Here is a 72,089-nt window from a genome sequence, read left to right on the forward strand (position 1 = left end):
CCAAAATGTTGCAATTTTTCGTGCTTTTTTGTCCTTTTTCCAGTTTTTTTTTGTTGGACCAGTCTAAAATGGTGCTTTAATAAAATTAATAAAGGTGCTTTGCAAGACCTAAGTATTTTTTAAGACAAATTTATATGGTATTTAAGATTTGATAATCCAAACAAAACACCCAATCTTCAACTAATTTTCACAATTTTTTAAGCATTTTGAAATTTTTGAATTTTTCAGCCCTATGTGTCAATGAACACCCTCTAGTGTTTGATAATAGTAGAAAGATAGTGATGTAGTAGTAGATGTAGTGGAATGTTTTTCAAGATTTTAAGATCACGAATTTAAGCAATTTCTTAAAAAATATTTCTATTTTTTTCTGTTTTTAAAACTCTTTGTCATTTTTTGGTTTTTCCAGCCTCAGTAGCCAAGGAATCTCCTCTAGGGTTTTATAATGGGATAATGCATGTGATGCTATGGAATGTGTCTTCAAAATTTAACTATCAAAAACTTTTTATATTTAATATATTTGACTTTTTATAATTAACTTTTAATATTTGCAATTTTTTAAAGTTTTCTGGCCGTTTTTGATTTTTGAATTATTTTTTCAGGCACCAGGGGCCCAGGAACCTCCTTCAGTTTTAATAAAAAACTGCTGCTCAATTTTTAGAGTTAATGGAAGTTTTATCAGTATTTCAAAGACCCAATTTTTCGAAATTTTTTGTAAAAATCATTTTTTTTTTCTAATTCTTGAAAAATTGTTAACATGTTCCAAGTTTATGGATCTTTACGAAACAGTGAAATTTTTATGGATTGAAATATTGATAATTGATTGTCTCTAGAGGCAATGAAACGTTTCTGAAGATATTTGCCTCACGAGTTTTAGCAGGATTTTGTTAAAAATTGCATTTTTTACAAAAAAATTTTAAATATTTTTGTTCTTTCTGACTTTAACGATCCCTACTGGCCACCAAAACTTTCTAAATCTTGCAGATGGATTATATGGCCGAACTCCAGACACAAAAATGGTATGGATATTTTTTTCACTGCAAAATTTGAAAACTTTTTGTTTCAGAAACTTTGCACTTTTCAGTTTTTTTTCTATATGATTCAATTACTATTATTTGCTAGAAAACTAGAAGTTGAGAATCGACTCCCATCATGGAAAGTAATCCTAGCTCTCTCTCTCTCTCTCTCTCTCCCTCTGTGCGTGTGTGTGTGTGTGTGTGTGTGTGTGTTTGCTACAGTTGCTTTCTCTTTCTCGTTCACTCTTTATCTCTCTCGCACCTCTCTCTCTCTCTCTCTCTCTCTCTCTCTCTCTCTCTCCCCCTCTCACCTTAACTTTTTTGTTGGTGGCTCATTCAGCTGCCGTTATGTGGCGCGATGTCATCATCGAACACCCTCAACTCACGCCCTCTCAATCAAGCTAAAGCTTCAGCCTCGCTAAATTGTGGCTGACTGCTGACGAAGCCAACCGTTTGAGAGCAATTCGCCTGACGATATTCAGTTATTTTTTTAATGTTAGGTACAGATCGGATTTTTTTTCTAGAAAACGCTCTTTTAGCGATAGATAGAAAGTTCGACTAGATTAGAGCAATGAGCTTACAAAATAGTTTCAGCAAGTTTTTATGGCTCTTTGGCGTCAACGCTGTGTCTGCTTAAAATTTTCTTCGAAATTTTGAGATCTTTCTGATTCTGTTGTTGTTTGTTGTTTACTTTTTTGAAATGGCCTCCATAATGACAGGCTCAGTTGGCTTTCCGGGGTGTTATAAGTGATCTGTTTACTACGTTTTGGTTAGTTTTATCAAAAAATTGTTATTGTTATTTCTGACTGTTTTCTAAATTAGGTCTTCAAAATTATTGTTGTGTTTTCAGCTCTCAAACTTTTTACCTTTTTTGCCTCAATATAGCGTAGTCTCAGCATGAAAATAGTACAATTTGTCTTTCAATTACATCGAAATGTAGTTTTTTGTCCTTTTGATTTTTTTAAATAATGGTGTTTTGGCTTTGATACTACGTGACATCGAAACTTCGATTCTTCAATATTTTCCCACTTTTGCGGTTTTTTAAGCTGTCTTATCAGATTTTCAAATTATTGATAGTATACTTATCCCCATAACAACGTTGAAAAAATAGATCATCGATAATACCAAATATCTATGATTGAATAGATTGCGGTTTTAACGGCTTCGAAACCGTTTTCTTGAGAAAATAAAGTAATTTTCGATTTTTGACTTCATCTAATCTTTCTTTTGTCGTATGACGCTCTCTCTGACGAGAGGTCTTAATGACTTCCTCTTGAGAGGTATGAAGTCATTTAAGGATTTCTGTTGATTTCTAATGGTTATCTGGACTCTGAAGTTAAAAAATGTAAACGTAATTTTCACGCCTTTTTGTCTACTTGTTGAAAATTTGCTTTGGAGACAGCTCCAAAATTTTTTATGGTAAACTGTTTGTCACTTTAGTTAGTTTAGTTTCTATCGGAAGCTTTTTGTGATGGTTTTTCCTTAAAAATTTCTTGTAAAAAAATAGATAGCCATTGAGCAGTGATCATTACTAATACTTGACTTATTCTTCTGACATTGTTGTTTCTCTTTTCGCTTGGTCTCCTCATTGACAGGCTTCTTCAAAACTCCTATTACACCTTTCAGCTTCTCTTGTGGATGAAGCGGAGATTGATTTTCTCGAGTAGATATATCAATTATTTTTAACAATATGTAAAAATACGAAATTTTTTTACTCTTCACTGTTTAGTAGAATACTACATTCAAAAAAGTCTTTTGAGACTTCCCATATTGATTTTTTTCCGCCCAACCATAGTCTCAACAAATAGTCGGTATTTTTTTAAAAAAGTGATACCTTTCAAACTTTTGTTTTTACTTTTCATGTCTTGTCCACTCATCACCTAATTCACAACTTTGGCATTGAGAAAAAAACACAATTGATTGTTTTTTAATATTATTTGAAAACATTAAAATTTTGAAGGCTTCGACACCGTTTTCTTGCAAAATCTAATTGACTTTGTTTTTGCAAGTATTTGATCATTCTGTTGTTGTATGACATTCGTTCTTTGGAGGTATAAAATTAAACCATTTATTAAATTCCGTTGATAGCTATTTGTTTTTGTGAAAATAATTTTTTTTGAAATGATTACACGACTTCTATAATTTGCCCCTTTTTGTTTTTTGTAAAATTTACCATAAATCTGAAAAAAACTGGTCCAAAAACTTTTGTGCAAAAATTCAAGTCATTTTGTTTAGTTTAGTTTGTATCTGATTAAAATCTGACTTTGTAAATAAAATTTTCTCCAGAATAAAGTTGATAGACAATGAGTTATGATTATAGTTAACGCTTTTAATTTATTTGATTTTGTTGTTTTGTTTATTTTTTAGTGACAGCTACTTTTGGCAGGTATCATGGAACTTCTATTGAAGCATTAGTTAATTTGCTGACAGATTTGAATTTGAATCAGTTTTTTAAATGGACTCAGCATTGATTCTTGTACAATATACGAGTTTTTAATAAATTTGAAACTTAAGTCGAAAGTGTGGTTGAGGTTGGTCTTATCCCTATGAACGAATTCTCATTACCAAGCCTCCTTAGTTTAAAGACATTTTTGAAAAGCTCCATAACTATCCTTGTTGATTTATTTGAAATAGAGCAATAATTACCCGGGCGGAGAATTTCTGCCGAAATTATGTAAAATAAGCATTAGTGGCAAAATTCACAGCAATTGGGAAAATTCACAGCAATTTTTTTATGATTTCTAATTATCTTGCTCTGAAATCAACTCTTTTTCGAAAGCAGTCGATTTTTCCTACTTGTACAATTTAACGTGCTTTGTTTCCCATTCTTAAGTGTAGATGCTACATAGTTTTGCGTTGAGTTTAGCGTAGATCTTACAAAAATTCTACGCTTAGACCTCTTTATAGGAGACTCGAACCACAATCCTCCTGCAAGCTTCTTGCCTCTTCAACCACAGTGCCACATAACCTTATTTTCCCTATGAACCGGACTCTTTTTAAATCGGACTTTAGCATCAAGTTGCACATAAATTTGCGTTTCTAGGCGTAGATCTTATATAATTTTGCTATTTCTCGGCGTAGATTTTTATTATTTTGCTTGTCTAAACGTAGTTCATGCAAATATTCAGCACTTTTTATTTGCGTTTAGTTAAACTTGGAACTTCACGGTCAATGGTTGAGGTTCTTTAAATCAAAGCTTGAGTTCTAAACGAGTTTTCAATGCATCTATCATGAACTTTACAAAATATCACCTTTTGACTCTGAAATCTGTAACTTAACACGAGCCCTCAACCCCTCACGCACCCACCCTCACCCCCCTCACCTCCTACCTATCGCCAAATGTCCCGGCGCTCCCCCCCCCCCCTTCAACCACCTCACACTCCAAAACACAAACAAACAACACACACACACACACACTCACACACACACACACAAGCCCATACCTAGAAAACCATAGATACCGCAACATAAACAAACAGTTTTTTTTAATTAATGAATAAAACGACATTTACAATTAATGTAGAAGGTCAAGGGATAATTGAATACGGAGAATCGCAGTCAAAACATACCCATTCCCACCTGTCTTCTCTGGTGTGTAGTTTTTTGGGATCCATTCTGTCCCCCCTCCTTAGTGAGCATAAATCTTTTAAGATCCCCAGGCGCATGTGCTATTTTCTTACATAGTAACGTGCTGTAAAAGAACACGTAATTTGTAACTGGGCGTCAAAAAAACACTGGGGGGGGGCGAAACAGAATAGATCCGTTTTTTTGCGTTTTTGTAATGTTTGCCATTTTCAGCCGATGTTTGATGACTTAATATCTATTGTCAAAAACAAAATGGAACTACTCTTTATTTGTCACTAAAAAAGTCGTTGATTATGAAACTTTACTTTATGGGTCACCCTCTTTCAAAGTGCAAATGTCTTTACAGTAAATATGAAAGAGAAAGTTTAGCAAATACTTTTCGAAGTTGAAAATAAAATTCACCAAATCTACTCGGTAGGGGGCTTTAACAGAAAAGGTCAAATAGTATTTTTTGGAGCGGGTGAACTCTATATTTTACATGATGTAGATAGAGAAGAAAAGTTTGTATTAACAAAATCGACCATCAAACTTTACGTTGCAAGCAGTACGAGTTATAATTTTGAAAGATTCCAGGAATTTCGCGGACAACAGTGATTCTACCCTGCCACATAATACATTCTTCTAAGTATACGTATTTGCTATCCTGTACCATGTCCAGAGAGACAATCAGCTGTAATTCAAAAAATCATAGCAGGTACAAGGTTTCATTCAGAGCCTGCTCAAGTCCATTGCAAGACTGCTGAGAGAACACTATATAATCGATCTATGGGGTTTCTAGTGACAGGAGAAAATCAGGACTTGGGGGTCTCTGCCAAGAGAAGTTCAAGATTTTTTCTCTCTGTCAAGATAATGTCCAAGTCTTTGGTCATTCTGTGAAAAGAACATCCGAGACCTAATAACCTGTTGATAGGCAAGTTGCATTATGTGCGAACTCTTTTTGAGAGAAAAAATCCAAGAGCTTTTTTGAACAGAGGGCTAGAATTGTTCATTTTTCTAGGTTCATGTACACTTTGTTTGAGTATCTCGATGTATAAATAAGGCATCAGTTCCCAGGTTGAGGTCCAGACCCAAATTTTTTTCTGATCAAGCTTTCCAGACCAAAATAGTCTCTGATCAGACTTTCCAGACGGAAAACGACCCTGATCAGACTTTTTAGACCCAATTTACCTCTGATCAGACTTTCCAGAAACAGAGGGTCTCTGATCAGACTTTTCAAACCGAAGGCGTTCTGTTCAGACCATCTTCAAACCATGTTCCAGACCCAAATTCAGACAATTTGCCCGACCTTAATCAGACTGTGAGCAGATTCACGTGCGTTCGAAGACGTTATGATCAGACCCAGTTGCGCTTGTAGCCATTTATGAACAGAGTGAAGCGCGCCCGAAACCGGTTCTGATTAGACTCAAGTGCGCTCAAAATATTCTGATCAGAGAAAGATTTTACTAATGAACAAATCTCCTAATTTTGCTATAATATATTCATCTCATAGAAACTGATGTTTGCAGTATTTAATTCATCTGAGGAAATAACAATTATAAAAGTTTTGCTGAGGAAAACGAAACCAAACTGTTGAGAACAAATTTCATTTAGTTTGCCGTTAAGTGTATATTTCTGACTGAATGGATGAGTTTAGACAGCTTTCCATAAGAAACATTGTGGTCAGTTCATTAAAATTTCCTCTGAAGGGGACCGGCCTTTGCGATCAGCTGGACTCCTTTTTTTTCAGATCAGAGCTATCGGACTTTAGATAGGTCTCTGATCGGAACGATGATTTATTGTTGCCTCTTGGCAGAGCGAACATCTCTCAGTTAAAAAATAACGAAAAAAATGAAAAAAGTGAGGCAATCGAAATGATCTCGGATATTTATGATCAGACTCAAGCGCGCTCAAATGCGCTTCTGATCAGGCCCAATTGCGCTCGAACTTTTTATGAAAAGACTCAAGTGCTCTCGAAAACGCCTATGATCAGATTTTTCAGACCCAATTGAATTCTGACAAGAAAAACTCCGGACCATGGTCCAGACTGTAGTGCGCTCGAACTTCCGTCGAGACCCTGTAATTTCGGTCTGAGAATACACGGGTGTGCGCTCAATTCGGTCTGATCATAAAGCAATTTGGGTCTGCACCTCAACCTGGGTTGTACTAATTAAAGAATCGAATGCTATCAAAACAATTTATCTTTCTGCAGCCGATTGAAAAACTCAGCCAGTTCTTTTTATTTAAGTTTTTAGAATCCAACAACTTCTCAATTAATTGGTTTTATCATTGGTGAATCAATTCTATATATAGAGGTTTGACAGCTCTAATTGTTAAGAGTTTGTAATTTGTCCTCATATTTTGGGCATAAAAATTGATTATTGTACAGAACCAGTTAATGCTTCAAAAGTTTTTAACCCGGGCCGAGGAATTTGGCCAAAACTATGTAAGATCAGCGGCAACTAGCGTTGACAAGTCGGAAAATTCACCGCAATTTTCTTACTTAATTTTGCGTTGAATGCGTTGAATTTAAAGACAAAAATTCAACGCATTCAGCGCAAAATTATGTAAGAAATGGCGGTGAATTTTCCAACATGTCAACGCTAGTTGCCGCTGATCTTACATATTTAGCGTTGAATTTAGCGTAGATCTTACATAATTAGCGTTGAATTTAGCGTAGATCTTACATATTTTTGCGTTGAATTTAGCGTTGATCTTACAAAAAATCAACGCGTAGAACTCTTGGTATGGGACTCGAACCACTGACCTCCTGTTTACTTGTCGCCTCTTCTACCATTCCGCCACCGTACCTTCGTTTCCTTAAGAGCCGCAATCCTTATAAAGCGTAGATCTTACATATTTAGCGTTGAAATTAGCGTAGATCTTACATATTTCGCGTTGATTTTAGCAAAGATCTTACATATTTTGCATTGAATTTAGCGTAGAACTTGCATATATTTCGTTGAATTTAGCCTAGATCTAACATATTTTTCGTTGAATTTAGCCGAGATCTTACATAATTTCAACGTATTCAACGCATTTATCATGTGAGAAGTACTAGGAAAAATTTAAAAATTTTTTGAAGTTTTGAAAAAAATTTGAATTCCTAAAATGGTCTGAAAATGGTTTTTGCACCGTAAGAGAGCAAATGGTTATTTTTTGCTTACTTCATTTTTCTCAATTGTGCAGTATAGGGGTCGAAAAAGTAAAAAAAAAATAGTTTTTCGAAAGAAAACTTGAAAAATTTGAAACCTTCAAATGGTCTGAATTGGATTTTGCACTATAAAAGAGCATTAAAAAAGATTTTTTCTGACTTCTTGTTACTAACCTTTGGAGTATAGGGTTCGAAATAAGGAAAAAATTAATTTTTTGAAAAAAAAAAACTTGAAAACTTCAACGCAAAATATGTAAGATTGGCGTTGAATGCGTTGAATATATGTAAGATCTACGCTAAATTCAACGCTAAATATGTACGATCTACGCCAAAATTCGACGCAAAATATGTAAGATTGGCGTTGAATGCGTTGAATATATGTAAGATCTACGCTAAATTCAACGCTAAATATGTAAGAGTTACGCTAAAAATCAACGCTAAATATGTAAGATTGGCCTTGAATGCGTTGAATATATGTAAGATCTACGGTAAATTCAACGCTAAATATGTAAGATCGACGCTAAAATTCAACGCTTAATGTGTAAGATCTACGCCAAAATTCAACGCAAAATTATGTAAGATTGGCGTTGAATGCGTTGAAATTATGTAAGATCTACGCTAAATTCAACGCTAAATATGTAAGAGCTACGCTAATATTCAACGCTAAATATGTAATATCTACGCCAAATTTCAACGCAAAATATGTAAGATTGGCGTTGAATGCGTTGAATTTATGTAAGATCTACGCTAATTTCAACGCTAAATATGTAAGAGCTACGCTAAAATTCAACGCTAAATATGTAAGATTGGCGTTGAATGCGTCGAATATATGTAAGATCTACGCTAAATTCAACGCTAAATATGTAAGATCTACGCTAAAATTCGACGCTAAATATGTAAGATCTACGCCAAGTTTCAACGCAAAATATGTAAGATTGGCATTGAATGCGTTGAATTTATGTAAGATCTACGCTAAATTCAACGCTAAATATGTAAGATCTACGCTAAAATTCAACGCTAAATATGTAATATCTACGCCAAATTTCAACGCAAAATATGTAAGATTGGCGTTGAATGCGTTGAATTTATGTAAGATCTACGCTTAATTCAACGCTAAATATGTAAGATCTACGCTAAAATTCAACGCTAAATATGTACGATCTACGCCAAAATTCAACGCTAAATATGTACGATCTATGCCAAAATTCAACGCAAAATTATGTAAGATTGGCGTGGAATGCGTTGAATTTATGTAAGATCTACGCTAAATTCAACGCTAAATATGAAAGATCTACGCTAAAATTCAACGCTAAATGTGTAAGATCTACGCCAAATTTCAACGCCAAATATGTAAGATTGGCGTTGAATGCGTTGAATTTATGTAAGATCTACGCTAAATTCAACGCTAAATATGTACGATCTACGCCAAAATTCAACGCAAAATATGTAAGATTGGCGTTGAATGCGTTGAATATATGTAAGATCTACGCTAAATTCAACGCTAAATATGTAAGAGTTACGCTAAAAATCAACGCTAAATATGTAAGATTGGCCTTGAATGCGTTGAATATATGTAAGATCTACGGTAAATTCAACGCTAAATATGTAAGATCGACGCTAAAATTCAACGCTTAATGTGTAAGATCTACGCCAAAATTCAACGCAAAATTATGTAAGATTGGCGTTGAATGCGTTGAAATTATGTAAGATCTACGCTAAATTCAACGCTAAATATGTAAGAGCTACGCTAATATTCAACGCTAAATATGTAATATCTACGCCAAATTTCAACGCAAAATATGTAAGATTGGCGTTGAATGCGTTGAATTTATGTAAGATCTACGCTAAATTCAACGCTAAATATGTAAGAGCTACGCTAAAATTCAACGCTAAATATGTAAGATTGGCGTTGAATGCGTTGAATATATGTAAGATCTACGCTAAATTCAACGCTAAATATGTAAGATCTACGCTAAAATTCGACGCTAAATATGTAAGATCTACGCCAAGTTTCAACGCAAAATATGTAAGATTGGCATTGAATTTGTTGAATTTATGTAAGATCTACGCTAAATTCAACGCTAAATATGTAAGATCTACGCTAAAATTCAACGCTAAATATGTAATATCTACGCCAAATTTCAACGCAAAATATGTAAGATTGGCGTTGAATGCGTTGAATTTATGTAAGATCTACGCTTAATTCAACGCTAAATATGTAAGATCTACGCTAAAATTCAACGCTAAATATGTACGATCTACGCCAAAATTCAACGCTAAATATGTACGATCTACGCCAAAATTCAACGCAAAATTATGTAAGATTGGCGTGGAATGCGTTGAATTTATGTAAGATCTACGCTAAATTCAACGCTAAATATGAAAGATCTACGCTAAAATTCAACGCTAAATGTGTAAGATCTACGCCAAATTTCAACGCCAAATATGTAAGATTGGCGTTGAATGCGTTGAATTTATGTAAGATCTACGCTAAATTCAACGCTAAATATGTAAGATCTACGCTAAAATTCAACGCTAAATATGTACGATCTACGCCAAAATTCAACGCAAAATTATGTAAGATTGGCGTGGAATGCGTTGAATTTATGTAAGATCTACGCTAAATTCAACGCTAAATATGTAAGATCTACGCTAAAATTCAACGCTAAATGTGTAAGATCTACGCCAAATTTCAACGCCAAATATGTAAGATTGGCGTTGAATGCGTTGAATTTATGTAAGATCTACGCTAAATTCAACGCTAAATATGTAAGATCTACGCTAAAATTCAACGCTAAATATGTAAGATCTACGCCAAAATTCAACGCAAAATTATGTAAGATTGGCGTTGAATGCGTTGAATTTATGTAAGATCCACGCTCAAGCGTAGATCTTACATAAAGTCAACGCATTCAACGCCAATCTTACATAATTTTGCGTTTTTTAGCGTTGACACCTCGTCCCGGGAAGTTAAAATTGCAATAAGGCTCAACATTGATGCAGTGGCCACAACTAGAGCGAAACAGATAGTACACGCCATCTTTGTTTTAGGGGAGGCATCATCCCAGGAGTCCCTCTGGAAATCAACCAGCGGCTTTGTCGAGTCGCGTCGCTCACATTGAAGCCCAGTCTCTGAAAGTCAAATAGTGCCCTAAGGATATGGTCGTTTCTTCCGGGAACGAGGAGGTTTTTGATATTGGGGAAAGAAACGAGGAAATGAGTTGGATTAAACAATGTCTGATGAATTTTTTTCGTAAATATTTCAAGGGCTGTGTAGAAGATCTGAAAATATATCCGAACACTGCGCCGAAAATCGCTAAAATGGGTCGATCTGTGAAATCCGCTGATGAAAAGATCAGCAATTCATTTAAGAAACGAGATGAAAAGAGCTGAATGCTGGAAGTTATCATTTAATCGGGATCTGTGATCCTATTGAGAGCGCACTAATAAACCTAAAGAATTATGGGTAGAAAAGTTAAATAGATTAAATCAAAGAGAAAAAGTCAAATAAAAAAGTTAAACAAATAAAGTTAAGATGCCTCAGCAGCTCTTCAGGGCCTCACTCATTACCAGCTTTTAAGTATGCAACTCACCAAAGCTGTTTCAGTAGACAATTTCGTGGGTTTTCTTAATCTTAAAACTTTAATCATCAGAAGTAAAGGTAGATTTTCCTGAACAGAGTTAAGGTTATTTTTTGGGGGTATAATTAGAGTAAACTTTAACTTAACTTTCAGCAAAAATTGAGCTAATGTAAAATTTTTGTAAACGATTTCGTTATTAATTCCTCTCAGACAAAAATTGCAGCAATTTTATTGGTCATTGTCTTTTCCATGCAATGTGTTGTCGGGGCGATTAGTCCTCTGACCCTTCGGCAAAAAGTATCTCAGCAGCAGCAGCAGCAGCCTTAGAAACCTACACCTTACTACTCCCCCATCCTCCGCCTGATCATGTGGAATCCTTTCCTTGTCCTCTGCCCCTCATCTCTTCAAAATCTCTGACCTAGAGATTAACCCCCCCCCCCCCCCCCCAAAGAAAAAGTTTCACTCCCAAGCCCCACCCATTCTGCTCACTCTAGCATCCCTAACTAAGCCACCCTCTTGGTTATTGACGCGAGCGATTTCCCGAGCTTAATCGGTTAATTTATACAATAGTTACGCAACCTAAAGAGCTCTCAAAAAGGTCCGTGATCACTTAGGCTAAACGATTGAGGTATGTTAAGGCAAAGTCACGTGAAATTTGCTTGCGCCTTGAGCCTTTTATGTAACTATTTAATGTTAGCTGGTTGTAAAGCTGGTCTTTGTTATGGTAGTGAGATCATAACTTTATAGGTAAAATTGAGGGAAAATAATCTGAAGTTAAGGAAAGACAGTTTCATCTATACATTTGAATCAAACAAAATTCGTGCACGACAAAATTGCATTAGCTTCATTTAGTGTTCGTACATCGTTAGTGTCAGACCTTTTTTTCATTAAGGCGCTTTACACGTGATGTATTTCGCGATTCTGCTTGACCGACAAAATTTTTTCTTTTATTTTTATTTTGTTTCTAGGCTTTATTAAACGGAAGAATCAAACAATAACTTTTGAACTTTATATGAAAATGTAGAAAAAAAAGGTTTTTACTATTTCACTGGAAGAAAATTTTGTCTTTATTACTGCGAATTTTTGAAACAAAATTGGTTTTAGTTGAAGAATTAAAAGTTAGTTTAATAAATAATATTAAAAAAACCAAAGGTTACTGACTAAAAGTTTCACATAAGCTGATTTCATTCATCCAAACAGCGTAAACCACAATGAAGTGGCTACTACAACACAAATTTAACATATTGTCGACATATTAGGTGGAACTTCTTACAAGTAACGATTTATTCCAAAAAAGCAACTGGCAGAAGGATTAGTGAAGGGCTCGCGAAAATTTTTCAATTTTGCTTTTCTAATCAGTTTAAAAAATCCAGCAACAACTACTGAACCATCTTAGCGTTCTGATCGCTTTTGTTAGATATCGGAATGGTTAACCAGTAAATTGAAAACTTCTAGAAGAACAAAGCAGTTAGAAACCGAAATGAAGAGCTTTGCTGTAAAAAAACACAATTTATTGAGAGAAATTTTGTATCAATGAGTAATTTTTCACACAAAATAATGTTTCAGTAAACATACAGAAGAAAAAAAGTTCTTCGTTCTCATTTGTGTAATTTAAGCGTTTGTGTACTCAATTACTCATCTTGGTGAAAAAAAATCTAGGCTGAAGAAAGAGAAAGGATCAGGAAGCTAAGTCCTTTCACCAAAACAATTTCAATTGGAAAGTTTTTTGTGAAATATTACCAAATTGAGATCACAAATGCACTTTTTTGAGAATATTAAAATACTAAACGCCTTATATCAGTTGCAAATTGTCCGAAGAAAAGCAATTTTATATCTGAAGTATTGTTTTTTTTTTGTAAAAATTGCCACACGATAATAATTAGGATCCAGCAGAATCTTTGCTCCTAACAGAGTTTCTTACCTGGTAGAGTTTATTGAGATCAAAAAGTGAGAAACTGCCTAAATACATATAAGCAATTGCGCATTTCTCATATTTTACTTTAAAAAGTTTGGCTTGGAAAGAACAACAACACAAATTAAGCGAAAACCATCTCCATCTGCAGGCGGTCAAACAATTTGCTGGCCGTACTGGAAGTACTTTGGATATTTTGATCAGAATCTCTGAGTAGTTCAAGTTTTTATTTCTGATTTATGTAAGAATTAGCAAAATTGATTTTCAATTCTCCCGTCCATCAGTAGAAATTAGTGAATCGGAAAAATTAGGTTGAAAATAACTGCACGATGTTCAACTTTTCTTAAATCGTAAATTATATATTTAAAACTTTTCGTGGAAAAATTACGGATTTTTAGAATTTTTTGCAGTTGAAAAACAGAAGAAATTTGAATGCTTAATTATTGGTAATCATGAAAAACTCATTTAAATGTTACCTAAGGAGATTTTTGGCTAAAACAAAGGATTTCACAAACCAGAGCATGTTACTTCAATAATACGATTAGCGGCTCAAAAAACAGCACGGATTCCTAGGTTAACATGTTAAATACAGTTAGAAAAAATGGCAACCTAATGAAAACCTTAGTGATACACTTTCAAGTGTTCACGTTAGACATCTGAATAGTTCGATAGTACATAAAAAAACCTCTGAAAAACAAAGCAGTTAGGTACAGAAAGGAAGAGATTCACTGTAAAAAACACAATTAGTTAACAGAATTTTTGTAACACTGAATAAATTTAAGAACCAAATGATATTTCAGTAAAGATTCAGAAGAAAAAAGGCCCACATTCTTTTTTGTGTAATGTAAGCATTTGCCAACTAAATTAGTATCCTTGGTGAAAAAAAGAGAATCTTAAACTGAAGAAAGAGAAAGCATCAGGAAACATCTATCGCTACCTTACGACTAAGTTTCGGCTAAATCCTTGGATTATTTTTTTTTGAAAGGAAGTAATATTATAATCTAAAGTATTGCTTTTTTGTTAAAAATGCCAAACGATAATAATTAACATCTGCTGGGATCTTTTTTCCTTACTCGGGTTTTTACATGATAGATTTTGGCTTGAGTATGATCAATTTTAAAATCTAAAAAACTGCCTTTTTTAAAAATTGCCAAACAATAATGACTAACATCCATTAAGATCTCTTTTTTTTACTCTGGTTCCTTACTCTGGTTTTTACCTGATAGATTTTTGGCTTGAGTCTGGGGAAAAACCGCCGAAACACATATAAGCATTCGCGCACCTCTCAAAGTTTGCATTAAAAAGTTTTGCTTTGAGAAAACATCACCACAAAATAAGCGACACCCAGCTCCATCTGCAGTGAGGCAATAAATGTTCGCCAAACTGGGAATGCTCTGGTTTTTTGATCAGAATCTATGTGCTGTCCAGGTTTTTCGTTTTTCTCCTGATCTATGTAAAATTTAGCAAACGTGATTTTCAACTTTCATGTGCATCAATAGAAACTAGTCAATTGGAAAAATTAGGTTGCAATTGACCTCAAGATATTCAAATTTTCCTAAATTTTAATTTATATTCAAAAAAATTCCGGAAAAAATCACGGATTTAGAGAGACATTTGCAGAGGAAAGCGGATGAAATCTGAAAGCTATGTTTTTGTTAGACATCAAAACTCATATAAACTTTGCCGAAGGCGAACAAAGGATTTCACAAAAGAAGGGCAATTAATTCAGTAAGACTATGAGCGGCTCAAACAAAGAGTACGGAATCATAGGATAACATGTTAAATACAGTTGACAAATGGCAATCAAATGGAAACGTCACTGGTACAATTTCAAGAAATCAACGGCCACATAACGCGTAAAGAGTCACGGTCAGAGTCACAGACAATCTGAAATCAAACTGACATATCATACATTTTTACTATTATCTGAAAGCAATTTCAAAGCTTGTTGTAGCAGTTGCCCGAAGTTGAATGCGTACAAAACGACCCGTGTCAAAAATACCACCCCCCTGATTACCCCCAAAATGATGTAAGAGTAGGGGCATTGTCAATGGGGAGCATAACGATGTAAGATTAGGGATGTAATGGGGGTAGTGGCGGGTAATAGCAGTAAAGATGGAATTTTTCGCCCCACAAAACACCTCCCCCCGAAAAATGTAAGACTTGGGGGGTAATTATAGGGGTTAAATGATATAAGATTAGGGGGTAATGGGGATTAAGTGAGATTTTTGAGAATCCCCCCACAAAAGAAAATTGCGAGAAAAATGGGTTATGGTGTAATTGGTAGGTATGGGGGGTTGGATTTTAAGATTTCACCTCCCTCAACCCAAAAAAATACCCTCCAAAAAGATCTAAGATTAGGGGATTATGGGGGTAAACTCTAGGGGTAAAACGATGTAGGATAAAGCTGATAGTGCGGTTGATGGGGAGTAGATTCGTAAAAATGAACAGTCAAGAATTGGGCAAGCATTGGTGGTCTAGAGGCTAAGGAGAACAAGCAGTGGTAACAGAGGTTGCGGGTTGAAGACTGTCAGTCTTCGAGTACGGAAGGCGAAAACAATGTGAGATTAGAGCCTGTCTGAATTTGGATCCATTTCCTAAATAGAGGCCGGGAGTATTTTGGTGTACTATGTCTGCTGTATGTGTTAACCTTCAAAACAACGTTGATTGAGTTGAAAATTGTTTTTGATTGTGGACAATTTTATTAAATAATAAAGAAGCTGTGTCTGAATTGTAAAAACTTTCTGCGGTTTCAGATCAATTCTCAACGCATACAACATAAAAGCCTGATGACATCCAAATTTGTTAGCCGATCACATCCGAAAAGAAAAGAAACTTAGATATAGCAAGAGTCTGACATCGGCGTCTTAATTCTCTGTAAGTGTTTTTGAGACAACTTGGGGATCGGTATACAATATGTACCAAAAGCTAAACGTATCTAAAGATTTTTTAAAAAAGCAATGCGAACATCAAACAGTACAACATTTTCAGTTCACATTTGATCTGTAATAATGCTTGATTAAAACCTTCGTTTTTTTTCTATGAAACGATTTGTATAACTTCATACAAATTTTCCTTGACAACTGAGTCATTCTTGTTCCAAATTTCTCAAATTTTGTTCTAACTTTACCAAAAAAAATGTCTTTTTTCTTATTAAAATTTCAAAATTTTCCGTTTATTTTCAATAAGTTCCATATCTAGACTCTCTGCCGACCATTTCAGTCGCTTCCACTCCCTTCCTCGAAGAAAATGCTGACAATTTCTTTATTTATGCACAGGACTATTATGTTGTTGAAAAATAGGGTACTGTAACCGCGTTTTCTTCGTAACTATTCAATATTTCTAAATTGGTGAAAGAAATAAGTTTCTTTGGACAGCAAACAAGCGTTTCTTTTTGATAAGAATATATTGAGCCCCAAAATATAAGTAGTCCCGTGTCGGAACTCGAAATTTTTGTGTTTTCTCGGAAAATTTCGTATCTTTTCTTCAAAAATCTCAAACATTTCCATCAATAAATACACGAACTCAAGTTTCATCCGTAAAAAAAGCATCCTCCAAGAAGTAGAAAGGATTTTTGAGCTTTTTTGTGAACGTGTTTTTTTCTGTAAACCGACTCTTTTGCAGCATTTCTTGAAAAAAAATCAGTTTATTTGGGAGTTCGTCTAGCTGTACTTCTGGAACCTGTATCATAGTAAAAGAAAGCCTTATGAGCCTCTCTAGTACGCTCCAGTTAGGTCTTTGAATCTTTTAAAAGATCATTAACTAAAGTAATTTTTGAAATTTTTAAAAAATTTTGTTTGATATCCACTCGATATTTTGATATCGAAACTGTTACTTTTCAGTTAACGTTTGTATGCGAAGTGTGCATCGAATCCCAATTTCACGGTTTTTTTGCTTTTTTTTCATACATGAAAATCTGACATTTCGTAGCAAAACAACATAACAGACACCGAAGTAACACTGCTGTTTAAGCAACATTTCTGTTGAAGTGAAAAAAATCAGAACTAAATTGCTCTTAAAAATTCTAATTTCCCACCTTCGTACACTATTTTGCGCGAATCATTGTTATGAGTCATGAATCATGCTTAAAAGGCAGAGACTACGACGTTTGTAGCTTTTTGGTACCATAGTGTATTAACAAGTGTTTTTGACCAAAGGCCTCGAGCTGGCAGGTACCAATACAGTTAATGACAAAATTTATGGAAAAAAAATTTAAAAACTCACTTGAAATGGGAAACTCGGTTTGAAGATCAGTGTCATCAGGAAATACATCGTAGCTCGAAGGGTATAGATGTAGTTGCTTTCCAGATGATGACCACATCTGGCCCATATCTATATCTACGGACGACATTCCCAAATCCATGCTAAAATAACAATAAAAAACTAAGATAATCAATTTCTCAGGATGGCTGCAACCCAGGGTTTAATTCTTCCTGAACATATCTCGAAACCAGAGTTCATAAACGGAATTAGAGCAACCCATGAATTTCTCCGCTTGTGTATCACTATAACTGAATAGAGTCGAATCTCAAAAGCCAAAAACTCTTCCAAAAGAATTTTTGTTAACGCTTCTGTACCTTGCGAGTAAACGCAGCATAAAAGGTTCGGCACAAACAGCAAAAAATTTAAACTAATTCTCTATAAAACTAGCATACCAGTTTCAATGCCAATACTAAAAATCTTCTTCCAGTAAAAAAATATATGCGTTGTCGAGACGACGTCAATCAACAATAGTTGACTTTCATCTTTGTTGTAGTACTCCATTTATGGTTAGGCTAAAAGACGTTTTTGTGATCCCTAGAGCTAGAAAACTTCAAAGAAGGCATGTCATAGTCGTACAAAGATATTTATGTGTACTCTTTTTCGAATAATCAATGGTTTGTGGGTATTGTAGCCAGGACAAGGCAATCTGTTTTCTATAAAAAATCCTGAGCACTACCACCCTAATCTAGACTTGGACTTATAAGAAGACAATACTTAAAGTAAAATGGGTCTGATTGGACCAGCCTGGAACCAAACGTGCTCTGAAAAAAAATTGCTAGCCTTTGTTAGTCAGCTGGACTTTGCTTGACCCAAATTTTGTTATTCTGTACATTTACTCGACCCAAAAAATTATGCTGCAGTTCTTCTCTGCACAGATTTTGTCACCATGGATTTTTTTTTACCCAAAGAATTGGGCCGGAATTTTGCTCGACCAAACTCGGTTTCCGGATTTTCCCTCGACCAAAAATTTTCATGTGGAAAAACTGCGTCGAAAACAAGCCTTTTCGAAAAAATGTTTTCAAGGGTCTTTTTGACCGGGTCAAATGTATTGCCACATAATCGGTTGAGCAAAGGTCTTTCCGTGAGTCTACATTTTTGCATCAAATATTGTACATGCATTTTTAATTCTCAACGTTGCTTATATTGTAGTTAGCGTGTATAATCCTTCATTTTTTCGGATCTGAAGAACTTATAACTCTGTCAAGAATTTGTATTTTTTTTTGAAAAAAACTATAGTTTTGAAAGGGAAAGCAGCAGAATAGCGTTTGTCATGTCTAGTGGTAACATTTCATCATGGCTAGGTGGAAGGAGGTCATTACAATTGCACTACAAAAATTCATTCAATCAAGAAATAGGGCTATATAGTCTACCTTTGAAAACTCTTTTCAACTTTTCCTAAGCCTTTGTGGAAATTACAACTTTTCCTAAGCCTTTATGGGTTTTCCAACTGTGTTTTAAGTTTGACTGCCGTTGTGCAATGCTGTTTATTCCTGTGCCGTTGCTGCTTCAGTATGTACAGCAACAATCAAAGAAAAAAATCTAATATGAAAAGACTATGATTGACCCAAAGGTCCTGTGAAAAAACCCTTCGTTTGTTTCATTGAGAAAACCATGCTTGACAATAAACTACTCTGAAAAGAAATTTGCTCGACACATGAAAATGTTTGCTGGACTTTAATTAAGAACCTCGACTGTGCAATTTTGATCAATATTGACCCGCCTTCTAGAGTTTTTGGGTCTTTTCTTAAGTCTAAGTTTGGGCACGCTTCGTTAATTTATTTGAAATCCGATTTTAGAAATCAATCTTGTAAGGCAGAGAAAATGGTGTCAAAAAACAAAGTGAATTCAGCGAACCCGCATTTTCTGCTGATGCCAAACTATATTACCTAGTTAACTTTGAAAATTTTTTAATAGCTGCTGTACCGTGGCACAGCTTTGTTCATATTTTAATTAGAGAATTTATCTTTCAGCGAGAATGAAAATGAAACTTACTTTGTTTGTCTGTAATTTGTTGACTAGTAAGTTAATGCTCTGCTACGTTTGTGGTTCTCTCTTCTCAACCAAAAAATTGATTGAAAATTTTCAGAATGAAAAGCACTTCTAATCGAAGAGTGGTAACAAAATCATGGTTTTCAGCGATGTTGGCCAGAGCTCTCATTATAAAATTTATTCGTAGGCCAAAAAGTACATCAATCATACACTAGTAAAGTATTTATTTCGAGGATTGCACGAAAATTTCGCTCAATTTACTTTTCTTTGCGATGGAAATGATCGAAACAAGAAGCCTTTGTTAATTCGGCGAACAAAATAACGAATTTTAAAAGTTATTGACTAAATTTTGCATGTCAAGTTTTGTACACATTGAAGAGTCGTCTGTTTTGATTATTGCAGATTATTGCATAAAATTGAATATTCATGGCGGTCATATATTCCAAAAGAATCCAAGTAAATAGCTCCAGAATAGTTTCAATAAAAGAACACTACCCAAGTCGAGGCAGCAAGTCCTTATTATGCTTAACAATGTCCCAAGTTTTTCTTTCGAAAAAAAAAACAATTCCTTGTAAATTTGCTTCTTTAAAAAAGTTTGCCATTCCACCTATTCGATTTGTAATATATTTATGCACGATAGTTCATGATAATCTACAAGCGTTTGTCTTGTCGAAGTAATCAAGCTTGTGATTGATATAGCAATTTTCGACAAGGATATAGATTCTGCTTAAAACTTTGATTAAAATTGAAAAGCTAATTGACGATCATCAGTAATCAATCAGGGTATAAACAAACTTATTATATAAGTTTATTAGTTTCGGTAAAAAGAACAATTCTGCATTCAAACCTTAACCTTGACAGGTGCTGAAAATAAGTGTAAAACAATCAAAGTAACCAAGTAAAGCGCATTGGTATTTGATTTTTTTGCTACCAATTTATCCAATGATGATCTGATGTTGGCAAAGAGAAATTAACACAAATAGTTAGGATGAATAATTTCGAATTGATTACTTCATTTTCTTAAAATAAAATATAATATCGTTGTTTAAGGGACGTTTCTTGTTCTTTTAAACCATTTAAATTTACGATTACGTTCAACTGCCAAATTTTACTCTCCTTCAAATCGACCACGCTTTGTTAGAAAGATGCAAGATCTTATAAGATTACATCCGTCTCTACTTGGCAAATTTTGGGAAAAAAAGGTATGCGATGGTATAAATGGTTGCTTGTGAAAGAATTGTGAAAATTTTAAAAACCCAAAAACAAAAAGATTTGGACGTCTAATGTATACCGAGGAAGCAAATTTATCCAATGTTTGTGCGATGAGAACACATTAGCTGTAGGAGAAATTTGATGTTCTGAACAAGTTGCTGCATGTGAGAAACAAATAGTTGTGCGAATTGAAATTGATTTGAAAAATTCAAAATCAGGAAAAAATAATCGGAAAAAAGTTAAACAATAGTTGAAGAAGTTTAAACTTCTTCGCACGCAATAATTGGCCTCGCTTTGTGTTAAAAGTACCAAAAAAGAGAAATTGGTTGTGCACTAAAAATCGATAATTTTTTGAAAACGAAAAAAACGTATTCACAAAACAATTTTTTATTGTTTCGACCTTGAAAACCGGAATTGAAAAATAACAGAGAACAACAGAAAAGATGAGAAAACCCTTCATATACCTCAAATGGCTGGAGTCACTTCAAAAGGCAGAAAAAAACCTGAAAAAGTTTTAGCCAATTTCAAAATTGTATTCATTAACGCGTTCGAAAGCTAGCTGCTCTTCATTAATAAAAAATAACAAAGAAGAGTGGTTTTATTGCAGTCCTTAACTTTCCTAAGAGCAACCGTAGTTAATTTCAATTGATCATGCAATCAGAAAATTGACAAAGACTAAAACATGGTTGAACAGATTTATTTCCCTTTCAATTTTACCAGACTTTGTCAGAATATTGCGAAATCTTTTAAAGATTATTTTTGTCTCCACTTGGAAAATTTGAGGAAAACATGGGTATGCAATTGTATAAATGTTGCCTGTGAAAAATTTGTTAAAGTTTTAAAAACGCAAAAACATGAATATAACACAAGGAGACAAAACAAGTGATGCATTAAAATCCAGTAAACCCAGAAAACAAAAAAATATACAGTGCACATTTTTAAATTGTTTTGACCTTGAAAAATTGAATTGAAAGAATTAACAGAAAAAAAACAGAAAAGATGCGAAAAACCTACTTGTACCTCAAATGGCTAAAATCGCTTCGATGGACAGAGAAACCTGAATAAATTTTACTTTATTTCAAAATTGTGTTCATAATAGAGTTCGAATTTTAGCTCATCAGTAAACTAAATATCATCAAAAAGTGTCATTTTATTTGCAGTCCCTAACATCCCAACCGTACTTAATTGTAACTCCTCAAGCAGTTGGAAAGATGACAAAGAATGCAACATGTGTGAAGAGAATTTCCATAGAGCAATTGTTCTGAATATTCGTTTTTGTTGTAAGGCAACTGTTCTTAATTCTCTGACAATTGTAATTTACTCTGTCACAGGTCTCTAAAAAAGCATATAGTCAAAGGTTTCTGAGGTTTCTCTTGTTTTTTTTCAAAGTCTCTTGACTGAAGGTCATTAGCAGACTGTATGTTCCTTCCAAACCGCATTCTGTCTTGTTTGGTAAAACAACTTTTGTCTGGCTTGCTTCGGATAGTATAAAGAAAGTGATTGATTCTGAATTTTTGGTAGCCCCCTCCGTAGAGAGGCAATTTCAAAAACTTTTTTAATTTTTATTTTCTGAAAACCAACATTTTCTATTGAGTTGTGCTGGGATCAACCATAGTGATGCTATTTTGTTTGTTCAGCGTTACTAACGAATCCGGTGTTGAGAACCATCTCAATGGTATAGTGATATTTCCTCTTTAGCGTCTCGTCGTTCTGCAGGCGTTCCAGGGAATTGAGATGCTCCAACAAGAGAGTAATTGTTCGAACATTTCACGCCGTCCTCTCGCCACAGAAAGTCCATTTCGTATCGATCAACAGTGAAACGTGTAGTTACTTCCATCATCCTGATCACTTCCTGTACGACCTGAGGATTTTGAGGAGTGGGACTTAGTTTCTCACCACTTTCGCTGCATGTTTTGTGGCGCGCGGACCAATCACGTTCCATGCACTCTTTGAACTGAGTGCTCACGGAGTATTTTTGTCTACTAACTCAGTGAAGTTCAGGTTTTGATAAGAATCGTAGCAGTCTTGTCAAAGTATGACTGGAATTTCATTTAGTTTTTTAGGTTCGTAAATTAACGGTAACGTTTCTAAATTCTTGAATTTTTTCCATCTGGTTACCAAACTTCAATTGTTTGTGAAAATAAAAGTATACTGTTTTCAAGGTTCGTGAATTCTCATTAGCTGAAACAACAGTCAGTAATAATCTGGTCTTTGACCTCTTGTTATCCAAGGATCCCTGCTATTGATGGGGATCACTTTTTCTTTGAAGTTGAAGTTGGACTTAATTGACTTGTCTGAGTTTCCAGATTCCAGTACTGCTAGCTTATTTTGGCGTAAATCTCTGTCCGTCAGTTTAGTTCTAACCACCGGAGACCAGCATGAGAAACGGTGGTTGATTTTGATTAAGTAGAACCTAAAGGACATATTGTTGTTTCTTTTTTTAAAACTCACTGTAAAAAAGATCGTAGTGTTGCCTTCCAAATGCACTGGTTTTTGGCTTATTGCGGCTTTTAACTTTATTTCCTCGGAAGGATTTGTTCATCTATGCTAACTCATTTTCACGAATAACTCCTTTCAAGGCGATCCGCTCTTTGAAAACAGCAAGCTCTTACCTGGCAGCAGTCAGCAGTCTTGAAGATACTGCATCCAGTGTTCTCTCAATTGAATGGAAGGTTTTCTCTTTGTAAACTAAACAACCCGTCAGTTGGAAGGTCGAATGTTTTTGAAGTTAGTTTGACCTTTTTATCACAATCATCAACATATTTGCGAATCAGATTATACTGCGCTAAAATTTTGTTTAATTTTTTTTTCGATTTGGGTTGTGACTATTAAATCTGATGAAATTGACTGCGGTGGGTGGATGATTCAAGTCCCACGCAATCTTTAATATGAATGCTCACGGGTTACTTTTAATTTCTAACCCCCTGTATTCTTGTTTATGATAGATGCAGCAGCCTTATCCAAGGATAACCTGAGCTTGGTTCAGGGTGTTCTTTTGTTTCCGCATGCTTATTGTCAAAAGTAACACAAGGAAACGAGACAAGTGGCGCAGTAAAATACAGTAAACAATTGAAAACAGAAAAGAACTGATTGATGGCGCCGTTTGTAGCTGTTTCGACTTTGAAAAACAGAAATGAAAAATAACAGAGAACAGTCGAAAAGATGAGAAAAACTTCCCATGCCTCAAATGACCAGAATCACTTCAATGAACTTAATAACTATTTGAAATCATCTTAGGCCTAAAATGCAGTAAAAACCGGAACAAGGTTTAGCTTATTTTAAAGTTGCAATTAAATATGCGATCGAAAGATTTTACTCTCTTTCAAATTTACAGCAGTTTGTCAGAAAGTTGAAAAATTTGTGAGACTATTGTCGTCTCCACTTAAAAATTTTCAGGGAAAAAACTTGGATATGTAATTCTATAAATTGTCGCCTGTGAAAGAATTGTTAAACTTTCAAAAAACTCAAAGACTAAAATTTACAAAAGAAGACAAGACGGGGTGCATTAAAATCCAGAAAACAAAAAAAAACCTATTCACAGCACAGTTTTGAATTGTTTCGAACTTGAAAATTTGAACTGAAAAATGAAAGTTGAGAAAAACAGAAAACATGAGAAAAGCCTACCAATACCTCAAATGGCTAAAATCAATTCAGAAGGCAGAAAAACCTGAACAAATTCTACTTTATTTCGAAATTGTTCCATAAATGCGTTCGAAATTAAGCTGCTCATCAGTAAACTAAATAACAAAGAAGATGGCTTTTTATTTGCAGTCCCTAACTTACCTAAGACCAACCGTAGTTAATTGTAACTTCTCCAAATTGATTTTATTTAATTGTAATTTTTCAAGCTGTTGTAGAAATGCAAGTGTGAACAGATTTTCGAAGAAGCAATTTAATTTGAATTTCGTTATTGCTGTCAGGCAACTGTTCTTAGTTCTCTAACAATTGTGTTTTACGATGTCACAGGTCTCTCAAAAAGCATATTGACGAAGGTTTCTGAATACTTCTCATGTTTTATCAAAATCTGCAAATTGACTGAGCGTATCTAGCAGATTTGTGATTTTTTAGTACCCTCCACAGACCAAGATTTCCTATCAAGTTGTGCGTGGATCAACAGCAGTTTGCAGGATGCAATTATGTTCGTACGATGCAATTATGTTTGTTCAACGTTCTTACCATATCCGGCGTTGAGAACCGCGTCAGCGGTATAGTGATAATTTTTCTTTAGCGTTTCATTTTTCTGCAGGCGCTGTTCTAGAGAATTGAGCTGATCCAACCAGAGAGTAATTGCTTGACAATTTCGCACCTTGCTCTCGCCACAGAAAGCCCAATTCGTGTCGTTCACCAGTGAAATGTGCATTTATTTCTAGCATTCTGATCGGTTCCTGCTGGACCTTCAAATGTTCAGTGATACAGCAGTATGAGGCGTGGGACTCCGTTTCCCAACACTTTTTCTGCACGCTTTGCAACGAGCGGCCACAAAAGTCAATCTTATATCTGAGTGCTCAAGGAGTAGGTTTGTCTTCTAACCCAGTTATATGTAGTTAAGAATGAAAGTCGTAGCAGTCATGCCAGGGATGATTTTAATTTCATATAGGTTTTTAGGTTCATAAGGTAACGGTAACCGTCTCTCAATTCTTGATTTTTTTCCGTCTGGTCATCCAATTCTATTTTTTTTTGTGAAAATAGAAGTACAATTTTATTAAGAGCTGCTTTCGAGGCGAGTCGCTCTTTAAATCAATCCATTCTTACCTGTCAGCGGTCGACAATCTTGCAGGTACTGCAACCATTGTTCTCTCAACTGAAGAGAAGCTTTTCTTGTTGAGGAATTTAGCCAACATTCTGATTGAGTGTCCATTGTTATTAAAATTAAATTATGTTTTTGTTCCACAATCAAAACAAAAATCTGATAATTCTGCGCTTGAATGTCTGTATATATTATTTATTTTAGTTGTGACAAATGAACCTTATATTATTGACCTATCGCGTAATATACCCCAAGCTTAGTAGAAGGATTGTAAGCTCGAAGCATTTATTGATACTGACTCTGTTGTTTGACCAGTGAGACTGGTCTCCAAGTACTGCATCTTTTCAAGCTCGCATTTTTGATAAAAAATTCAAAAGATCTCTCCAAAAAATCACTCTGGCCAATCTATGGGAATTCCCGAAAGCATTGTTAGTTTATGTTTTGCTATGCCACTGGAACGAACGATCATCACTAGCTGATAAATGACTTGGGTTAATTTGATTATTGCTGCGAGAATTTTCCTTTACACTCTGTCTCCAGTTTTGATGTTGATTTTTTTTTTCAAATGAACCGTTTGTGTAATTCTAGCTATGCTGACCAGTCACTGTAACCGAAACTGATGTCTGTGTCGTCAGTTTGTTTCCCAGTTCCATACATCAGATCTGGGAGTAGATGCTCTCGGGTGATACCTGAATAAGTTGTCTGGCTTGACATGATTGATATTGTCTGGAGTTTTCGTGACTTGAATGGTGGACAGTGGTCAATTGAAGCGTACAGTTTTTGGTGTAGACCTCATCATTTTCTTGTTATCTTGTTTCCTGCTAATTGAGCTGTTTCTACGGCTACTAGAGATCTCAAAACTCTTGATCTTTGTTCTTTCAGTTCAATTCTGAGTCGCCTCAGTCGTTCCACGGCTTCTGTATTCTTCGGTGCTCTTCTCTGTCTCAGACTTAACTCTTGCTCGATTTGTCTCAGACGCAATTCGTGCTCCTGTTGTTGTCGATATAACTCTAGCCATTGGCGGAGCTTCATGGCTTCGCGTTAATTTTTTTACTTACTTTGCTGACAGTTTCGATCTCAGCTGTTCATCTTTTTCTTGTTTAGCCATCAGCCTCTCAAATTCCATTTTCTCCTTTTCAAGTTTTTTTGGCGAAAGCTATATAGCATCACTGAGTTATTTTCTACTCCTATCGGTATAAGACTTTCGAGAAAAAATTCAACTCTTATCTCTCCTCAATTGAAGAATTTTTTTGCGCTTCCAACTACGCTTTGGTTTGGATCAATTTCACTACTTGTTGTGAATGCAACTAGAAACGTTTTGTTACCACGATACTTGGTTTGCCCTTACAGTTTGGTTGGTCTCCGATGATAACTTCTATGGTCAATGAACTTTGTAAATCCTAGATTGCGAGCTCCTACTAGTTTCACAAATTGAATATGTTTTTCGTGGAAAATTTATCTAGCTATCATAAAAGCTGTATCAGTTTTTTAAGGATGTCTGACATTTGGACTCACTTGATTTTCTGCTCTCAGCCTATTTTCAACAAGTGAAATTTCTTTCTCAATTTTTTCGCTATCTTTCAAAAAGTTGTGGAGTTTCAACGTCTCTTTTCGATAGTCAAAAACTATATGCATTTTTGTTCACTACCTCAAAAATTTGTTAGTTCGCAAAATACTTCCCGCAAAACTTTACTTGTTTTTTTTCTGACAGATGTCAGGTTTCCGCATCAAAGATTTCAAAACATATAGCTTAGGACAATTGAAACTGCTGCTGTCTATTGTTTTTGACATTGATCAAGTAACGAAAAACTTCGAAAACATTTTTCTGTCGTCATTGTTCTGTTTTTTTTGTTAGGTTGCCCTACAACTGGTTAAAGTGTCCTTAAAACAACTTGAATAAATCAGATTGATCTTTCCCCAACTTCTTGAGGTGTCCTCCTGTCTGTCAATTGATTGCTTTTGACTGTCTAGTCGGACCTTCGCGGGCCATCCTGGCTGATTTGATTTGGTACACAAAATCGAAATGAAGATTCCTCGCTTTTCGTTTGCTGTTGCCTCAGGTTTGGCCGATTAACTGTTCTGGCACCACAACCTGACAATCAAATCAAATTTTACGCAGGGCTGGTTCTCCACGAAATTCAATTATCTAGTGATCTTGTCGAAAATATGAGTCGCCAGTTCGTTTCAAGCACTGTAACTTTAAGTTTGGATGAAGTTAACAGTATAACTGATAATAAACATTGTTGAATCTTATACAGAAGATTGCAAGTCTTCAATCAAGTGATAGACCATTGCTAACTTCTCGTAGGAAAGCTCAGCTAATAAACTTCGCGGTTTTTGTGATCTAGCAAAATTTTTTCACAAAGATTAATGTTGGTTAAGAATCAAAATATAGTCAATTTTGTGGCTTTTGACAATGAATGACGATGAATAGTGAACTTATATTTTTTTAGAATTTCAGCAACAATTGGAGAGCATACGAAAAACTTCACTTTGCACAATATAAGTATTAAAAACCACACAAATAGTTGTTATGCAATAGCGTTCGTTAGGTCCAGGAGAAACTTTGAGATTAACCTATTTACTTGGTATAAAGGTTTTGGTTGCTCCCGGTTCCCCGGCTTAAGATCGAAGCGCGGGATGGATAAATTTTTGGTGTCAGCAAGATAAATTCTTCAGATAAGGTCTTTTTTGGTTCTGCCAAATTCTAAGTTTTCAAGCTATTTCTTTTTTTGTTGGTTTGTTGGCTAGATCTTCTGCGCAGTTTGGGCGCCAGCATTTTAATGGTTTCAGTTGATAAAGCCCTCCTTGTTAGTCTGAGCGACGTATTCATTTTTGGCAGAAAAATACATCAAATTGAATGAATGGAAATTTTTAGATATTTGTTATTTTCTGAGCAGTTTTCAGCTGAAAAACATAAGCAAAAGTTCAAAAAATTAAACTAGTTTGCTTTTTTACATTTGGCAGATGTGTAACATTATAGGCCGAGTAGAAAATACCAAAGTTTTTGCAGCTTTGAATATTTATCTCATTTGGATTTATTCCTGAACTACCGGCTGGTTTTGAATTACTTCGATCTTCTTCTGCTCTATGCTAAATCTCAGCGGACACCTCTATTTGGATCTGCCATGTTTTGGTAGAGAATTTATGGCTGACTTGCATGTGATTTATGAATAAAAAGTGACCTCTTTATCAATACTTTGAATCTGAGGGATAATTCAGTAGCAAACAGTGTAGTTATAAAAAATTGATGTAAAAAACAGAAATTTTTCAGGTGTAATACGGCACGAAAAGTGATGATTTAGTTAACGTGCCCGGATTTCTCATCATACAAAGTTCCTATTAGTCTAACTGGGTCATATGCGATGCTTATTAGCTGCATTAATAACTACACTAGGTCATGTACGATTTGGATGAAGTCTTGGTAGTCACACAAAGTCCATATATTATTTCCTAGAAATCATACAGGGAAGAAACATAAAAATTTTGAGCTATAACCTAAAAACTGTATAATTTTTGTTTTCTATGGAAGCATAAAAAATTTAGAGATCTTACAAGGTTATATATGACACATAAAACATTGACTTGTGCCACAAATTCTCGTATAAGGCATTCAGAGGACATAAAATTTTTGAATCGCATACGCAATTCAAATTTAATTCTTCGTGCGCGCTAAAGGAATATCTATGCAGGTTGAACACATTTACTAAAGGAGTTTGTGGTTATATGAAGCATTGAGCATTTACAGGTATTGACCTAAATAGAGTTCACAAAATCACTTCTTTTGTGATACACTAAAAAACCCGTATAATATCATTTGCAAAGTTGGGCACTAAATAAAAGGGCAAGTCCAATTAGATAACTAAAGTTTTTATATTATCAGAATCAGTTGATACCTAAAAATGCTCATTTATAAGGCGCATCAAAAAATCATAAAAACTTAAGTTCGTTTTCTGAACAATTTCAGACCGCAAAATTTTTCTCTTAGCGCACACAGAGAATCAAATGTGATTTAAAAATGCAATACCATAAAATATTATGTCCTCTGAAAACATTATACGAAAATTTGTGGTGCCAGTCAAAGTTTTATGTGTCATAGATGACATTGTATGATTTCCAAGACAATTTTTTAATATACATAGGAAATGAAAATCATCCAGTTTTTATTCTTTGAAATTTTTTGTTTTATCCCTAAATCATTTCTTTGAAATCATATATGATCCTTGTATGACTACCAAGAGTTAAAACAAATCATTTATGTCCTAGTATGAATACTAAGAATCATATATGGCCTAGTGCGACTAGTAATAACTTTGTATGATGAGTAATGGGCACTTTGCCTTAGTCGTCACTAATGGTGCTTCATTACGCCCGACAAGCTATTATAACTACACTGTTCGCCAATGATTTATCCTTCAGATTCAAAGCATTGAAAAACCTGTCGAATTCTCTTTTCTGACTAATATAATCCAAAATAGTATTGGGCTCAGAAAATCGTATTTAGTTTCCCTAATGAAGAAATTTGAAACCTTGCAAGAATCTTGCCAGAAATCCTCTGTGCGAGGGAATGCACAGTTTTTCTCTTTTTCTTTCAAGAATCTTGCAAGATTTGATTCCATCTTGCAAGATTCTTGCAAAGTTTGCATCAATCTTCCAAAATTCTGGGAAAATTTTGAATCTTGTCAAAAAACTTTCCCGTTGATTTTGATTTTGTAAGTTGTTAATTAAACAATAGTTTGCTTTCAACATGTTCTCTAAAACATTAGTACCCTCATTTTCTTTTTGACTGGGTTGATATTTTGCAAGACTCTTTCAAGATTTATGGAGTTTTTGAATCTGCAAGGTTCTTGCAAGATTTGAATCATTTCTGATTAAAAACAGGAAATGATTGGCAATTGGCCAAAAACTTTAAAAAATGATTCTGAGTATAAAAAGCTTCATAAATCAATGGCTCGATTGCGCTGGTACATAAGGAATATAACAAAGAAACAGCGGTGACTGAAGTGTGTGATAACCCGGTTTGGCCCATATTAGATACCATACTTAAGATCATTTATTGTTTCATTCACGGAGGGTTAAATTTTCGTGTATAAATGGACAAAAGATTCGTGTATGGAGGTTAACATAAATGGTCTGGTGTATGGTATTCAAAATAGCCATTAATGAAAACTTCATGGTCATAACTGGAATGTTTATGGTATCTGCTATATGTACAGTTCTATGGTCTTGTGTGGGCCATTACAGTCTATGGTCTTGGATATGGTAAAAAAGACACCATAGAAAATTTTGTTTGTTCTCGAAGTTCAATGGCAACTACGACTTATTCGTTGTACAGCTTGATCCAAAAGACTTCATCTAAGATCACATTTAACTTTTTGTATGGTCTTATGTATGGTATCAAAGAAGTCATAAAACCATACATGGCTTACGTATGGTTTCCAAGAAACATTTATGGTGGTCAACCCGGGAACTTTGCTATAACATACTGTTTGACGCTAAGTAATTAAATTTTCTTATGGCAACAAGTTGTCCACCACAATTGCTTCACGCCAATTTTCGAGTATCAACCTTTGTTCTGGTCAAAGACTCGGCAACTCTTGACCAAAATTTGCACAGGACTCAGAAATTCTTTAGCAAGTCTTTCCCAAAACCTGACAATTTCCCAATACCTTAAACCTTGAGGAAGTCTTGGCCAAAACTTGGCGATGTCTTGAGTGCAGTATCGGTTACAAATTGTAGTGACGCACTTCTTTTGTTTCGTAACAAAAAGGGCCGCCATTTACAATATAACTTGACTAGATTTTTAGTTGGGAAGTTTCGGAATAAGATCACTAAAACAGACTACTGAAATTAGTTTAATGTGAACACATTAGGAGGATAGCTTTTGAATTAGAGTGATATACACTATGTAAGTCACGTGTGAAAACAAAAAACTCACCCCACTAAGAGTGAATATGAACGTAACGCACGGAATTCAGTTGAATATGCATGAATGAATGAGGAAAAGCAGATTTGAAGTGACTGTGACGCCTTATGGTCGTAAAAAAAAATCTTGAGGACGATATAATAAACCAAGCCGGAAAAAGTCCGGAAACGACTCGAAGTCATATCCCAAAAGAACAGGTTTTCTAGAAAACTAATATTTCTTCGCATAATTCATCAAACAAAAAATAACATAAGAAATGGGAAAATTTGATATAATTTTCATGTAATACAAGTACACATACAAACAAAGATTTTTGTTTCATATAATGAAAAGTAGTTATCCTATCACAAAATATAAGCTGAGCCTTAGTGAGCTCGCAAAAACCTATTTTTGAAAAAAAAGAAAGAAAATTGTAAAATTGCTCAGTTTTTTTTCCGATAAATTGCGGCGTAAGAGATAAATTTGTTGCAAATGAGACTTGCATTCTTTGTAGTAAACCAAAGCTACTAAAAAAAGTACTCATTAGCCACACGACTTAATTCAGCGCCTAAACTGAAACCCAATTAGGCTTAATTTCATCCAGCAATCGCCCTAATGAAATCGGATTATTCTGCTGAAAGATATGGAAAAATGATCAATCACTTTGCAATTAACTAACAATGATAAAATAGCAATTTTATATATCATTAAGACAAAAAATCGATTTGAAGAATCATTTACAAAGGCGAGCATAAATTAAACGTAATCTTAAGGATTCCGGCTAAGACTTTATACAATGATAACCTGAGTAATCTAATCAAATGCTTAAACTAGAATACAAAACGGTAGTTTTATTCAGCCTTACCTAGCTCTAAGGCAAATTCAGTACTGATTCAGAGTTTAACTCAGGCCCCATTTTGCACCTGTCTAGTTCAGAACTGATACATCTTCTGATTCAAAAGAACACTGAATATTTCTATGAACTTTGTTATTATTCAGAAATAACTGCACAATTCATTCTGAAATGTTTCCGAATCAGTACTGAAAATTAAGAAATCCACTGATCTTGTTAAGAATCAGTACTGATTGTCACTGAGCCTTAATTAATGATCATAGTTTTAATATAAGATTGTGACGGCCAAGAAAATAAATCTATCCATTAATTATCCATTCAATAAATTGCACGCCTGTTGAATTGTTGTCTCAAACTTTTCAATAACTTTCTCCACAAAATTTGCCTCCCATGGCTTGATAACAGACTGTTCAGGAGACGTAGATGTCCTAGTTCTGTTCTTCTTCTTCACAATAGAAGCTGCTTTCATCTTCACCCATAGAAACGAAGAAATATTCTGGACTTGATCGCTAACTGAGGCGATTAATTTAAGCAGTTGGTAGTAGTTCGAGATCTCTGCAATCGTCTTCAGCCTTCTCTCGCCAACCGGGTTCATTTTCCCATGAAAATCTTCCTTGTTATTCTTGACGATTGGAACAAATTCACGTAGTTTGCGAGTTAGCCGATCTATAAGTTCCTTGGCTTGTTTGTCTTCATTAGTTGCAATTTGAGCAGTTTTTTCCATTTTGTCGTGAGACGAGCACATGTTCTCAAATGAAACCTCTCCTCCCTCACGCAGCTGTTTCTTGAAGTCCTCAGCTGTTATTGAGAAGGCAAATGCAGAGGTAATAAATACTCCTGAAATATAGAAAATTCGATTCAAATTGATTGAACAAAAAGTTCAAATGTCATTAACGTTCAACAAATTGCAAAAAACTATACAAAGCATGTAGAAATCAATATCGCTGGCGAAAAAGCCCTAATAGATTCTACTATTTATTATTTCTAGATTCTTTTATCAGGTTTTTTCCAACGTATAATAATTGCGGCATACACGCTTTGATCAAAATGCTCAGACCTACCTCCCACTCCCATTACAATTCATTACAAAACAGCATCCTCATACTTTCATCAATTTTTCTGATCATGGCACTATTTGTTATGATCATGATACTATTCAGAATATAATTCTGTTTTTTTTTTCAATTTTCAGAATGATTTATAACCTGACCTTTGGCTGTGAAGCCTGATTTATCACAAGACCAGTGGCTGTGAAGCTTGATTTATAACCTGACCTTTGGCTGTGACGCATGATTTACAAACGGACATTCGTGTGCGAAGCATGATTTATAAACGGACCTTCTTCCGTGAAGCGTTACTTTTAAACGAATTTGTCTGTGAAAGATGAATAATAAACGCTCCTTTGTCTGCGAAGCTTGATCAACAATCGCGGCTTCGTCTGTAAAGCAAGATTCATACGCTTGCAAAGTAAACGAGGGCGATCTTCCAGCAACAATCACCACTTAAATCCACTACTATGTTTGATTTGACGGCTTTACTAAAGAGTCAAAATAAATTCACTTGGAAAACGTGAATTATAAAAAAAACAAATCCTTGCCCAAAATGAGACATCATACTCTTGATTCATTAAAATAAGCAATGAAGCCAAGGAGTTCCAATTTTACAAGTGAAATGGATATCACAAACTAATGAAATGGGACTAATGAATGAAAAAGAACTAGTGAAATGGTACGCCAATTCAGACTTAATTAGAATAATGACACTTTTAAAACAAATATGTTTTCAATTGCAATGATTTGTGATAAAACAAGTTTCAAAGCGGTTGGGGGGGGATGGGTTGACCTATCCTCCACTGCTGCTATCTCGAAGTGGGTATGGATATCGTCTCGATTCTTGCTCTGTCGATGTTTGCTATCTCGAAGGTATTATGTCCAATTGCAACTCAAAACGCGGAATATAAAAACCCTGATTCACATGAGCATAAAATGTCTCCGACAGTTGTCAGACATTTTCACCTTGGAATAAGGGTTCAGAGGAACCATAGGGGCCTCCAGTGGTTACTAAGCAGATTTAATGATGCATGTAACCGAAATAATCTAATGCACGGAAAACTTTCTTCTATCAAGATTTTCACTATAATTTAGACATCATGTACAATATGAAAGAACAGTATTGCCACTTTGTTTCCCGTAAGACATTATTAAAACAAAGGCACGTTTGTAAATGGTGCGTTATACGCAATGGTACGTTTGTAAAGGGAGCTCTGGATACAAATGTACGTTTGTTTATAAACTCTGCTTCTGTTGCAATGGTACAAGTCATGCTTCACAGATAAAAGTCAGGTTATAAATCGTGATTCACAGAGATCGGTCCTTAAACAAACCATGCTGTGCAGATTTTGTTCGTCTCCTTATACGCTTGGCATTAGGAACTCAATCCTTGCATTTGATGTAGTGTGGATAAGTACTGAAAACAATTGAAAAACAATGACGGAGCCCTGAATTGCTTTGGGATCAAACTTCGGTTGGACCAACAGGCTCTTTTACGCGCGTTTATACATTCGGATCCCTCTCATCCCTAAATTTTATCATTCAAAGTTCAAAAACCTGAAGCTTTAAAAAGCAATAAAGGATCGAATTAAAGCTTGAATTATTGTTGGATAACGAATGGCATCACTATAAAGGCATGATGCCAAAGAAGTGACAAAATGTTAACGCTTCCGATTTGCGAAAACGCCATGAATAGGCAAGCTTCTGGCTGATCAACTGAGAAGTTGGATCTGTTGGTGTTACTGTGGATGCGGTCAAGGTTGAGAAAAAAAGCAAAAAGCAACAAGGCAAAAACTGACAGGTCCACAAACAATTTCAATTAGTTTAGTAGTTCGTCACAATTTAAAACTTGTTTTCGTCCTTTTTTGAGGTTTTTTATCCTTTGGATTTCAAAGTAAAAAAATGCATAAAAATTTTGGAGATGCACAATTTAAAACAACACTTTTAAAGTTATCATTTTTATCAAGATGGTCACAACTGAAAAGTTGTAATAACTTATGAGATGAGAATGAATCAATAATGAATCAAGAAGGAAAACGGTGTCATAGCTAGTCGAAAGTCTGGACAATGATCTGATATGAAGCCAAAAGTCACGAAAGAGGTCTGATTGGAAACCAATTGTCTAGAAAGTGGCCGGAATCGAAGTTGAATGACAAGAAAATGTTTGGATAGTAAGTCAAGAGTGCAGAAAATGGTCTGATATAAAGATAGAAGTCCAAAAAAGTAACTGATATGACTTCACTAGTCAAAAAAACTGGTCCGATAGAATGTCAAGAAACCGGAAAACATTCTGAAAGAGATATTTTCCATTTTTGCCCCCCAGCTCATTGGGTGCATATTATTTGCCCCCCAGACGCACGTGCCATATTTTCACATAATGAGTCACTATGTAATGGCACGTGCTCTGTATCTGGGAGCGCATAACGTACTGGGGGGAGGGGGGGCACAAATGGAAAAGATCCTCTGGAAGGAGAAAATCCTGAAAAACATAGAAAATCCTGTTTGATATGACGTCAAATGCCAACAAAATGATCTGACATGAGGTCAAATTCTGAAAAATTTCTATGATAGGAAATCGAAATTTTTGAATCTGGTCTGATTGCAAGTCAAGAGTCCAGACTATGGTCCTGAGAATGTTGTGATATGAACTCAAAAGTCTGGAAATTGGTTTGATTTGAGGTCAAAAGACCGGAATATGGTCTGATTGCAAGGAGAAAGTCGAGAGAAAGGTCTGATTTGAAGAGGAAAGTTCGGGAAGAGGTCTGATGTCAGATAAGAAGTCAAAAGTCCTGAAAATAGTCTTATTGAAAAACAATTATTGTAAAATGTCTTATCTGAAGTCAAATTATCAGAAGACGATCTGATAAGAAACAAACTTCCAAAAAATGTTTTGATTGGAAATCAAATTCCGCAGGATGATCTGAAATCCAGAAGTCGGAAATCCAGAAGTTGGCCTGATTGGAATTCCAAATTCCAGAAAATGACGTGATAGCAAACCAAGAGTCCAGAAAATTGTCTGATATAAAGTCAATTGTCCAAAAAATGGTCTGATTGGAAATTAAAGTCCAGAAAAGGATCTTAAAAGCAGTAAAAGATCGAGAAATTTGTCTGCTTGTAAGTTAAAGCCCGGAAAAACTTTGATTGGTTGTCTAAAGCCAAGAAAATGGTGGGAAATCATAAATCCACAGAATGATCTGATATGAAGTTAAATTTCCAAAAAACGTTCTGATAGGAAATCAAATAACTGCAAGTTGGTCTGATATGAAGTAAAATGTCCTTAAAATGGTCTGAGTTGAATTCAAATGTCCTAAATTGGACTGATATGCAATCAAAAGTCCGGAAAATGATCTTATTTAAAGTCAAAAGTCCAAAAAATAAACTGATAGGAAGTCAAAAGGTCGGGAAAGGCCTGACAGAAATTCAAAAAACCGCATGATGGTCTGATATGTTGTCAAAATCCGGAAACAAAGTCTGATATAAGATCAAAAATCCAAAAAGAGGTCTTATTTGAAGACAAAATTCCGGAAAATGGTCTGATTTGAGATCAGAAGTCCAAAAAAATGATCTGAAGTCAGGGTCCGAAAAATGGTTCAGTTTCAAGTCAAAGTTCCAAGAAATAAGAAATAATCTGACAGGAAGTCAAAAATCTGAAAAATGGCTTTATAGAAAATCAAAAGTCTAACCAAAAGTCTATAATTTCGTCTAAAATTAAGTCAAATGTCCGGAAAATGGTCTGAATATCAGTCAAAAGTCCAGAAAAAAGTCTGCTAGGAAAGTAAAATCAGGAAAATGGTCTGCTGGGAAATCAAAAGTCCAAAAGATGGTCTGATATGAAGTCAAAAGTCCAGAAGATTGTCTGATATGAAGTCAAAAGTCCAAAAATTAGTGTGGTAGGAAGTCAAAAGTCCGGAAAAGGGCTTGATTTGAAGTCAATTGTCCCAAAATAGTCTGACAAGAATCTCAATGTTGGGAGAGTTTTGCCATAGGGAGTGAGAATAGGAAAAATGGTCTGATAGGAAGGCAGTTTCTGTGAAGGATGCCTTCGCCTATTTGCCTTCGCTTTGATCAGCTGCCCGGGTCAGTTTTTTGTCAAAAAAAAATTAACATTAGCGGTGAATAGTGGTGAAAAAGTACTTTTTTCACCGCAAAGCGCCCGCATCTTTTAGCGTTGAATGCGGTGAAAGCGGTGAATTTTTGTAAGATTTGCGGTTTTTAGCGGTGAAGATTTTGTTCACCGCATTCATCAGATATTTTACAAAAAGAAACTTCCGTGCACGGGTTCGAACCTCTCACCTCCTGCATTTTACCAACTTCGTACTCAACTGCCCCATCACTCACTTGTTTCAATGATATTTCTTGTGAATTTCAGATAAGTGTTGAATTTAGAGGTGAATATTTGTAAGGTTTGAGATTTTAGCCTTGACAATTTTTTTTTCATCGTTTTCTGCTGGTAGCGGTGAAAAGTTTTCTTTCACCGCTTAAGAGGTGAAAAAAAATTTTTCATCGCTTATATATTTTTTGTCAGCGCATTCATTGCATGGAGCCCAAATCTTACATTTTTACTCAATACATTGCAAATCTTACATCTTCTAGCGGTTTTTAGCGGCGACACCTCGATCCGGGTGGTTAAAGTTTAGTTATATCGCCAGTGGCTACGTGAAGCAGATCTTTTTTTTACTCGAAGTGTATTTTTAAGAGCGCGTTGTCATTGCTTTGTCAAGGGTATACTCGTGAATATGTATTCTTAATTGACAGAAAAAGACCATACTATCATAAAATCCTTTATTTGGTCTCTTGGAAACTTGAATAACGTTTCTTGACCAAAAAAATCGGTATGTACGGTAGATCTCAGAGTAAATATTTTCTAACCTGGATGTGTTGCGCCAGGCGAAGGTTCAATGTGGAAAGAAGTTATCTGATTATTCTGGTCATCTAAATAAACAAAAACAACGAGGAAAGAAGTCATCAACATATGTTATCAGTTGTAACAAATTCAAGGCCAGTTTACTTAATGGCAGTTAAGGTCAATTGACTCGTAAAAATCATTAAGATTCAGAAACTTTAAAAGCTTTTTAATCAACTAGACCCTCTCTTCTTCCGAGTCACCGGTTCTTTTATCTATAACAAGACGGCTCGCACGAGACTGTGCGTAGCAGAGAATGTTCCAACGTGCCTCTCAAGGTTGTCAAAAAACTCTTTACTCTGAGCCGGAATGACCTTTTCACTGTCAACTTTTCCGGTGCTGGCTTGAGTGAAACTTTTAGTAGAAAAAATGAAAAATTCAGATTTTTTTTAATTCTCTCCAAAGTTTTACAATCATCGAAAAAGTCGCATTTTGTTAGTTTTCATCTGACGTTGTTCTGTTTCAACCAACTCTGGCTAGTGAATTCGGGCGAGTGGTCGCTTCATGTTTTAACAAATTTTAGATCAAATTGAGAAATTATTTTCAAAAGTCATCCAATCAGCAGATCAGGAGTACGGAACTGTTTTGAAACACTTTTCTCGTTTTTTTTGTTCTGATTTCATCTACGTTTTTTCTGAAGCTGTAAAAAATTTCCATATGCGAAATAATGAAGTAACAGTCAAATGAAACTCTTAGTTACCTGGACCATAAGGTTTTATAAATTGTTATGCAGTAGAGAAAACAAATAAATTGTCACGCAATAGAGAACAAAATTCTACTTCAACGACAAAATTTTTACACTCTTTATAAAATTTGTGTTAAAAAATTCAACGGACTCCTGTCTATATTTGATTCTGACGTCTATGAGACCAAAAAGTTCAACTAGAGAACAAAAGCATCCGGGAGATATCCGGTTTTTTTACCGTAGAGACTCGAATGTTAAAAAAAACTTTTTTCCCGTTCTTTCCCCAGGAAGATTCTTCTCTGGCTATGATTTTGCTTTACCCTTAAGGAACTATGTCAATAAGCTGAATGTGAAATTGAACATCGTAAATACTTAGAAGCAAGATTATCGTTCAAAAGGTGAACTTATAAGAATTTTTAAAAAAATTCAGTTTTTTAGTGTCCTGATTTGTTTCTCAATGGAAGCCAAAATAGACTACTCACTGCTCCATGTCTTTTGTTAACAGGAAAGCACAATCAACTGTACACAAGTTAGCCGCTAATATTGGAACCTCATTTTAAGCGTCATGATTTTTCAACAGAAAACAGAAGGGGACTTTTTATTTTTTTCTTCTTAAAACACAAAACATTTCTGTTACTATGGTATCAATTTTCCCATATTTGCTCACCTATCTAAGTTTTTCTTTCTGCCAGTTTTCAAATAAAATGTGGGATGTGAGCTAAGCGTAAGTGCCCACAGAAATGTTCAAATGCTGGCTATGTTGAACCGAATACGAAACAAAGATGAACAGAAGAAGGTATGACCAGGAAGGTTGCGGCAAGACAGATATCAGCAAAGTTATTCAGCTTTATGTTCTCTATTGAAAAAATGTTTCCGGCGTGTTTTTGTATAAATCGGGTATCAAACATTGTCTCAACTGAGTTCACATTAAAGCAAACAAAACCAAAAGCAAACAGCTAGGAGGAATTTTATTTTTGTAATATCAACTGAACACTTCAAAACAAAGAAGAAGAAACCGATAATCGTAAGATAAATGTAAAAATGTAATGATATACGATTGGATAGTTTCTAAATAATAACTTACTCATCTTCCAGAATGATCACTATTGTGAACTAGCAAAGTAAATGGCTCAAAATATTTTTGATCATCTAGCGTACTATGACTAAAAGAGTTGGTTCTTTGTTTATCCGTTTTTCTTTGATTTTGATATTATGACACTCGCCTTTTTCGCTACTTTGCATAAATCAGTACGTTAACAGATTTAAACCCATTCAGTAGAAACACTGTGTGAGTTAGGTGGGGGCGAAATTGAAAACGTATGACCTAAATAAACATAAAACAAAACCAGGAGGTAAAAGTAATTTAGGAAAGCCGGACTTATTCGGTAAACGACTCAAAGCATCCTCTATGTTAAAAAACAACCTTTTCAATTATCTGTTTTCTCCTTGTCTGCCAAATAAAAACTAAAGTGAGCCTAAAAAACATAAAATTTATCCAAGAAACCAACTGAAACAGAAAATTAGTAATATTTATTTATTTCTTGAGATACTACAAGTACATCTATCAGCAAAAAACTACCTTGCAATGAAAACCATCAAACTGCTCGCGATGCCAAACTCAAAAATCTTTCTTTTTGAGAAAAATAAGCAATTTGTTAAAATTGGCGGAAAAACTTTGGAATATGATTTGGAAAAGATTTTGTTAAAATTGGCGGAAAAAAACAGCTAAAACAACATCAAAACGTAGCAAACTGTGCGAATTCTGAGAACACACTTGAAGTCTTTGAACACTTGAAGTTATTGTTACAGCAAAACTACATAACTACGAAGAACAAAACAACAAAAAGTTAATAAAAAAGTACGTTCCCGGCCCCAATGCTTTTCCTGTTTAGCTTGCATTTTTCCGCCTTAGTTCGCTAATATCTCCTTTTTCATCTACAATTAAACGTGGTTTTTTTAAAAAAAATCAGAGCTGGTTTCTAAGGACTACAAAATGATGTTTTTTCCACACCGATGCCTCAAATAAGGGAAAAATGACTGAAGAAAAAAGACAGCTTAGCATTTATAATTCTCTTTTGAAACAAATATTGGAACAATAACGCTAAAAATAAGCAACAGTAGGACATAGTTTATATAATCTGCACTTCTTTGGAGTGGATTTGAGACAGAAGAGGCAGCTTTTGACAATGATTTTAGCTGACAAAATCTGAGGAGTGGATCAAAGTGGGTGGTTTGTTGTTCTGTGTTTATTTCGCTCTATTCGAGAGAGCAAGACGTTTTTGTTTCATGTCCTTATAGTAGAAGTTCGTTTAAGCTATAACAAAATTTCGGAATTGAAAGATATTTGTTTGAAAATAATTGGTTTCCGTTGTTTTTGTTAATATTTTCGCAATTTTGTTGAAAGATTTTGTCATTTTAGCTAAAAATTTGTTTAAAATCTCAAAGTGTTATTGCTTTTAGCTTTAAAGACGAAAGAGTAATTGTAAACTGTCTGAAAAAGCTTTTTGGTCAATTTCAAATGATGGTGACTGTTCCCTCATTGATGTTTAAAGATGGCTCAATTGAAATTACCTAATATTTTTATTGAAAAGAGGGTTTTTACGGCATCGACGCCTTTTCTATTAAAATTTCATTTTTTCTTCATTTGTTTTTATTTTTTCTCTTTCAAGAAGAATTCTCAATTTTGGCAGGTCTCAGAGTGTTTGCTACAGAGGATTAACTGAGCTATTAACTTGTTTTGTGTTATCTGATGAGTTCCTCGACTTTGAAAATTTTTGTTTTCAATAATGTAAAGGGTTTTTTTTCGTTTTGCATTGCTATTCCCTTATGTCTATTTGATAACTAGCCTTAATGTTCATATAATCAAATGATTGGGGTTGATTTGAAGCACAGTTGGACATATCTAATTGTGTCGGAGAATTTATTATCATTTTAACGGCTTCGGCACTGGTTTCTTGAAGAACTTTTAGTTCTGTTCCTAAATTTTGTATATTTTTATTTCTTTTTACATAGACCTATGACATATTTTGGATACTGGCATAAGTCAATGGCTTCAATACCGGTGTACATGAGAATTTTGAACAATTTTTATTAAATTCTAATTGCTTTCATAACCTTGGAATTGAGAACGTACAAAAGTGTCAACTTTCAGTAGTGACGGGTCATAAATCACATTAGTGTTTTTCAAAATGGTGCAACTCAGCATATCTAGTCCAGTCTGCCAATACATTTTGGTGTAAACGGCTTCGAAGCCGTTTTCTCGCAGAAATTTAGATAGTTTTTTTTTCATTTTCTGCTGTATATGTCCTTTTTTATAGACATTTGAGATCATATTGATTTTGGCAGGTCTCAATAACCTCCTATCGAAATGTAATTGGACCAACTGAATGATTTCAGCTAATAACTAGTGGTTCTCATGACTTTGAAACTAATTGTTTTCAAAAAAAATGCAAGTTTTTTATCATAGCCCTTTCATTCTTTTCAGATTCATTAAAGACAGGTCCTCTATCGTTTTAAAAAAGACGAATTTAGTTTGGTTAAATTTGTTTTGTTGGATGCTTTTTGGACTTTTTTTCTAAGTATTTTTTTTTTAAAAAAAAAGACGTTAAATTTCTGTCGTAAAAATTACTTGTTGATTATATTTGACTTCGTTGTTTGTCTGGATTTGTAGTCTTATCAATGACCGTTCTCATCCGTCCTCCCATGGGTTCATTCTTCCATTTGTTTATTTGTTTGAGTTTAAACCTTGAACACACTTTTGTTCATACAACATTTATTTTTGAGCAGTATGTTAGTTTTTGAAAATTCACCATCTATTCCTCATTTAGTAGACAGTTAATTCAAAAATGTGGATTAGCGTGGCAAGAACATTATGTGCAAACTGACATTACCAAGCCTCCTATAAAATATCACTATCAGTTTATTACAATAATTTAAAAGCAGTGTGAGAATGGGCGTAGAATATCAATCCAAAAATTGATTAGGCCAAGACAATTATTGGAAACAATACCCAAAAATCTAAAATAAAATTTTTTGAACATTAAGTGACTTCTAATTTCACATAACAAAAAAGTACTCCAAAAATAACATGACATCATTTGGTATTCAAACTGCTTGGAAATTTTCTTTACATTGGAATTAGATTTCAAAGTACATAAAAATATTGTTCAAACTATTCTAGAATTTCTATCCCCCCTCGCTAAAGGACCGAAAACCGCTTTATTTCCATCTAGAATTGCCTCACTTTTCTTTGGCTGGACAAACTACACAACTTTGTTTTGCCCATAATGCGCTGTCGGAAATTTTTTCAATAAAAATAAGCTCTAAATTGTTCTTCAAGTTTGAAATTATAGCGAGAAAAATGCTGAAAATTATCTAAAGTTAAAATATTTGATATAATAATAAATTGCTCTGAATAAAGTGCTCTTAAACGTAAACAATTCATTGTCTCTAAAAGTAGGATCTCAATATTTCACATATCTTACCTGAATTAACGCCATCTGCTACTCTGAAAGACCCACTGTTTCCACCCGCACTCATATAGATATATAGATGTTGCTTTAACCCAAACCGTGCAGAAAAAGTTTTTCCGTGAAATTTGCGGTATAAAGTACCACTAAAGCCACAGTAGAAACGTGAATTGTTAAAATGTTTATAATTTGTTCACGCACAACAAGGTACAGATATACTGTATAGTTTTTTAATTGCGTGTGAGACTGTGTTGTATATACAATATTGCTTTTTTTCTTCAGACTGAAAACAAACAACGTTTTGCGTGCGCACATGAATAAATTCTAAGCTTTTTTCTTTTTCACGTCGGTTATAAAAAGCTGAGTATCTTTCAGCCTAAAGCGGCGGCAGCCGAATAATTAAATCTTACGTTTAACTCGAAATTCGTCTCGCATTTTTTTTATCCATCGGAAATGCGTACGCTTTTTGTACTATATATAGATGCAACTATATTATACTGAAAAATATTAGACATTATTTCGCCATAACAAGGTTTGATTAAGTCTTTTATGGTTTTTGAGATGTTTTTTTTTTGGTTTTTAAGACTCTTGATCAAGGTAGCAGCTAGTTATTTGTCTGACATTCGATGGATGACCAGTCAGAACAACAACAGGATATAATATACACTATTTCAGATTCTGTTTTGCCGGAAAGTTCGGTTGAAAAACAATATTTGTCTTAGAACAGCCTCGAAGATGAGTTGTTTTTCTGGTCTGCCATCAAAGTTACACAGAAAGTGTTATTATTTATAACTTTTTGTATACATATTGTTGAATAATTCAATACCAGTCAAACAACATTCAAAGCGTAAACAAATCAAAGGTCAGAAACCACTCTTTCAAGAGATAGCTGCAAAAATTTCAATGTTAAGCGTTGAACCATAAATTTGAGTTAAAAAAAGAGTTTAGTTTTGAAGTGTTTTTATGTTTGCTAAATTTATTAATTGATGATAATAATGATTCCCAGGTTTAGGTCCAGACCCAAATTGAGCTATGATCAGACTATGCAGACTGAAATGACCTCTGATCAGACTTTCCAGACCGAAGTTACCTCTGATCAGAGCTTCCAGACCAAAATGATATCTGATCAGACTTTCCAGACCAAAATGTCCTCTGATCAGACCGAACCCAGACCACTGTCCAGACTATAGTGCGCTTATGATCAGACCCAATTCAGACCATTGTCCAGACTATAAACAGACTATGATCAAACCATCTTCGGACCATGGTCCAGACTCAATTTCAGACCATTGCCCAGACCTTAATCAGACTATGATCAGACTCAAGTGCGCTCAAAATAGTCTGATCAGAGAAAGATTTTAAATATAAACAAATCTTTTAATTTTGCTATAATATATTCATTTCATTAAAACTGGTGTTTGCAGTATTAAAAACATCTAAGGAAAAGCCAATTCTGAAAATATTGCCAATGAAAACGAAACCTAACTGTTGAGAACAAATTTTTTTTTTACCATACCCCTTAGTTCATATATCTGACTCAATGGATGAACTTACATAGCTTTACACAAGAAACGTCGTGGTCTTCAGTTAATCAAAATTTTCTCTTGAGGGGACCGGCATTTGCTGTCAGCTGGACTCCTTGTTTCTAATCAGAGTCATCGGACTTTAGATGAGTCTCTGATCGGAACGCTGCTTTATAGTTGCCTCTTGGCGGAGCCAACATCCCTCAATAAAGAAAAACAAAAAAAAACTGAAAAAAAATGCACTCGAAATCAGACCTTCCAGACCGAATTGACCTCTGATCAGACCGAACCCAGACCATGGTCCAGACCATAAAGACTGTGATCAGACCTTCCAGGTCGAATTGACCTCTCATCAGACCGAACCCAGACCATGGTCCAGACTAAAAAGACTATGATCAGACCGTCCAGACCGAATTGACCTCTGATCAGACCGAAATCAGACCATGGTCCAGACTATTGTGCGCTCGAACCGCTTTCCAGACCCTGTAATTTCGGTCTGGGAACAAAGGGGTGTGCGCTCGATTGGGTCTGATCATAGCTCAAATTGGGTCTGGACCAAAACCTGGGTTATCGACTTCAAAAATTATCGATTTTGACTAGATTCAGTTTCTCTTACGAGCCCAGTAGGTGGCTTATTTCCAAACGCTTTTAAAAACTTTAACAGGCTCAAAAAAAACACTGGAAATGTAGGGTGACAACATACATTTCTGACGCCCTCAAAAAATAACAATGAGAATGCAGTGCAGCTCTACATTAAAAATGAAGGAACAATGAGAGACATCAAGAAGAGTCTAGACCCAGACCTTGCTCACAGTGAGTTCAGTGAGTTTCAGCGCTGTACCATTGACTTTCAATAGTAACCATTGCTGAACCAGACAAATAGAAGTGTAAATACTTTTGCCAGTCTGCCCAGAGTCGATTAAGAAACATCCTGGTCTCTCCCTCTTCTTCGCAGCCTCTTTTACTTTATAGGTGAACACTGGACAGAATGTTTCACATTTCTCTTATCATCAGACTGTACGTACAAATAAAATAGCAAGTTTTGAAAAATTCGAATACCCTGATCTCATGAATTTTTTAAAATGCCGATACCATCAATAGCTATTCTAGCTCCAACTATAACAAATATTGGTGAATTTACATATTTGGGGTGGAGTCGGAGGTCGGAGGCGGAGGTCGATGGAGGTCGGTGGTGGAGGTCGGCGGAGGCGGATGTTGGAGGTCGGAGAAGGAGGTCGGAGGTTCGTGAGGGAGGTCGGTGGAGGTCGATGGAGGAGGTCGGCGGAGGCCGATGTCGGAGGTCGGTGGCGGAGGTCGGTGGAGGGCGGTGGCGGAGGTAGGCGGAGGTGGATGTCGGAGGTCAGAGGTTGAGGTCGGAAGTCGGTGGCGGAGGTCGGCGGAGGTGGTTGTCGGAGGTCGGTGGCGGAGGTCAGAGGCGGAGGTCGGTGGAGGTCGGCGGAGGTCGGCGGAGATCGTTTATGTCTAGCCGACCTCCGAAGGTTGGCGGAGATCGGTGGAGGTCGGTGGCGGAGGTCGGTGGAGGTCGGTGGAGGTCGGTGGTGGAGAATGGTGGCGCAGGTCGGTGGAGGTCGGAGACTGGTGGCGGAGGTTGTTGGAGATCTGAGGTCAGAGGTCGGTGAAGGTAGAAGTGGGTGGAGGTAGATGTGCGAGTCAGAATAAGTTGTGGTGTAGTAGTAAAAGTAGTAGTGCAACCTTCGAGCTTCGCCCGTAGGTTTTCAATCCCAGTGTTCATCAGTCTGTTTCCATTTATCGTTTTCCAGTGTCTGAATGGTAGACTCAATGGTTTTCATATGTGTTGTATTTCAGATTTCACTGTTGTTTTGTTTTAAATCATTTGTTTTTATTCATTTGTCTACTTATTTATATCCTTTTTGTTTTTTCTTAGGTACTAATTCCCGCCATTATCTTTTAACAAATCGAGCAACCGCTATATTCATCTTACGCATACAACCTCTTTTGCAAACTAGCCTGCGTGTATGATTCTTACTTCGCATACAAACCTGCCTCTATAACTCATCCTTTTCATACAAACCTGCGTCTTTAACTCATCCTTCTCATGCAAACCTGCGTCTATAACTCAATCTGTGCATGCAAACCTGCGTTTATAACTCATCCTGCGCATACAAACCTGCGTTTATAACTCATCCTGCGCATAATGACCTACGTTTATAACTCAGCTTGTGCATACTAACCCACGTTTATACCTCATCCTGTGCATACTAACCTACGGTTATAACCAATCCTGCGAATGCAAACTCCAGTTAAATATCCATCCCAGGCATTGAAATGGCAGATAAAGGCTATGAAATTTGCTAAGATATGTGTAAAATATGCCAGTATCAGAGCTCTTGTAAGACAGAAAACGTGATCAAAAGATGCTGATTCATTGCTGAAATGAAATGCAAGAAAACTCATGGGGGGTCAAAAGAACAGCCGCCTAATTGGCTGTTTTTCCTCTATTGAGACAAAAGATTGGGAATATTATTGGGCTGTTTTGGAGGAGAGTTATGTATCAAAAAGGATTTGGACAACCGCGCCCAAGGACAGAGATCAGGAAATTTGGTGGAGGGTTGTCATTAAGGTTAAGTTTTAACCTGTAATGTGTATATGTTTATTTTATTTCTATAGTAACTGCTGTTCATTTTCCAAAAACACACATCATTATTTTTTTTAAATATTTTGGGGTTTTTATTTGTAAAGATTGGACTCATTTAAAAAACCGCAATATTTGGAAATTTAATGAAAAAAACACAGTCTCTGAAAAAACCAACTTTTCTTTGTAATCTTCCACACCATTATCATCAAATCCATCAGGCTATTTTATATTGTTCTGTTGTTTCCATATTATGTTACTACTTTCAAAACTGTAATTAATTTCATATTTTTGTAGTATAATGTATAGACTTTTTATAATCCTCTATACCCATTCTTTTAGTAATTGTACTTCTAGTTGATCCTTTGAGCTCCTTCTCTTCTTCCCTTTTAACGGTAGTGTTGCAAAATGCCTTTGCATTCAGAAAATAAGCTTCTTTTGGTGGCGGAGGTCGGTGTCGAATGTCGGTGGAGGTCGGTGGCGGAGGTAGGCGGAGGCGGATGTCAGAGGTCGGAGGCGGAGGTCGGAGGTCGGTGGCGGAGGTCGGTGGAGGTTGGTGGCGAGGTCGGTGGCGGAGGTCGGTAGAGGTCGGAGATCGGTGGCGTAGGTCGTTGGAGATCGGAGGTCAGAGGTCGGTGAAGGTGAAAGGGAGGGGATGGAGGTAGATGTGCGAGTCAAAATTAGTTGTGGTGTAATAGAAGAAGTAGTAGTGCAACCTTCGGGCTTCGCCCGTGGGTCTTCAATCCCATTGTTCATCAGTCTTTTTTTAGTATAATATATAGTTTTTTTTTATAATCCTCTATACCCATTTACTTAGTAATTGTACTTCTAGTTGTTTCTTTGAGTTTCTTCTCTTCTTCTCCTATAACGGTAGTGTTGCAAAATGCCTTTGCATTCAGAAAAAAAGCTTCTTTAAATCTATCATCGGGTATTTCATTCTTCACCTTACCTGAGCGGTATTAACAATTCAGCCGAAATCGGGACAAGAGCCATCAATCACTATACCATATAATGCTGAATTTATATATTTGGCGTGGAGTCGGAGGTTGGAGGCGGAGGTTGGAGGCGGAGATCGGAGGCGAAGATCGGAGGCGGAGGTCAGAGGTGGAGGTCGGAGGACGGAGGTAGAGGTCGGAGGTCGGTGGCGGAGGTCGGCGGAGGCGGATGTCGGAGGTCGAAGGCGGAGGTCGGAGGTTGGTGGCGGAGGTCGGAGGTCGGTGGCGGAGGTCGGTGGAGGTCAGTGGCGGATGTCGGAGGTCGGAGGCGGAGGTCGGAGGTAGGTGGCGAAGGTCGGAGGCGGAGGTCGGCGGAGGTCGGTGGAGATCGGTTATGTCTAGCCAACCTCCGAAGGTTGGCGGAGATCGGTGGGGGTCGGTGGCGGAGGTCAGTGGAGGTCGGTGGCGAGGTCAGTGGCGGAGGTCGGTAGAGGTCGGAGATCGGTGGCGTAGGTCGTTGGATATCGGAGGTCAGAGGTCGGTGAAGGTAAAAGGGGGTGGAGGTAGATGTGCGAGTCAGAATTAGTTGTGGGGTAGTAGTAGAAGTAGTAGTGCAACCTTCGAGCTTCGCCCGTAGGTTTTCAATCCCAGTGTTCATCAGTCTGTTTCCATTTATCGTTTTCCAGTGTCTGAATCGTAGACTCAATGGTTTTCATATGTTGTGTATTTCAGATTTAAATGTTGTTTTGTTTTAAATCATTTGTTTTTATTCATTTGTCTACTTATTTAAATCCTTTTGTTTTTTGTTAGGTAATAATTCCCGCCATTAACTGTAAACAAATCTAGCAACAGCTGTATTCATCATACGCATACAACCTCTGTTGTAAGTTAGCCTGCGTGTATGATTCATCCTTCGCATACAAACCTGCGTCTATAACTCATCCTTTGCATACAAACCTGAGTCTTTAACTCATCCTTCGCATGCAAATCTGCGTCTATAACTCATTTTGCGCATGCAAAACTGCGTTTATAATTCACCCTGCGCATACTGACCTACGTTTATAAATCAGCCTGTGCATACTAACCTACGTTTATACCTCATCCTGTGCATACTAACCTACGGTTATAACCAATCCTGCGAATGGAAACTCCAGTTAAATATCCATCCTAGGCATAGAAATGGCAGATAAAGGCTATGAATTTCGCTATCATATGTTTAAAGCATGCCAGTATCAGAGCTCTTGTAAGACAAAAAACGTGATCAAAAAAGGCTGATTCATTGTTGGAATGAAATGCAAGAAAACTCAGGGGAGGTCAAAAGAGCAGCCGCCTAATCGGCTGTTTTTCCTTTCTTGAGAGGAAAGATTGGGAAGATTATTGGGCTGTTTTGGAGGAGAGTTAAGTATCACAAAGGATTTGGACAACCGCGCCCAAGAACAGAGATCTGGAAATTTTTTGGAGGGTTGCCATTAAGGTTAAGTTTTAACCTGTAATGTGTATATGCATGTTTTATTTCTACAGTAACTGCAGTCCATTTTCCAAAAACACATCTCATTATTTTTATGTATATGTTCGGGTATTTTTTGTAAAGATTGAACTCATTTATAAAAACATATTATTTGGAAATTTAATGAAAAAAAACACAGACTCTAAAAAACCAACTTTTCCTTTATAATCTCTCACACCATTATCATCAAATCCATCTGAGGAAATTTTATATTGTTCTTTTGTTTCCATATTATTCAACTACTTTCAATACTGTAGTTTATTTCATATTTTTTTAGTACAATATATAGCCTTTTTATAATCCTCTATACCCATTTACTTAATAATTGTACTTCTAGTTGTTCCTTTGAGTTTCTTCTCTTCTTTTCCTTTAACGGTAGTGTTGCAAAGTGCCTTTGCATTCAGAAAACAAGCTTCTTTAAATCTATCATCAGGTATTTCATTCTTCACCTTACCTGAGTGGTATTAACAATTCAGCCGAAATTGGGACAAGAGCCATCAATGTTAATCAACACTGCCGGACACAAGCCGGCAACAAAAAAACTAATTGTCGAAGAAAGAGAAAATACATAAGCACGCATTTTTAGACTATTGCAGCCAGAACAGTTTGCTGAAGAGACGAAGTCTCTCAATGCAGAGAAGGAAATTCCAAAAAACAGTAAAATCTCTCAGTTCTCACCATTAATTGATCAGCAAGGACTCAAGCGTGCCCAAGGCAGAATAGGTAAAAGACAATTGAACTTCGAAACAAAACATCCATTACTGGTACAGTGGAAACGTCATGTACTTGAATTATACTTTCGCAATGAACACAAGAATAGCCGTCACGAAGGCACTGAACATGTCACAAACATAGTTTTTGACATGGCAGATGTTTTTGATCCTAGGTATACGAAATGCTTTGAGACTGATCAAAAACAAATGCTGGACGTGTCGAAAAGGAAGAGCCCAAACAAAGGCACAAGTAATGGCAGATCTACCTGAAGAACGATTCGTGGCATCAGCAGTGTTCTCGAATGTGGGCGTAGACTATTTCGGATCAGTCACAGTAAAGATTTGTCGAAGAAACGAAAAGCGTTGGTATTGTCTATTCACATGCATTACTGTACGAGCAGTGCATAAAGAGATTGTACCAAAGCTGGACACTGATAGTTGTCTGAACGCAATCAAGCGATTCATTGCTCGAAGAGGCAAACCAGTAAAAATGATTATCGACTACGGGACAAACTTCGTTGGAGCTGAAAAAGAATTGGTAGAGTAGATAGCAGCATGGAAAAAGGAGCGAATTGATAAATATCTGATTCATCAAGGTATCAGATGGATGTTCAACCCACCTGCAGCACCACACTTCGGAGGAGTGTGGGAAAGAATAGTTTGGAGTTGCAAGAAGGCAATGTGCGCAGTGCTAGGCAATCGATCATTCGCGGAAGATGTTCTGTCAACCACGATTTGTCTTGTTGAGAAAATTTTGAATGCAAGACCAATGACACCAGTCAGATCTGACAAAAACGATTTGGAAGCAATTACCCCAAATCATTTTCTGCTTGGTAACAAAAACGTTGTTGTACCATATTTACCATGCGCAGAGGAATTCGTCGATCACTGAAAACTCTTTCGACAAACACAAGCTTAAGCAGACCTCATCTGGGACAGATTCTTTAAATAGTACCTTTCAACGCTGAACAGTCGAAAGAAATGGCAGTCCACAACGGACAAAAGTCTTCAACAAGGTGATCTTGTGTGGATAGTGAAAGATAGTGACAAACGAGGGTATTGCCAACTTGGTCGATTTACAGAAACTACCAAAGGTTCTGACGGAGCAATTCGATCGACAACGGTTCAAATGAAAGAAGAAGTCTAGAGGAGACCAGTTGTGAAGCTCGCTTCAGTGCTACCGACTGACGAATAGGTTTTCACGAAGGAAAACAGCGCCAGCGATGTTGAGGCTGAGCTTTCACAACATGCTCAGGAAAATACATCAGCATAAAACTGAGATAAGGAACACAATTTTGTATTAGTTGACTACTAATCATCGTAATAGTCCCAGTTTTATTTATAGTTACTAGTACACTCATAGTCCCGTGATGTGGAGAAAAAGGGGGAAATAACAAAAGCAACATAACAACATACAGCAAAAGCAGCCGCAGAAAACGGCTTTCTTCATATAACTCAGCAAAATATTGCAACAATAAACTGAGTAAGCAGTAAAAAACGTGATACTGTGTCTTGCGCTTAGATTATTCTTGAGCAGTAAATTATTACTGTGTCTTGTATTGAAAGTTATTCTTGAGCAGCATATTATTTTTTACTGTGTCTTGTGGCTACATTTATTGGAGCTGCAATTCAACTGTTACGAACCCCAGCTTCTGGTATTTCATCGTGAGTACAAAAGCTAAAACCAACATAAGTTTAGGTTTAAATATTTTGCATAAACAGGTCTTAGACATATATCTTTGTCTTCGATTTGTTTTTTATATATGTATATAACTGGTATACATAAAGAGATCCCGTATTGTGTGACCTGTAGCAAATCCAGTCCAGTTCGATACTGAAAAAGCTAAGATTAGCAAAAAGTTACGAACTGAATTGTAATGCAGTGCTAAGAACATAGTGGATATACAGTTACAAAAACGAACAGCAAAAAACAAAATATCAGGAGAGATTTTGGAACCAATCAGAACGAACTGGGCGGAGTAAAAATTTCCTTGTCGCAACCGATTGGGAGAACAGCCGTTACAAGATGACATAACTAATTCGCTAATTGTTATGGTTTTAACCATTGATTCGTTAGCTTTATTTGCCTGACAGCTTTGAGTCATTAATTTACAGACTAAAATTAGGGTGAAATGACTGTGGTTGGAAAAATTATATTCATTTCTACCCGATTTTGATCTCTAATAATTCTAAAAAGTAGAAATGATTGAGACCTATTTCCCTTCATTTATAGGACGCTTTTGATCGGGTTGAAACTATAAAGGGGTTAGTTAATCAGGGTTTAAAGGATACCTTTTTTAATGTACAGTTTCAGGAAAAACACGATACCGTTTTTAATGTACAGTTTCAGTAAAATCTCCGTTTTTATGCTTCCATTTTTTTCCAAAAGATATTTCCCTTTTTTCTAAAATTTATATGAGCTTTCTAGGAATTGGAAAAATTTTCAATAGCGGTAAGTTTACGGATCACAAAAGTTCTTCGGAGATAGTTCAAATAACAGTTTGGAAATTTTCTATAAGCAGCAATTAAGGTGATGTCCCAATTGAAATGTTTCCAATTTTTGATCAAGCTCCGAAACTGACAATACAAAAACCTGTTGAACACAATGAATATAAGCAGATTACACGCGGGACTCAGATTACTTTTGATTACGAGAACATTACGAGGCAGGACCAGCTTCTTCCAGTGGATACAGGTTGCTAGCTGAACGACTAAAATGATGCACTGACAAGTTCCACGAGTTCTCGGACCACGAGTCTCTTTATATACTAGGTTACAAAAAATTTTTTGTTAAACATTTTATTTAAAAAAAAACAATATGTGGACGTTTGTTTCATTTATACTTCTTAACACTACATTGTCTTTATGTTCTGTATTTTATAGTTCATACTCAAAGGAATTAACAATGTTTTTCTTACATACAAGCTTCTATCTGGATTTTCTCTATAAGCACCCTTATTAATTCTCAGGAACTAAGAGCAACTGAAGTTCGATTTGATTGATTCTCAGTAAGCTCGCACAAATTTTAAGGGAATAGCTATCGGAATAGTAATTCAATTGCTCTTCCACGACAGGCAATTTAAATTGTATTTTTGCAATTTGGACGGTTGTTGTTGTTAACAGGCGTACGTTAATAGTGTTTAAAAAGTATTTGTTTTGAAACTTGGTCTTTGGGTAATCCAAATGTTCATTTTGTTGTTCTTGGTGTTCACATTTTATCTCTTCATCACTTTCCTCCCCCCAACCTTGGCTCGATCACGTGACTTTCTCCGGGACATGATCCTCCCCGCATCGCATTGTGACATTCTCTGTTTCTTTCGTAAACATAGAGACCATGTTCCGTACCTACGAACTTCCACAAGTCCCACTCTGACCACTCTCCTGGGAAAGTCTTCCCCCACATCCCACACGTTTTGCCTTTGGCTGTTTCGTTTGAGCTGGAATCATGAAAACTATGACCTTAATTATGTCGGCATATTAAGTTTCCGATTCGAATACTACAGTTTCCTGTGTTGGGGAATTTTGTTCTTCACTTGTAAGAAATTGTCGTTTTTTAATCGTTGTCCGTGGTCAAAAATGATCAAAGCCCTTACGTGGTAATCGTCGTTTTGTTCGTTATTTCGTCGTTATTTTTATGTAGGAAATGGTCGTTTTTTCGAAAAACGACGAAAAAACGTGATCACCGCTGGGATTCGAACCATTGAGCTCCCGATACATTACCTGATGCACTCACCACTGCGCTATGATCCCGGGTCGAGGTTTCACCGCTAAAAATCGCTAAAAGATGTAAGATTTGCGAGGAATTTGAGTAAAAGTGCAAGATTTGCGTTCATAGCGATGAATGCGGTGAAAAAAAACTTTTAAGCAGAAGAAAATTTTTTTTCAGCGCTTAAGCGGTGAAAGAAAATTTTTCACCGCTACAAGCAGGATGCCGTGAAAAAAAATTTTCACCGCTAAAATCGCAAATCTTACAAATATTCACCGCGCTAATTTCAACGCTTATCTTATATTCACAGGAAATATCTTTGAATTAGGTGACAGATGGCGAAGTGGATTACAAAGTTGGTGACACGCATGAGGTAGAGGTTCGAACCCTTGTACTCCAGTTTCTTTTTTGTAAGAATTCCGGTGAATTCGGTGAAAAAAAGTTTTCACCGGAAAATTCAACGCAATTCTTACAAAAATTCACCGCTTTCAGCGCATTCAACGCTAAAAGATGCGAGCGCTTTGCGGTGAAAAAAGTTTTTTTCACCGCTATTCATCGCTAATCTTACATTTTTTTTTGACAAAACCGCGACCCCGGAGGCCATACATTCGATTTAGGAAAATAATTTAATAGAGAAAAACTAGTTCAAGAGCAATTAAACGACAAAAAAACGATAAAAAAACGACGATTTCTTTTAAAAAATCAAAATGACGTAAAAAACGACAAAATACAACAAAAAAAAAACAATCAAAAATGACAATTTCATTTGAAAAATAAACCACGTAAGAGACGACCAAAAAACTACCAAGAAACGATCATTTCTTACACTTAAAAGACGACTTAAACGACGGATACTAATGAAGACGAAGAAAACGACGACAAAACGACAAAAACTATGACGAAACGGCGAAAAAACGATTTCTTACAAAAAAAATTGTTTTTTCGTCGTTGTCCTCAACACGGGTAAGGTTGTAACAAGACGTAGTTAGATCTTACTTGAATCTGACACGATTCTTACAATATCTTTCACAGTTGACTTTTCGTACAAGATTTTCGCAAGAATATCTCTCGTCTCAAGATTTTCAAGCAGGAAACGTTTTCTATTCAGAGTCTTTTTTCTGCTATTTCCAACAGAGCATTTTTGAACAAAAATCTTACAAGGTTAACTTTTGTCTCTGACTCTGTTACTCGGCAAAGGAGAAATGCTTCTAGGAGTAAAAGAAACTGTCCACATACGTAGACTTCACATGCTAGCATTTATATCGCTAGAGTCGGCCTTAAAATTTCAGGAAACCCCGCAATTGTATGGTTCATCACACTGTTTTTAATAATACTTTTGTTGAGACTAACTGAAAAAAATTTTCACAAAAAATGTCCATTGGTAAAATTGAAAATAACAATAATTGCAGATATTTAGTCACCGATTTTGTTTCACCATAGCTTATATTTAAGACTACTATGTAAACCAATCAAAATGAACATGCAAGAATTCAGCAAAAATGATTGAAAGGCTCGAAAGTGTTCCAATATACAAAAAACCGAACCTCAGGATGTTATAACTTAAGAAATAGATTAGGTTTGATATATAAATTATAACAAGGAGGATCGGTAATGTGCTATCGAACATAAAGTTCCGACCCCGCTCATCCACAATTTTGGCATCATTGTCTACGAACGTGGAACAGGTAGAAAAACCCAAAAATTCAATTGATTTTCAAAAAAAGTTGTTGTATGAATAAAAAGATAGCCTTCAAAGCAAATATCTCAGTGGAGTAAAGAATGATGCATTAGATTAATGAGATATGCCAATATTAGGAAAGGGAGTCAAGACGAACAGGACAATCAAAAAACAACAACAAACATTAATAACATCAAACACTTTATGTCCGTTTTAAAAAACATAACTTAATAACAAAGTCAAAATAGAGTCAGATCAAACTGAAATTAGCTTTTTAAAAAAAAACAATTTATCTCAAAGTAAGGAAAACCATTGGAAATCAACTAAAATATGCCCTTGGTTTAAAATTACCAAAGAGTCTATTGAATGGATTTAGTAACTCTCGGTATTCATTTTTTATGCGTTGAAAAAGAACAACAAATAGCCAACAAACAAAAAATCATTTACAACTAGCCAAAAAATACTTTCAAAGCCGTAAAGCCATACTTTGGCCCACAACATATATTCGACTGCACCTTATTTGAACACCGATATGGTATTATTCAACTTTTCGTTAATGAAACAAGGAAACAAGTGGACATAAAAGAAAAAAAAGGCACAATTAAGTAAAACTATTTTTTTTTCGAAAATAACTGTTTCCAAAGAGATGAGAGCCATTAATTGCAAAATTAAAAACTTAGATAGGTTCGTTTATTCTTACAAAGGAAACTCGCAAGACCTGCAGTTGTCCAGAATATGTTTCATGCATACAAAAAGAGCGGAACGTCAGATATGACAAAAATAAAAAATTTATTTGCTTTTATTTGTGAAAAACCAAAGTCGAAGCCAGTAAAATCATAACCATTTTTTTTAAAAACATTAGATTTTGTGACACCAATCACTTTTGACAACTTTCCTTGACAACAGTAATGTCTTATCTGGCCTGTAATTAACGAGACTAGGTAACAAACAGACAATATAAGGAACAAAGTTGCAAAACTAAATCGATTTTTTCTTCAGTCGTGAAAGTCATCAGCTATCTTCTAATATCGGAATATTGGAATATCATCATCTATTCTTCTATAGAAAAACCGTTGAAACCAGATCTTGGTTCAGGAAATTTCGTACAACTAAAAAACAATATAATACGACACGAAAAGGCAAAATTAAAAAATCAATTAATTTCTTCGAGAAAGTAGTGCCGAAGCCGTAAAAAAACCATAATCTATGTCTTCAAGAATTTTAATTTTAATAGTTTCAATTTTTTTCTATTTCGAACGCCAAAAATGTGATATATGAACTGTCAATTACTTGATAATGTGACAAATCTAGAAAACATGAAAAATGGGCAAATACCTAAAATTGAAAAAAAAATGTGAAATCTAGTATCAAAAACGGAAAACCATAACTTTTGGTATAAAACCGCGCTGAAGATTGAATTTGAATCCAGTAGAAAAAGGAATCTTTCTTTCATTGCTGACACTAAGCTGAAAAATGATCAAACTAAAGGAAAAATGGAGGCGAAGATCAGTAAGCCATTTTTTTTTAAAAATCAAATATTTTTAAAAATCAAAACGATCATAAGTTTTCTAGCAAAAAACAGAATAAATTAAGTTGAAGCTAACTAGCAAGCCAATGGGACTTATCACTAGTTGGCTTTGAATGTTCTGTTATTTATTTATTTAAAAAAACCAAATTTAAAAAAAAACACCGACTGATTACAATCCGAATTATTTTTGGACTGTAACAGTCCAAGATTGGTCCAAAATTAGCCCTAATAATGCTGTTCGTCCATTAAGAACACTTAATTTTTTGTAATTTCATATATAGAGATTTCTTGTTAGTTAATAAATCAAAAATAATTGCTGCGTTTTTGATAATCAACGAATAAAGTTAGCAAAAAACGGCAAAGTTTTTTTTACAGAGCACTTGCAACGGAAGTTGAAGTAGAAATATCCCCCTTGGAGTCTACAAATATTGGTTAAGTGTTGTTTGGGTGTGCATCTCCTGCAAGTATTATCAAAGAAAACGAAAGAAACCTATTTCGTGCTGTTTTTGATGAAAAAGTCTGAATTTTGTGAAATATTTCGCCAGAATTTTTGACAAAAAAAAATTAAATAAAATTTGCCGACAATTTTTTTGTCTCTAAGAATAAAATCAACAACACTTTTTTGTAAAATTTTGACAAATTTTAGCAAACAAAAGGTGAAAAAAATCAACGGAATATTCTACGCTGGACAAGCCTTCTTATGATACCAGTCTCAACTCTCTACGATGAATATATCGATCGGCAAAAGTCTGAACAAAAAAAAAAACATTTGAGCATGTAGTTCCCCGGTGCAAATTCAAACCTCATGCATAGTTATTCTTACGATATATCGGCATGACTTCCATTGACATTACAGGTGGGAATGAACTGCAGCCTCATTTCTGAGTAAGAACAGGATTGTACGTGTTCAAAGGATGCGTTGAAACTGAATGTGTCCTCTTTGTAGAGATGACATCCTCTGTTCACTCTCTCGCAGAAATTGAACGAGATGCACTCCACATTCTCAAGGCACAGTGATGCACAGGAAAGTCTGAAATACAGATTTTTATTGCACAAATTCGAATCGTAGCCAAATTTGGATCGTCTGAGCATGGCCAACTTTTCTCTGGATCCCCGGTTCATATTTCCAGAACTTCGCCCCGGGTTCCCAGCTTGTGAATAGAAAATGAATATGTTTACATAATGCCCGATTTAATGGATTTTCTAAATTTTCATCAGGAATTTTCTGCTGATGTTATCCCAGGATGAGGTCCCAGACCGAAACCAGATATGTCCAGACCGAAATGAACGCACGAAGGGGGTGTCGTGCGTTCAAAATTACACGGTCTGGAAACACGGATGAACGCACGATGGTCTGGACATGAACGCACGATGGTCTGGACATGAACGCACGATGGTCTGGTGAACGCACGATGGTCTGGACATGAACGCACGAAAGTCTGGACATGAACGCACGAAAAATTTTCGTGCGTTCATTTCCAGACTTTCGTGCGTTCATGTCCAGACCATCGTGCGGTCATGTCCAGACCATCGTGCGTTCATGTCCAGACCATCGTGCGTTCATGTCCAGACTTTCGTGCGTTCACCAGACGGAAAAAAATATTACCTGCTGGGGTGCAGTGCAGATCCTTGAAGCTGAAGACAGAGAGGGTTCCAAAACTCCACAAATCCAGATATTTAAAGTCTTTTTTTTTAACGTGAGGAACATGAACATCTTTATACTAATAGTAGACATCGTTTTTTGCTGGCGTGAGCAAAATTATTCAAGGTGTCTATCTATCAGCATTAAGAATAAAATGAACCTCTAATAAGATAAGATTTTTTTGACACTCATTCAAGAAAGCTAAAATCAACATAAACATATATAACACATCATAAACACACATCATAGACTCAAACCAAAACACCGAAGCGAGAGACGAGCGAGACAACGCGAGAGACGAGCGAAAAACGAGCGAGAGAACGCGAGACGAGCGAGAGACGAGCGAGAGACGAGCGAGAGAACGCGAGACACGAGCGAGAGACGAAAGAGAGACGAAAACACGGGCGAGGGAACGAGGGGAGGGGGAAGGGAGAGCACCGAAAAATCTTGACGCCCGAAAGGCGTCCCACCCATTTTTAACTCTATATTTTTAATTTTTTTTTAAAAAAACCAAGCAACACTTAAAACACATAACTTCTGCACCAACACCAGCTACATCAAATATTCTTTTTGCCTTACACTCTAGGAACACTGGGAACAATCCACATCAAGTTTGGTTTGATTTGAACAACTCTAAGACCTAATCAAAGAGACCTATTTTTAAAAATTATTTAAAATTAAATATTCGAATTAATCGGAAACTGACGTACGAAAAACTAACTTTTTTCCTACGCAAGCTATAGCAAAAATTCTTTTTGTTGTAGACTCTATATACCCTGGGGATATTCCATATCAATTTTGGTTTGATTTGAACAACTTCTTGATCCGATAAAAAAAGACCTATTTTTAAAATTCCTTTTTCGAGAAATTCGAAAAGTTCCGTATGAAATACTAACTTTTTTCCTAGACAAACTATAGCAAAAATTCTTTTTTTCCTACACTCTACCTACACAGAGGATACTCCATACCAAGTTTGGTTCAATTTGGACAACTCTAAGACCTAATCAAGAAGACCTATTTTTAAAAATTATTTAAAATTAAATATTCGAATTAATCGGAAACTGACGTACGAAAAACTAACTTTTTTCCTACGCAAGCTATAGCAAAAATTCTTTTTGTTGTAGACTCTATATACCCTGGGAATATTCCATATCAATTTTGGTTTGATTTGAACAACTTCTTGATCCGATAAAAAAGACCTATTTTTAAAATTCCTTTTTCGAGAAATTCAAAAAGTTCCGTATGAAATACTAACTTTTTTCCTAGACAAGCTATAGCAAAAATTCTTTTTGGCTTACACTCTACCTACACAGGGGATACTCCATACCAAGTTTGGCTCAATTTGGACAACTCTAAGACCTAATCAAAAAGACTTATTTTTAAAATTACTTATTCAAAATTATTCGGAAATAATAGCAAATTTCCGTATGAAAAACCAACTTTTTTCCTAGGCAAGCTAAACAAAAAATTCTTTCTGTTTTACACTCTCGATACCCTTGGGATACTCCATGCCCAGTTTGGTCTGATTTGGACAACTCCTTGACCCGATGAAATAGACCTATTTTCAAAATTCGTTTTTCTCGAAATTCGCAAATTTCCGTATGAAATACTAACTTTTTTTCTAGGCAAGCAATAGCAAAAATTCTTTTTGTTTTACACTCTACATACCCTGGGGATACTCCATACCGAGTTTGGTTTGATTTGAACAACTCCTTGACCTTATCAAAAAGACCGATATTTAAAAATTATTTAAAATTAATTATTCGAATTAATCGGAAATTAACGTACGAAAAACTAACTTTTTTCTTACGCAAGCTATAGCAAAAATTCTTTTTGTTTTATAATCTAGGTACACATGGGATACTCCATACCGAGTTTGGTTTGATTTGGACAACTCCTTGACCCGATGAAATAGACCTATTTTCAAAATTCCTTATTCGCGAAATTCGCAAATTTCCGTATGAAATACTAACTTTTTTCCTAGGCAAGCTATACCAAAAATTCTTTTTGTTTTACCCTCTTCATACCCTGGGGATACTGAATACCGAGTTTGGTTTGATTTGAACAACTCCTTGGCCTTATCAAAAAGACCTATTTTTAAAAATTATTTAAAATTAATTATTCGAATTAATCGCAAATTAACGTACGAAAAACTAACTTTTTTCCTAGGCAAGCAATAGCAAAAATTCTTTTTGTTTTACCCTCTACATACCCCGGGGATACTCCATACCGAGTTTGGGTTGATTTGAACAACTCCTTGACCCGATGAAAAAGACCTATTTTTAAAATTCCTTATTCGCGAAAATAGCAAATTTCCGTACGAAAAACTAACTTTTTTCCTAGGCAAGCAATTGCAAAAATTGTTTTTGTTTTAGACTTTATATACCCTGGGGATACTCCATACCGAGTTTGGTTCGATTTGAACAACTCCTTGACCCGATCAAAAATACTATATTTTAAAATTAAATATTTGAAATAATCGCAAATTTCCGTATGAAATACTAACTTTTTTCCTCGGCAAGCAATAGCAAAAATTCTTTTTGTTTTACCCTCTACATACCCTGGGGATACTCCATACCGAGTTTAGTTTGATTTGAACAACTCCTTGACCCGATGAAAAAGACCTATTTTTAAAATTCGTTATTTGCGAAATTCGCAATTTTCCGTATGAAAAACTAACTTTTTTCCTAGGCAAGCTATACCAAAAATTCTTTTTGTTTTACATTCTACATACCCTGGGGATACTCCATACCAAGTTTGGTTCACTTTGGACAACTCTATGACCTAATCAGAAAGACTTATTTCTAAAATTACTTATTCAAAATTTTACGGAATTAATAAGAAATTTCCCTATGAAAAGCTAACTTTTTCCCTAGCCAAGCTATACCAAAAATTCTTTCTGTTTTAAACTATCGATACCCTTGGGATACTCCATGCCGAGTTTGGTCTGATTTGGACAACTCCTTGACCCAATGAAATAGACCTATTTTCAAAATTCGTTATTTGCGAAATTCGCAAATTTCCGTATGAAAAACTAACTTTTTTTCCTAGGCAAGCAATAGCAAAAATTCTTTTTGTTTTACCCTCTACATACCCTGGGGATACTCCATACCGAGTTTAGTTTGATTTGAACAACTCCTTGACCCGATGAAAAAGACCTATTTTTAAAATTCGTTATTTGCGAAATTCGCAATTTTCCGTATGAAAAACTAACTTTTTTCCTAGGCAAGCTATACCAAAAATTCTTTTTGTTTTACATTCTACATACCCTGGGGATACTCCATACCAAGTTTGGTTCACTTTGGACAACTCTATGACCTAATCAGAAAGACTTATTTCTAAAATTACTTATTCAAAATTTTACGGAATTAATAAGAAATTTCCCTATGAAAAGCTAACTTTTTCCCTAGCCAAGCTATACCAAAAATTCTTTCTGTTTTAAACTATCGATACCCTTGGGATACTCCATGCCGAGTTTGGTCTGATTTGGACAACTCCTTGACCCAATGAAATAGACCTATTTTCAAAATTCGTTATTTGCGAAATTCGCAAATTTCCGTATGAAAAACTAACTTTTTTTCCTAGGCAAGCAATAGCAAAAATTGTTTTTGTTTTAGACTCTATATACCCTGGGGATACTCCATACCGAGTTTGGTTCGATTTGAACAACTCCTTGACCCGATCAAAAATACTATATTTAAAAATTAAATATTTGAAATAATCGCAAATTTCCGTATGAAATACTAACTTTTTTCCTAGGCAAGCTATACCAAAAACTATTTCCGTTTCACCTTCTAACTACACATGGGATACTCCATACCGGGATTGGTTTGATTTGAACAACTCTAAGACCTATTCAAAAAGAGCTTTTTCTAAAATTACTTACTCAAAATTATACGGAAATAATGTGAAATTTCCGTATGAAAAACTTACTTTTTTCCTAGCCAAGCTATACCAAAAACTATTTCCGTTTCACCTTCTAACTACACATGGGATACTCCATACCGAGTTTGGTTTGATTTGGACAACTCCTTGACCCGATGAAATAGACCTATTTTCAAAATTCCTTATTCGCGAAATTCGCAAATTTCCGTATGAAATACTAACTTTTTTCCTAGGCAAGCTATACCAAAAATTCTTTTCGTTTTACACTTTCGATACCATTGGGATACTCCATGCCGAGTTTGGTCTGATTTGGACAACTCCTTGACCCAATGAAATAGACCTATTTTCAAAATTCGTTATTTGCGAAATTCGCAAATTTCCGTATGAAATACTAACTTTTTTCCTAGGCAAGCTATACCAAAAATTCTTTTCGTTTTACACTCTACATACCCTGGGGATACTCCATACCGAGTTTAATTTGGTTTGAACAACTCCTTGACCCGATGAAAAAGACCTATTTTCAAAATTCGTTATTTGCGAAATTCGCAAATTTCCGTATGAAATACTAACTTTTTTCCTAGGCAAGCTATACCGAAAATTCTTTTTGTTTTACACTCTCGATACCATTGATATACTCCATGCCGAGTTTGGTCTGATTTAGACAACTCCTTGACCCAATGAAATAGACCTATTTTCAAAATTCGTTATTTGCGAAATTCGCAAATTTCCGTATGAAATACTAACTTTTTTCCTAGGCAAGCTATACCAAAAATTCTTTTTGTTTTACACTCTACATACCCTGGGGATACTCCATACCAAGTTTGGTTCACTTTGGACAACTCTATGACCTAATCAGAAAGACTTATTTCTAAAGTTACTTATTCAAAATTTTACGGAAATAATAAGAAATTTCCGTATGAAAAGCTTATTTTTTCCCTAGCCAAGCTATACCAAAAATTCTTTCTGTTTTACACTATCGATACCCTTGGGATACTCCATGCCGAGTTTGGTCTGATTTGGACAACTCCTTGACCCAATGAAATAGACCTATTTTCAAAGTTCGTTATTTGCGAAATTCGCAAATTTCCGTATGAAATACTAACTTTTTTCCTAGACAAACTATAGCAAAAATTCTTTCTTTCCTACACTCTACCTACACAGGGGATACTCCATACCAAGTTTGGTTCAATTTGGACAACTCTAAGACCTAATCAAGAAGACCTATTTTTAAAAATTATTTAAAATTAATTATTCGAATTAATCGGAAATTAACGTACGAAAAACTAACTTTTTTCCCTCGCAAGCTATATCAAAAACTCTTTTCGTCTTGCACTCTGTATACACATGCTATAATGTACAACAACCTTTTGACCCTATTGAATTTGCCTATAATAGAAACACAGAAGTCCGAAAAACCATGCCGCAAAATAATCTATTGAAAAATTTGTTAGGAAAGAACAAACACGCTATAAATCGAAACTAACAAAGGACTAAAAATTTTTTGGGCTCCTTAGTTGTGCTCGAAGTGGCTGAGCATTGTAATCAGATAGGAGACTTCATTAAATTTAAAATAGAAGAGTTTATATTTAATGGCCGTCAAAACTATTTCCATTTTCTCCTCTGTATCTTCCACAACGAAACCAAAAGGAACAAATTTTTGCTCTTGCATTGTAACTAATTTCAGTTTCTTGACAACTCGGAGTTTTCGGAGCACACAGCGTTCCACATCTCCACGAAAAAAGAAGAGAATTTCGCCGACAAAATACTCGTCGCCACTTAGGTCGTCGTCAATTGAGACACAAACAAACTTATCAGCAACACATCCTCGTCCGTAGGCCGCCGATGATAAGAAAAAATTTCCAATTTTACGACAAAACAGTTTCAAATTTGGATTTTCTGTGCGAAACTTCCTTGTCTCAGTGTTTTCTACAAATCCGTAACATTCATCTAGTTTTTTCTTCTCGTTAAAAGTTGTGAGCATTTCAGTCAGACAGTCGTCTTCTACAGTCATTTTCGCGATCATTTTTGCTCTTACAAATCTTCGTACTAGCAGCTGACACTGGTTTACGGTTCCTGTGAGCGGTGCAATCAAAAGTCTGTTGGCCGACTCAAACATGGCAGCAGATGCGGTGAACAATGGTCCTATATTTTTCGCCTGCCATCCTAGATGCCGGAGTAGATGAAAATTTATCGACTCCATCTTATTTGTTTTCTCCGACATGCTGATGCAAAATTCTGACAGCAGTTTATCACCAAAATTAGCATTCTCGTTAGACTCAAAAAGTTCACGAAGCGCAAAAACCAATTTTTTGAGATCCACTGCGTCACTTCTTCGTTCTTCACCATGCAAATACGAAGGGAAGATTATGGCTGACAAATAAAACAACAAAAACTTCACTTCCTTGGCTTTGAAGCTGGCTAAGGTTTCGAGGCTTCTGACGTTATTTTTGAACTCTTTCGGTAAGTCAACGTACTCGAGGAACGAATTAATTTCAGCTTTATGATCTGCATCCATTTTATTATAATGATGTTGAAGAAGATCTTTTGCTACACCAAGAAAAATTTGGTGCATTGGGTCAATTGGAGACGAAAGGGGTTGATTTGAAATTACATCAAAAGCTTTGCTTCTACCTTTTACGCCATGAGTTTTGACCTCGCAGTCCTCTTTTGGTCCCAACTCCGCTCTTAATTTATCAATGCTTCCATTCTCTAGCTCTTGTATGTTTCTCATATGCGAATCGAATGAGCGCATTTCAAAAGAGTGCTCATGAGGGTATCGATGTGTGTATGCTAGATGAATTCCTCTCTGTGTGCATAAAGTGCAACCATAGTAACCGTTGAACTGCTTCATTTTGAGTACTTTGGATTTTGCAACAATATCAGTTACTAACAAGGTTGGCTCAAATGTAATTGTCAATTCTTCTTCATTGAAAGTGAGCTTCTCCGAAACAGACAACTCGTTTTGTATATGCTCAAAAAAACATCAAAATCTGGATAGCCTGAACCAACAAACAGCGCTCCTAGTACAAGATTTTTAAAAAGTTGTCGCGGCTTAGGTGGTAGATCAGCAATAGCAAAGAACAGCGGCGACGCCGAGGTTGTCGGAGTCTTGCAAACAGCAGCTCCATCTGTGTTTACAATTAACCTCATAATCACCTCCCTTTGATCATTCATGGCAAATTTTGGCATTAGAATATCGCGCGTGTTAAGTTTCTTTTCAGCGTACTCAAACATTTCGGAAAGAGAAGTCTTCACAATATCGACAAGCAACGGGCGAAAATTCATTAAAATCAGCTCCCCTTTCTCAACCAACGTCCTGTCACACTGATAAGAGCTGCAGAAGTCTTCAAATGGTTTTTTAACTGCCCACGGCGAAACAGATTGACCGTCAAAGAGTAGCTGATCACGCTTCAAGTGATCGTTCAAAAGCGCATCAGAAGCATTATGGACCGAAACAATAGCCAAAAGCGAGGCTTTCAAATTCTCCACAGAAACACCTGATACTTGATGCAAAAGCCCATTTGAATCATTACGTTCATACGACACAATTTCATCACCACTATCGTTAAAACTGTGGTTGCTGAACAGATCAAGTGCCGTGTTGCTCTGAAAATGGTCCGAAGGCAAGCTAATAACGGTGCTACTAACTCCATCTGATGAATCATTGCATTCTGGACTTCCAAATCTTGCTAAATCATCTCCGTCACAGGCGGGGCCACAGTTGAGAGGAATTGAGCTTGTCTCCGAAACAACACTGGCATTTGAATCTTCGCTATAGAACTTGATAAGGTCAGTGAGCAATGAGGAACGCACATCCCTTGCATTTACTTTTATTCTGGGAATCACTGTTCGTTTTCGTTTTGAGGGCTTCATACCTACTTTGCTCATTTTATCTTCTGACTCCTCTGCTTCTATACCGTGCTCGGATACATGTCCACAGAGACAAAACTTATTATTTTCTCCGAAAAAATCTTCATTGTAATAAGTAGTCAGTTCTTCGCCCGGCTTGATTTCACGAATCGCTCGCAGTCGTACGCACTCTCTGCTTTTGAAGCCACCACTCATGTAGTAATCGCAGTTTGGGACACACGAGTGATTTGCCCACCTTGCGACGCCAACTAACAATTTATCGCCTTCCATAAGTGACCAGTCATCAATCACACGATCTTTTGGTTTTTTTGCCAGCAAGCCTACAGCACATTTGATTTCACCTTTTTTGATTATTTTTCCACTGCGATTCACCAAACAGTACCCGCCGAAACTGTCAGCTTCGATACGAAAACCTTCAGTGAGAGCACATTTGTAAATTTCTTCCATATCCTGACTCAGCTTTTTGAAATCTCTGTCAGAATCAATCAAATTTATGTAACTTTCTTGGGACATCAATTCTGTGAGCAAATGTATTTCATTGGCCGTTTTTTGAACATAACGCTCAGCGACAAAACCTTCAATTTGGGCCAATTTTTCGCAATTTTCCATTTCATCTTAAATTAAAAATTACATTGAGAAACACAAATTCTTGAGGAGCTATTGCAATATGAATATGATACAGGGAAAAAAGTTCGACTTCAAAAATCCCTTCAGTTCTAGCACAAAAAAATTGACATAAATGGGAGTAATTTTGATAACTGCCTGCTAAAGCTGCATGATGAGAGAACACATAGCCACCGATGAATTAAATCAAACCAATCGTTAAATCAGAAGGAAAATCTAAGCAAGAACTAGACAAATGACTTCATTTACAAATCAAATCCACAAAAGGAATCAATTTTGTCATAACTAACAACGATTAGAGTTACAACTAACTGCGCCGTAAAATTTAGGCAAAAACTAGACAAATGTTCTGTTTCTTTGTAACCACTGTCATGATAAGTTTAAATCAAATGGCAAGTTTAAATATAGCTAACTTAGAGGTCTAACTGAAACCTTTCCTCTTGGCTACAAAGGTTTTACAAGAAAACTATTGTTATTTCATTCCGCCTGATTGTTCGCAGTCGTCGGCGTCTCTGATACTTCTTGCCTATGTTCAACAACCTCAGCATTTTTCAGATAGCTTTTCCTCTCCCTTCCTGATTGGTTTGCAGAATCTCTCACCTTCCTCAGTGCCATTCGAGGTGTCAAAGGATACTTTTGCTTCACGACGTCTAAACAAGAGAAAACTCTCTGCATGAGTAATAATTTTTAAGAATAAAAGACAGATGCTAACTTATTGCAATTTTTCTAGAACTATTTTTTGAAGAGTGAGATCAACAGAAAAGTACAAAAACCTTCAAACAAATCTCGTTTTTCTAGAGGCGCTTCTGTACGTGTGCCTGAGCTCTGACTGTACATCATCTGATCAACCAAGCCGTCAACTCCAAAAATTTTTCTGCCCAAACAACGGCCAAGTTGAGATGGATAGCAGTTTGCCACATGGGTCTTCATCAGATCTTCTCCCTCGAACTCAACTCTATGAACTGGGTATGCGGTCCTCAAATCTGGATTCGTTGTGCACGGTTCATTCTTTCGTCGTGACCTTTCAAGAAGTCTTCGAACTCTTTGCACATGGAAGTTGAGCAGCTCTAGAAATTAAAAAAAGTATTGAGAGAGCAAAGTTTTGGACACTTTACAATAAAAATATGTATAATGTCAGCCAATGGTTTGGTAACTATTTCCAATTAAGGGATTGAACAAGGAAAGCAAAAGCTTACGCCATTTTTCAACAGCAAAACAACAAACCTCTGATTTGTCAGCAGCCGTTGTCGCCTTTGGCAGAAAAAGAAGTGACCGTGTCTCTTTGTTTGGTTCTGCGACTGCTTTTGTGGGGCCAACACTTTTTTCTGTTACTTTTGCTCTGGCTTTTGCGGGACCAAGACTTTTTTCTGGGCACGTTTGAGGCATCTCTCTTTGCGTAGCTTCAGTCAGTTCGGGAGACGAGAAAAGCAGATCAGGTGAGTCGACATGAGTAGCTGCAGGTTGAGTTGCGCTTGTTGTTCCTGGCCCCTCCCAGAGAAAGGGGGGTCGCTGTCCTTTCTTATAAATTTCGGCCGCTTGCTTCTTGTATTCGCGCACTCTCTTGGCCGGACCTCTACCCAAATACAGCATTCTGCGAGGATCGCGGTTGTGTCGTATGAATTCGTACTCTCCAGGTTGTAAGGCGAGCTTCGCTTCGTCAGAATAACCTCTGGGCCAAGCAATACTATTGAGACCCGTCGATACACAAGCTTTTTCGTATATGAAAACAAACAACGTATTTCTATGCTCATGACGAATGCTGCGTTCAACTTGTGTTTCCGGGTCCGTCTCAAAGCTGGGAATTTTTACTTGCCTCTTAGGGCGATCGCTGGAATTGGCCATAGATCTGAAAGACAGATTGAAAATTATTCACATCGAAGCAAGTCAAATAGTAGAGTACAAACAATTAGAATCAATGAAAACAAGATTGAAAGTCATTATGTTTCTTGTGGGTTCATGAGTGAAACTACACACTATCTCATAAAACAAATTTGGAAGCTTTGATTCAGTTTAAAGCATTAGAAATCTAAACAAACTCATAAATTTAACTGCTGCATCTGAGTCCTTGTGCATCTGACAGTTATAGAACTAATAGAAGTACATAAAAGTAAAGTATACTCTTAGCACCTTGAATGAGCTATGGATCTGGAACAAAGTGAGTGAACTCAATAAATCTATGTTTATGCATTTTCTTGGTTGGCTTTTTTTCCCCGATACAAATCTTTCTTCTTATTCTTAGCTTCTTCGCTGTACTTGCCTTTACCTTCTAACCTCTGCTTCGCATTTAATCCAGCTTTATTGGCCGCTTTCTTGGCTTGTTTTCTGGCATCGGGGAATGATGAGCTCGGAAACTTTCTCTCAACTGATCCTAAAATTGAGACTTGTTAAACGTTAACTTACTAAAGGGAGTTCACGGGATTTTGAGAAAACGTCAAACATCTTTCAGAAACAAGAAATTTTCTAACTCACGAAAAAATTTTAGCAAGGACTCCTTTGATGCACACTTTCTTCCATCTGTCAGGCTCTTTGTGGGTAGAATCATTTCGTAAGCCAATCCATCAACTCCGTAAATCCACTTACGAAGTGCCAGTCCGTATTCGGAGGGTTTGTGCCCACTGTAGACATGGTCTAGATTTTTCCCGTTCAGACCAAACTGCACAGGAGGTTTCTTCTCCACAAACCGAAAGACTGTGTGCTCATCAAGATCGTCGTGGTTATCCGTTTGATCCTCGTCTGGGTTATTTTCAACGTTACCAGGTTCTTCCGGAAGTTCCGCAATCTCGTCAATACTGGCAAGCGCGCTGGTGACCTTCAAAAGAACACAAACTTTTTAAAATGATAATGTAAGTTAAGTTGTCAAAATAGACTAACGTAATTATTGAAGTTGCGCTTCACGGCTAGCAAATCATCGGCGGCCTGACTTGTTGAGCCTCGCAGAAGGTCGACCAAGTCATGCATCCGTTTCTCATTCTCTAGCAAAACTTCAGTCATTCCTTTATGTTTTGCACAACACTAAAAAGAAACAATCATCAGTGCTTGAGCCGACTAGGATTTCAATGATGCAAGTAAAAGATAATCATACCGAGACAATAGATCCCTTCGCAATCTTTGACGAAGATTGTGGATTCAAGCAATTGCCGCTGGATACTTCCGAAGCTGCTGGGCAAATTTCCACAGTCACAGGTTCCACAGCTTTGAGAGGCTTTTTAATTCGCTTTAACTCTTCTAGCTCGCTTGAAAAATCATCAATACCTTGCAGCACAATTGAGTAACCACACAAATTACCATCCCTGTTAAGCATTATGTTACTACCCGCTTCCAGCTTCACTTTTTCGAAATAGCTTAAACAGCCCCACATATCTGAATCTGCGTCAATAATTCGAACGTCATCCTTCTGATTACTCATAATTAACCAGTTGAATTTAGCAGCAGACATTTTCAAGACCTGAAAAAATTTAGAAGATTGAGATCAAACAGAAAATCATTGGAACGTAAACCGCACAATTAAATCAAGATTGTCATTCTGATGAGAAAACTGATTGATAGACACAACTATAAATGAAACTGTTAAATCTGAATCCAGTAATCAATATGTACGAACTGTTTAGCTAAATCTGATTCCAGTAATCAATATGTACGACCTGTTTAGCTAAGTTAACGAAATTACAGTTTAACCTCAGCTAAAAAAAAGCCATTCTCAACTGGGCTTAAATCTTCAGAATGCACTGAGACTGTATCAGAGCTCGAGTCACCAGTCAAGTCTACCACTTCAGCATTTGCTTTTTCAAGTTCTTTCACTCTCTTTGTGAGCTCTTCTAGTTTCTTTTTGAGTTCCTCCATATCACGCAACAATTTAATTTCAAAACTTGTTTGGTCATGTCGAACATTATCATCTTCCCTCAACGGCGGAGTTTTGCAATGAACGCCTTTCTCATTTACAACGATTTCATACTGTCCCATCTTTACAACTGAAAAAATTCCAAGTTGATGTGTACGTTCAAAACGAAAAGCAATTATACCTGGAAAACATAACCCTTAAACTCTAGGCATTTTAGATTCTTTAGACACAGCAGACCTCTGACAGTGAGTCTTACTTGATTTCAACAACATCTCGCCCGATGAAAATTAAATATTTAAAAAAGACCTATTTTAAAACTCAATAATTGCAATTCATTCGAAATAATCGCAAATTTCCGTATGAAATACTATCTTTTTTCCCAGGCGAACAGTACCAAAAATACTTTCTGTTTTACACTCTAGGTACCCATGGTATACTCCTCCATACCCAGTTTGGTTGAATTTGAACAACTCCTTGACCCGATGAAAAAGACCTATTTTCAAAAAATATTCAAAATTAACTATTCGATTTAATCGAAATTTCCGTACGATAGACTAAATTTTTTTCCTACACAAGCTATACCAAAAAACTCTTTCTGTTTTACAATCTATGTATACATGGGATACTCAATACCGAGTTTGGTTTGATTTGAATAACTTTTTGACCCAATGAAAAAGACCTATTTTTGAAATTCCTTATTCGCGAAAGTTGCAAATTTCCGTATGAAATA

At 35.9% G+C, this 72,089-nt stretch overlaps 2 protein-coding genes across 2 annotated transcripts; both read right to left on the reverse strand.

The window, feature by feature from the left end:
- Positions 1–10,621: 10,621 nt before the first annotated feature.
- On the reverse strand, positions 10,622–19,517 carry LOC142353384 (uncharacterized). Its single transcript, XM_075405616.1, has 3 exons — positions 19,477–19,517; positions 17,446–17,585; positions 10,622–10,860 (listed from the first exon to the last, which is right to left on the reverse strand). The coding sequence occupies exons 2-3, from the start codon at positions 17,582–17,584 to the stop codon at positions 10,622–10,624; spliced, it is 378 nt and encodes a 125-aa protein (XP_075261731.1). The 5' UTR covers position 17,585; positions 19,477–19,517.
- Positions 19,518–31,985: 12,468 nt separating this feature from the next.
- On the reverse strand, positions 31,986–43,594 carry LOC142353084 (uncharacterized). The gene is made up of 3 exons (XM_075405279.1): positions 43,312–43,594; positions 38,109–38,171; positions 31,986–33,027 (listed from the first exon to the last, which is right to left on the reverse strand). Exons 1-3 carry the CDS (start codon positions 43,364–43,366, stop codon positions 32,501–32,503), a joined length of 645 nt encoding a protein of 214 aa, XP_075261394.1. The 5' UTR covers positions 43,367–43,594; the 3' UTR covers positions 31,986–32,500.
- Between the last annotated feature and the right edge of the window lie 28,495 nt (positions 43,595–72,089).

The sequence above is a fragment of the Convolutriloba macropyga genome, chromosome 14 (assembly GCF_964194025.1).
Source record: "Convolutriloba macropyga chromosome 14, txConMacr16.3, whole genome shotgun sequence".
Lineage (NCBI taxonomy): Eukaryota > Metazoa > Xenacoelomorpha > Acoela > Convolutidae > Convolutriloba > Convolutriloba macropyga.

What these genes read in the sequence shown, in the direction of transcription:
- LOC142353384 (XM_075405616.1), bottom strand. Translation starts at nt 17,584, where the DNA reads ATGGATTTGGGAATGTCGTCCGTAGATATAGATATGGGCCAGATGTGG. An exon ending in AACCGAGTTTCCCATTTCAA is followed by an intron (nt 10,861 to 17,445) that starts GTGAGTTTTTAA and finishes TTTGACTTTCAG; the next exon opens with AGACTGGGCTTCAATGTGAG.
- LOC142353084 (XM_075405279.1), bottom strand. Translation starts at nt 43,366, where the DNA reads ATGAGTGCGGGTGGAAACAGTGGGTCTTTCAGAGTAGCAGATGGCGTT. An exon ending in AGCAGATGGCGTTAATTCAG is followed by an intron (nt 38,172 to 43,311) that starts GTAAGATATGTG and finishes TTGTTTATTTAG; the next exon opens with ATGACCAGAATAATCAGATA. An exon ending in GCCTGGCGCAACACATCCAG is followed by an intron (nt 33,028 to 38,108) that starts GTTAGAAAATAT and finishes TCTATATTTCAG; the next exon opens with GAGTATTTATTACCTCTGCA.